A 72,089-nucleotide genomic window follows, 5' to 3' on the forward strand; every position below is an offset into this window, starting at 1 on the left:
AGGGGAAGAGACGTTTTCTCGTTCTGATTGCATACAGTAAGGGGTGCGATTAACCGGCGGTGATGCCGATGAACTGTAATTGTTGGTTCGTTTTTTTGCTCTTTATTTTATTGATTCAATTTTGTCAGACGACCGACCGGGTGGTATTTTCGAAAAAAGGGGGATCGTCTTCGTATATTGGACGATTGGATGTGCTCTTTGGCTTTCATCGAATCCTGTTCGCTGACAAGACACGCGCATTGATTTTTCGCTGTTGCTGTTTGAGTAAAATCAATTGTCGAAATATTCACCCCCTTTAACGTTTGGGAATTTTTCTAGATTAAATTTAACGTAGTTTTTTAATTGTTGTGAATGCAAACCTTTAACCTTTTTTTCTGGTATTACATTTTCACCATAACTAAATTATTTTCACAATTTTTGAACAATATTTTTCGAATATTCCTTACAGAAAAAATCAATATCTCATCCCATCCCAGAAGACGAGAGAGGGCAAGTACACCAAAATAAACTGCAAAAATTCAATATGTTTGATTCGAGCACCAACAGGCAAACATGACTGAGTGCAATAAGGGCAGATAAACTGAAAAAATCCATATTTCGTTAGGAAAAAATCATCAAAATAAATTGTAGAGCAACTGTACTCAAATGATAATGAATAACAAACCTAAATATTCCTAAGCATTTCACGGTTGATATTCAGATAGTCAACAGGTGCTTAGAGACTCGAGCTAATTTAAAGCTTCCAGTTAGTCGAGCAACGGCAAATACTCAAACATATGGCAGCAACATAAAAGCCCGATCGATTGGGGAGCGGCTTCAAATCGATTATCCACGTGGAAGTTTTCCTTCGAGGGTAGCTTTTGAACTCGGTCGGTCGATTCGGTCGATTCGGTCGATGAAGCTTCCAAGCCAGAAATAGGCACTAAATTGGCAAATTCTACCCATGCATTGATTTGCCCAAAGGGAGGAAAGCTCTAACCTTAGTCTACCATTTTCGATTAACTTCGCGCGAAGCTTGTTCATCGATTGTTTCTAACGATTTCCATGGTAACTATGCGATGCGGGGTTGCCTTGACATAAAACTAGTTACTTCAAACATGTTGTGGCGATTTTTTATATTTTCTTGCAACAAAAATGTCATACATACACTGTTGGATGAGCTTCCAATTTTCTTCTTAAAAATCAATTTCAATTTTGGTAACGATTATCGATATTCAAATTGTGGAACATGCGCATTGAAGCTGGTATTTCAATTGAAGGAAGACAAAACAAATCGTCTAACTTGGTAGAATGCAGTTAATTTGAGGAATTAAAACTTTGTTGATAGTGGTTTGAAGCTATTCTTATTTCATGACATGGCACGTTCTACGCACTTGTACCGTTTACAAGTGATTTTTATCTGTTCTAGAATAAAAAATCTCAAAATCGTCAATAATTTCAATAACTCGAATCACAAAAAAGACAAAGAAGAAAACTTTTTTTTTAACATGTTAAATATGATTAATGAAATAAATCCGTATACCTACCGTCTATCTATAAAGATAAAAATGGATTTCTGTCTGGCTGTTCTCTATAGGGGAGAATGAGGATACTTGATCCCTGGGAATACTTTATTCCTAAGCTTTATCTCGAAAATGGAATGTCTTACAAAGACCAAATATTCTAGAAAAATGTGCCAAAAGAGCAAAACAACAATGCTTAAAATTCCAAAAATTTTAACAAAATAATTGTTTGATTAATTAAACTTTGTTTAAAACATTTCACAAGAAGATCTTTTTTTCTCACTTAAAAATGTTCCTTACATGGAAAAATTATAACAAAAATATTTATTTCAATATATCAATCGTTTGAGCGTAATATGAACTTTATAATACCATATTTTCAAAGCAATGGAAAACTCTCAACTTTTTCAGAAAAAGTTTTCTTAAATGTTGATTATGGGTACATTTGATCCTTAGAGTTGAAAACGGTATATTCTTCTTCTGAATTGATTGTGATCATTGCTGATTACGAAATTTAATACTAATATTTATCCAAAACCGAATATTTATTCAACAATTGTCTGAAGAAAAGAGCTAAAATCATTAATTTTCACTTAATTATAGAAAATAGCGCCTTTTAGTATGGAATGTCATTAGCGTTGAGACAAAGTTATAGAATTTCCTTCTTCTTTCAGCTATAAATTCCCAAGTAGCAATTTAAGTTTTATCCCAACCTTCATAGCTCGCTTAAGACTATTTCTTTAAGCGAGCTTACTTTATATGCTTTAGCACACTTACTTTAAAGCTAACATATGGACTAGTTGTCCCTGTTTTGTTAACGTTTTTAAAGCTAATTAATAAATAATGAGCTACATAATAAAACATCCAACAAAATAGTTTTATTCGACGTTACAGACATAGCTTTAAGAAACCCTTCAAAGTTCTCTTAAGACTATCCACAGCTCTTTTAAAACTACGTCATGGAATCTGATAGGAATTTTATTGTGGAAGCTTTCTGTTTCGTGTTTTTTACTCGTGTTATCACTTATTCATTTGAATTATTTTAAAAATATTTTCATTTTCAATATATCTTAGCATGAAACTTCCTGCAACCTCAGATTTATGGTGGAATATACACGAAATAGCATCAAAACATATGCGCGCCTCAAAGAAAATCAAGGTTGACCACATTTTAAGAATTTTTTTTAATTGAAAAATAATAATTTAAGTATCATTGTAATTTGCTAATTAATTGTACCGCGAACATTGTCCAGTTTGTTGAAAATGTCTAGTTTTTAGTATTATAATATTATTTCCAACAAGATAGCGTCAGTAACTTCGATTGAATTTCACTATCAACATGGTGTTTAGTAAGTTAATATTGAAAATCTGAAGCAGTTGTAGAACAGTTTTAAAATTGTTCTATGCCGGTTCGAAAAATCTTGTTATAAAGCAATTTCAATAAACAGTTTTAAAATGGTTTTAAGTGACCTTGAATCACAGTTTCATTTAACGTTTCTCTTAATGGAATACATGCTCATGGTGGATTTATCCATTTTTCAGTAAGCGAAGTTTGTCGCAATGAATGAGAACATTTTGATTTGTTGCTTGGCAAAAGGCATTCGCGCAACTTTTTGTTTTGTTTCCTTTTGACCTTGATTATAGAAATTGAAAAGTACATTGCCTGAATCGTGAATTCCGCATTTTCGCATGTGCATGAGCATTTTCGCTTGTGATGAAGCTCAATTTCCGTAAAGAATTTAGGTAATTCTGGATTCGATTACGTAAATATAGATTAAGTTCGCATTGAGAGACAGAGATGGATAAATAGAATAAGTACAGTAAGCTTTTTTTACACCGATATACGTACCGCGTAAAAACCGTGTAAAAAAACCTTGTTTATTCCCGAAAACCGTGTAAAAAACCGTGCTTATTGCGGAAAACCGTGTAAAAAAAGACCATTAAAAATCTGCAGCCCTGAAACTTGAAACAATAAGACATGTATTTTGACAACTGAGACCTGATACCTGAGATCGGAGACTTGAGACTAGAGACTTGAGACTTGAGACCTGACAATTGAGACAACTGATATCTGGACCTGAGACATGGGATTTGAGACCTGAGACTTTCGACATGACACCTGAGACCTGGGACCTGCGATCTGAGACCTGAGAGTTGAGACTTTAGACATGACACCTGAGATCTGAGTCCAGAGTCCTGAGACCTGAGACATGAGACCTAAGACATGGGACATAAGACCTAAGATTTGAGACTTGAGATATAAAACAATAGACTGTCTCAGCTCTACCGCGTAGTACCGCGAGAAATTAATGTAGCTCCGATTTCAACTTGCGACCCCTCTAGTGAAAGGGTTTGACTTCAACTACAAGTCAAACCCTTTCACTAGAGGGATCGAGAGTTGAAATGGGAGCTAAACTTATTTCTCGCGTCACTAACACTAGTAGCTTGTCTCAGGTCTCAGGTCTGAAGTCTCATGTCTGCGGTCTCATGTTTGATGGCTTTTGTCTCATTAATCAGGTCTTATGTCTTGTGTCTAAGGTCTCATGTCCCAGGTCTCAGGTCTCAGGTCTCAGGTCTCCAGTCTCCGGTCTCAAGTCTCTGGTCTAAGTTTTAATGTCTCATGTCTCAGGTCTCAGGTCTCATGTTTCAGGGCCCTTGTCTCATGCCTCAGGTCTCATGTCTTATATGTTTTATCTCGTGTCTCACATCTCAAGTTTCATATCTCTTGTCTAAGGTCTCAGGTATTATTTCTCAGGTCTCAGGTCTCTGGTCTCAGGTATCAGGTCCTTGGTTTCATGTACCACGTTCTTAGTCTCAGAGCTAAGATTTTCCCAACTTCAGTAAGATTCTAAGTGTTTTTCTTTGAAAAGCAAATTTTCTCTCAAAAACCGTGTTAATTCCCGAAAACCGTGTAATAAAAACCGTGAAAAAAAAAACCGCGTAAAAAAAACCTTGGTGTACTTTATTCGGCGTACTTGAAAATTAATTGTCTAATACCTTTATTTTTATCGAATCACAAAAAAACGTTTGTTCACAGTGTGCTTTCATTCGAACCCTACGAATTCAGCGATTAATGACGGGGACTGACTTGCAGTTCTTTTTAAATGTGAATGCAGTTGCAACAAAGTTGTTTTTATTTTTCAGATGAATTAAGCTGTGATAATTTAGATCATTTTGATACCCCGTTTTTCTCAATTTTGAGTGATAATCCCTCCAAAACCGGTTATGCTATCTAAAATAGAGGTAAAAAAGTTCAAGGGTGTATACGTTCTTCTCGATTGTCTAATCATCTGTCACTTAGTTTTATCATGCCTACATTTAATGTACCAATAAAACAGTTTTTCAACTTGGCTTGAACGCTAGTTTTAAAAGCGCATTGAGTGCTTTATTAAAACAGTTACCACAGCTCTAACAAAAACAGGAAAGGATGTGTTTTATTGAATCTTTAGCATTACTTTTGCTACATTTTTATAACACTCCTAAGATAGTGTTTTATTAAAGTTTTAGCAAAACGTTAAGGCTCTTCTAGAAAACACGATAAATGAAGCATTTCTTATGTTACAATAAAACCGTTTAAAAAATTCGATGCCATGGAAAAGTCTTCATAAAAAATTATTAAAACACAAGAAAGCCAATTGGCTTTATCTGTGTTACTCGGGTTGTGAAATGAGAACAAACATAACCATAACATTATTCTATAGTCTTCCCTAACTTAAAAAATATCGCATTTTTTTTTACTCCCACGAAAATGCTTCTAGGTTATCTACGGTTCCAAGTATCGTTCTAATTTTTTAAGCATAGAAACTTGAAGTTACAAACTATCAAAAAATGTAAAAGGGTGCGAGTTGCTAAATTTTTCCAAAAAGATATGGTGAAAATAAGAAAAGGGGATCCAGCATCTCCACTCTCCCCTATAGGCTCGAAAACTACTGAACCGATTTTCGTAAAAATTGGCAGGTGGGTGCTGATGAGACCGGGGTAGGTTCCTTTCACAGTTTGAGGGGGCGGGAGCTTCCATAAAAATTTCATTGCAAAACTCTCGATAACTCTTTGAGCAAATTAAACCAAATTGGCTTGGGAAGATATTTGAACATGGGAAAAGGTTTTATGATTGTTTGAAACTCCTCCCGATTTGCATTGGGAGGATAGGAAGAAGGCATATGGCCCATACAATTTTTTGTAATACCCGATAACTGAACAAGCGACCGACGGTATTTGGGTGAATGAAATGTTCTCAAGATGGTTTGAAGCAATTTTTTGCAGAACTGGTGAAATAATCGAGCAAATGGAACTAAATTTTGCATGGGAGGTTTTTGGGTTGAAGAAATGTTTCTATGCTTATTTGGGAACATCATACATTTTTTGCATAACTCGATAACATTTTAAGTAAATGGGGTCAAATTTACCATAGTAAAATATATGGAAATAAGATTTTACGGCTCTTCCTTTCTTTTCATTGCGGAGCTTGAAAAGGGAGAGGGATGAAACCAAACTTTTTTTTTAATAACTCGAGAAATGATCGAGCAGATTTTGAATAGAAGGGATTAGGTGGGGCACGATAAACATTTTCTTCATTATTAAACAGGGGTAATCTCATAATTGTATTTTAATGACATGGAAAGTAATCAAGCAAATGGAACCAAATTTGGCTTGAGAGAGGAATTTAATTCTAGTAAAAAAATTACTGTGGCAGAATTTTGGAAGTTATGAATAAAAAACACAGAGTTTTAATTTTAGATAAAAATAATGATTGTACAACAAATTTTAGGACCGGTTTTCAATCTCTTTTCTTAAATTTCCATTAATGTTAGAAGGTGTAGCACAGCACGTCGGGTCAGCTAGTGAATAATAAAATAATTGTTGGAAATCAGTGTACCTTGAAGGACTACCGAAAGCTATTAGAAAACAAATTGTTAAATTTCTGTACGCTCTAAACAAGAACTTTTATTTATTTTTCTCGACTGTAAATCCGATAACATTCCCACGGTTGCAGAAAGAATCGCTTACTTGATTTGTATTTTGTATTCGTCTAGATTGGCGAATCTTTGCCTACTACTCCGTTATTGGCCTTTCTACTTCTGCGTTCCGCCTGCTTCGTTGTCCAAACACCGCTCGTTTGAACTTGGTAAAGTAATCTCATTCCAACACTCTCGGTTCGGTTCGACGAATCCGCTAGCGGATTGTTTGTAGCTAGCTACTTGTACTCGTACATGTTGGTACAGATTTCGGAGAGCCCAGCTACTACTGGCTCTAATCACAACAACTTCGGGGTAGCGCAGAACACTACAACCGAGCTCTTATATCGCTATAGACGCCAACTGCTCCCCAGTGTGAGGTCGAGTAATAGGAGCTCAAGACAGTTCGTACCTACTGGTAGTAGTTCGGTGGAGCTTGTTCCCCCCAACAAGTGAGAAGCGGGCGAGTCTAATCAGTTCTCTACTTACACGCTTATGTGGGGAAACAGAGCTCGAAACACGGAAAAAAAAAACTTTCTTCCCGAGAGTACTCAGAAAGAACTCCGACCCATCTCGACTTGGTAGCGGGAGCGAAGGAAACTTTTTGGGGGGATTCCGAAAAACACGATGACTGGTGTCCCGTTTCGATGTTCCGAGTTTCGGTTCTACTTTCGGGAAACGAAAACCGAACACGACAAATTCGAGTGAGAAAGGTAACATGCGCTAGGAGGTCAACGATTTGTCCCGAAGCGATGATGCGGGAAGAAGGAATGGAAAATCGAAAAATCGAACTTTTTTTTGTTGTTTTCCCTGTGCAGGAAAAAGGCTGTTAGGTTGCTGGAGTTGGTTGTTGTTGTTATTTTCTTTCTAAACGGAGTATGCGTTGAAGCTGGAGACCTACTGGGATGGTACACGCAAAGGTACCATCGTCAATTTCCTGTTGTGTCGGTATCTAACAAAGGGTTTTACGGAGCAGAAGAAAAGACGAACGCGTCCGATTGGTAGAAGATATATTTGACAAGTGAAGAGTACACGTCTAATGAAAAGTACTCTAGAAGAGAGTATAGCAAAGTCTAGTTTACATGAATAGGAGAAGTTACACATCTGAATCTTAATAACAAACCAAATGAGATTGGGTTATTCTTAACACCCCTCCTTAATCCAATCGCTATTGCAAACCAAACTTTAGGCAATGTCTTTTAAAAATCACTGGAGACAGACCCTTGGTCAACATGTCCGCTGGTTGGTCCCCGGTTGGAATATACTTGACTGCAATCTTCCCGCTCTGAACACTTTCTTTGATGAACTGTATCTTCACTTCCGTGTGCTTGAGCCTTCTTGATGGAGCGTCGGATGTTGCAATCGCTATGGTAGACTGGTTGTCCTCGAATATGTCTACCGGTTTCGGTTCCAGGATCCCAATTTCGACGAACAATTTTCGGAACCAGAGTGCTTCGCAGATACACTCGGCTAAAGCCGAACACTCGGCCTCCGTCGAAGATAACGCCACAGTTCGCTGCTTCTTGGTGCTCCAGGCCGTTGTAGCACCATAGACTTGAATCAGGTAACCAGAGACAGAATGTCGGTCGTTCACGTCTGTTGCCCAATTCGCGTCAGCGAAACCTACAAGCTGACCACATGATGATTCGGATCGACTGTACACTAAGCCTTGATCAGTGGTACCGCGTAGGTAGCGAAGAATCCGTTTGCCGTGAGTCCAATGCTCTTCCGCAGGGTTGCATTGGAACTGACTGAGGTAAGACACTGCAGCACTCAAGTCAGGACGAGAAGTAACCACTAGGTAAGTCAGACAACCTATTAGCTCTCGGTACGGCTTGTCCAACTTCGACGATGACTCCTCCTTCTTAAGCTGCAGATTCACTTCAATTGGAGTGCTCGATGGTTTACACGACTCCATTCCAAATCTTCTGAGCACCGCCTCCGTATATCCTGGTTGGTTCAACTTGATCACTCCTTCCGATCGATTTCGCTCGATTTTCATTCCGAGGAACATGTCTGCTTCGCCAATGTCAACCATCTTGAATTCCTGCTTCAACAACCGTTTGACGACTTCAATTTCTTGGAGGGACTTCGAGATAATCAACATGTCGTCTACGTACAATAGGAGATACAATGGACTTGACTTTTCGTTTCGCACATACAAACAGGCATCTTCCACACAGCGTCTGAATCTCATTCGATCTGCGAACTGGTTGAACCGATCGTTCCAGGCTTTTGAGGCTTGTTTCAGCCCATAGATGGATTTGCTCAACTTGCAGACCTGGTTCCCCTCCTCAAATCCACGAGGCTGTCGCATATAGATGTCTTCGGTTAACTGGCCGTTCAAAAACGCCGTCTTGACATCCATCTGGTGCACTTCGAGATCTTGCTGATTAGCTAAAGCAAGCATCGTTCGAACAGTTGTCATTTTTGCTACTGGCGCGTAGGTCTCGGTGAAGTCAAAACCTCTGCGCTGACTGAATCCCTTAGCGACTAATCTTGCTTTCCGTTTCTGGACACTACCGTCTGAATTCAGTTTCAACCGGAAAACCCATTTACAATCGATGGGCTTCCGATCTGGAGGCAAGTCCACCAACTGCCAAGTCTCGTTCTCAGCTAACGAGTTCATCTCCTCATCAATTGCCGCCTTCCATTCCGGCCAATCATCCAAAGTTTTCAGGTCATCGATGCTAGTCATATTCTCTACGTAGCTCTCAGCACCCAAAGCGAAAGCAACACAAACGTAATCATTGAGCTTGACCGGAGGATTTCTTGTTCGCTCGCTACGTCGTACATTTTCGGCTTCTTCTGGCTCAGCAACAGCATCTTCAAAAGCAGGATCATCTTCGGCTAAGGAATCGTCAAAATTCGGTGCCACGCATTCCACCTCTTCGGATTCTGTCGGCGGTTTCCCTGAAACCGGACCAGCAAGTTGACGATGTTCCTCGGAATTCTCCTTGTCTTCTACTCTGACCCCTCGAACTGCCTCGGTGGATGGCGACTCATCGAAGGTAACATCACGAGCGAGGAAAATTCGGCGACCGTCCCATATTCGATACCCATTCACGTTGAATCCGACCAAACGACCGATTTGGCTCCGAGATTCAAGTTTCTTCCGTTTCTCTTTGGGTACAAAACAAAATGCTGTACTGCCAAATACACGCAACTTGGAAACGTCTGGCTTTCGGCCATGCCACTTTTCGAAGGGAGTTTTCTCTTCCGTAACAGCTGATGTAGCGCTTCGGTTAATCAAATAAACTGCCGTCAACACGGCCTCGGGCCACATATTCTTATTCATACCAGAGTCCTCGATCATCGCTCTCGTTTTATCCATAATGGTTCGATTGAGTCTCTCGCTAACACCGTTTTGTTGCGGTGTGTGTGGGACGGTGTATTCTATCTGGATACCTTTGGTGCGACAAAATTCCTTAAATCTGGCACCAACATATTCGCCGCCGTTGTCGCAGCGCAATCTGCTTATGCGGCTACCAGTGTGCGCCTCAGCCATCGACACGTATGTTTGGAATGCATCAAGTGTCTCGTCTTTAGTGTGCAAGAAATATACAGCACTAAAGTGAGAAAAATCATCCGTAAAGGTAATAAAAAATCGCTTACCATTCCAGCCGGTTGGCGCCAGGGGTCCACAAACATCGCTATGGATGAGTTCGAGGGGTCGAGAGCTCCTTGGTAGCGGCATACTCTTGAATGGCTTCCTTATCTGCTTCCCTTTGACGCAAGGTTCACACACAGCCTCGCCAGGAACATCACTTTTCTTCAATTGAAGACCACTCACCATATTTCCACTAATCAGCTTCGATAGTCCACTCTTTCCAATGTGGCCGTACCTCCTGTGCCACAGATCTTCTTCACTAACACTCACTAACATTTCTTCGTGCCTCACTACGTCCACGTTCAGTTCGTAAAGCCGTTCCTTGCGGCTGGCACAACACACAACTTTACCGTTTTGTTTTATGTGGGCTTCGTTCTTCTCAAACACCACTTGCATACCCAGTTGGTCCAGGCGCCGGATGGAAAACAGATTGTATTTCATCCCGGGCACCAACATAACATCCTTGACCACACACTTCACTCGTCGTTTTCCCACTCTGGCAACCATGTTCACTTTGCCAATACAACGACTCAACAATACTTCCCCAGAAGCAACTCGAATTTCCATCGGAACACTCAGTTCCGTGATATCGCACATCCAATCTTCACGACACACCATGTGGTCTGAAGCACCTGAATCCAGGATCCAGCTGGATTTATTGCACACCCCACTTGCACTTAACGAATCACTCACGAATGTTACAGCAGACTCTCCAAAGTTTGCTTTTTCTTTCTTGCTGTATTTCTTTTTATTCGGATTCGTGTTTTTCAGCAACGGGCACTCAAACCGCTTATGGCCGCCCCTCCCACAAGAGAAGCACTTGATTTTCGCGGGAACACTACTTTTGCCGACAAAAGCTGACGAGCCAGCACCTTCCGCCCCCCCATCAGAATTTTCGCGCTTCACACTCTCACTAAGCAAACGAGCTTTCACAAAATCTAATGTGCACTGCTCAGTGGGTAGGGTTTCAAGAACCGTCACAAGCTGCCCATACGGCCGGGGCATAGTTTGCAGCAAATAGAACACAACCAAACTTTCTTGAAGCTGTACTCCCGCAGAATCAAGATCGCGCACTATTCGTTCGAATTCCACCAGATGATTTTGTAGCGGACCCGATTCATCGAATTTCATAGCGGATAACTTCTTCAGCAGGTAGAATTGGCCGGAGATTCCCTTACGAGCAAACGTGTTTTGCAAAGTCGCCCAGATCTGAGCCGGAGTCCCCTTCCCCTTGATATGTTCAAGTTGGGAATCCGCAATATTCCGAACAAGTACTGACTTGCACTTAACGTCCTGCCTTCTCCGTTCCACCAATCTCTGCTCTTTTTCACGCTTTATCGCAACCGAATCGTCCACTAGCACTTGCAGTTCCGGAACGTCTTCCACTGCGGAACGGATGCACTCTATCAGACCAAGTTCTTCAAGGTGCACCTCCATACGGAAGCTCCAGTTGGCATAATTGTTGCCATCGAACGAATATATCTTCCGATCTTCCTCCATGTTCGCGCCGGTTTCACAAAACGAAAGCGAAAAACTTATCTTTCGGATCTGTACTAAGAACAGAGAATTTTCACTCGCGACGCAACAAGATCGAACACGTTTTCTGCTGGGCCCATAACCTAACAAAGGGTTTTACGGAGCAGAAGAAAAGACGAACGCGTCCGATTGGTAGAAGATATATTTGACAAGTGAAGAGTACACGTCTAATGAAAAGTACTCTAGAAGAGAGTATAGCAAAGTCTAGTTTACATGAATAGGAGAAGTTACACATCTGAATCTTAATAACAAACCAAATGAGATTGGGTTATTCTTAACAGTATCGATGGAAAAGGAGAAGGTACAACAAGAAGACGATGATGATGGTCTGTTATCGAATCGAATTGGTGTGTGCGTATATCGAAAGGGGGCCAGCCAGCTCGGCAGGAACCGGCCGCTGTGATCGAACACCGTTGTGTACCGTTTGCATTGCCGGATTCCTGTACCCCTGTTGGAAATCGAACGAGTCGATGGCTTTAAATATCTTTTGCTATCGGTTCCAATATATTGATTAAATTGGTTTTCGTCCCGCGCACCCTTCCTGTAAACTACTCTAATGGAGAAAGTTTAGGCAAACCAATCAGGCGGAACAACCGTAGTTGAAGTAGCAGGCTATGGGAAAACAGTCTGTCGATGCTTTCCCTCCCATATAAAGTTCCAGAGCAAAGGGAACGCTAGCGTCACATAGCACGCACCGCTTGCTGCAAGTTTGTTGATAACGAACACGCGTGAAACCTAGCCACGATAGCGTAGCAAAGCAGTCACGCTAAATTTGTTGACATCACATGAAAACGGTTAACGACGACCTCAGCAGTCGTCATCGTCGTCGTCGTCGTCGCTTAAAAATCCTTTAAAACATTAACAAGTAGTTTTCGTCACAGAACCGAACAGGGGAGCAGCATCGCGCGCAGTCGGTTCCGATTAGAAACGGGGGGCCATTTACACAGTTTTAAAACTTAAATCACCCCTACAACGATCTCGCGCGGTAGATTCACCCATTTCCCGCCCACCGTCGTGTGAGCTCCTGTTAAAAAGGCAAGATATTTAATATTTCCGAACGCTGTCTGTGGTGTCGTTGTTGGCCTTTTCACAAAAACGACTCTGCATTTGCCGACGCAGATTTTAAATACCCACCACACGAATCGAGCCGAGTCGAGCACGCTGCCAGCCAGCAGCCCCGCTTTAAATTTAAAATATTTTAAATTTTCAAATAAAACTTAGCAAATTCGTTTCATTTGAATCGGCCAGGGTCGAAGCGTTCGGCAGAGGTGGCGGTTTTAAAGTGGCGTTTTAAAGTTTAACGTTTCTATTTGGGTAGCGGAAAAGTATTGAAATTTTAAAAATTGTTCAAATTGAATTTTTTTTTAATTGACAAAGTTGTCCAAATTGTCAAAAATGTCAAATTGTCAAAATAATCAAAATTGTCAAAAATTTCAAAAAAGTCAAATTGTTAAAACTGTCAAAATTGACAAAAATTTTGAAATTATCAATATTGCTAAAACTGTAGAAATCTGTCAAAATTGTCAAAATTATCGAAATTGTCAAAATTGTCAAATTGTCAAAATTGTCAAAATTGTCAAAATTGTCAAAATTGTCAAAATTGTCAAAATTGTTAAAATTGTTAAAATTGTCAAAATCGTCAAAATTGTCAAAATTGTTAAAATTGTCAAAATTGTCAAAATTGTCAAAATTGTCAAAATTGTCAAAATTGTCAAAATTGTCAAAATTGTCAAAATTGTCAAAATTGTCAAAATTGTCAAAATTGTCAAAATTGTCAAAATTGTCAAAATTGTCAAAATTGTCAAAATTGTCAAAATTGTCAAAATTGTCAAAATTGTCAAAATTGTCAAAATTGTCAAAATTGTCAAAATTGTCAAAATTGTCAAAATTGTCAAAATTGTTAAAATTGTCAAAATTGTCAAAATTGTCAAAATTGTCAAAATTGTTAAAATTGTCAAATTTGTAAAAATTGTCAAAATTGTCAAAATTGTCAAAATTGTCAAAATTGTCAAAATTGTCAAAATTGTCAAAATTGTCAAAATTGTCAAAATTGTCAAAATTGTCAAAATTGTCAAAATTGTCAAAATTGTCAAAATTATCAAAATTGTCAAAATTGTCAAAATTGTCAAAATTGTCAAAATTGTCAAAATTGTTAAAATTGTCAAAATTGTCAAAATTGTCAAAATTGTCAAAATTGTCAAAATTGTCAAAATTGTCAAAATTGTCAAAATTGTCAAAATTGTCAAAATTGTCAAAATTGTCAAAATTGTCAAAATTGTCAAAATTGTCGAAATTGTCAAAATTGTCAAAATTGTCAAAATTGTCAAAATTGTCAAAATTGTCAAAATTGTCAAAATTGTCAAAATTGTCAAAATGTTCAAAATTGTCAAAATTGTCAAAATTGTCAAAATTGTCAAAATGGTCAAAATTGTCAAAATTGTCAAAACTGTCAAAACTGTCAAGATTGTCAAAATTGTCAAAATTGTCAAAATTGTCAAAATTGTCAAAATTGTCAAAATTGTCAAAACTGTCAGGATTGTCAAAATTTTCAAAATTGTCAAAATTGTCAAGATTGACAAAATTGACGAAGTTGTCAAAATGCATAAAATTATCGAAATCGTCAAAATTGTTAAAAATTGTAAACATTGTAAAAAATTGCAAAAATTGTAATTTTTTTTCAAATTGTCGAAATTTAAACAAAATTTTTTAAAAGAAACGACAATGGAAACAAAATTTTAGTTAAAAAAAATTAATATTGCCAAACATTCCAGAGAATTATCTACAAGTTATTTAAAATAGTGAACAAAAATTTATATCTGTAAACACTTTTGAAAAAAAAACTTCTAATTTATTTTGTAATTCAAACACTTAAAGATTTGAAAATAATACATTAAAATACCTACATTTTCGAAGATTTTATTTCCATTATTTTGTATTTTTAACGGCATACAATATTTATTAAATTTGATACTATCATTTTTCCTATTTCTGTCTAATAACTTTTGTTTCTCTGCATTTTAAAAAGTTTCATTTCGTTTAATATCATTTATTTATGTTTATTTGATTTTATTCCCTGTTTAGCAGTTTTCTCGTGTTTTTTCTTCATATTTTAATTTTTATTCCATTTATTTTATTTCTTTTTATGTATATTGATTGTTTCACGTTTGTTTGTTTTGGTTTTCATTCATGTTTAATATTTTTTTCTAGTAAATTATTTTTCTTCTCCTTACGACTCGTTCTATTTTGAGATTTTTAGTTTATTTACAAATTTCAGTTTTCCCGAATGGTTCTTATCATTTTATTTCCATTGAATCAAATTTTGGGTCGATGTTATTTTCAATATTTATTTTCATTTTTTTGTATATTTCTACCCATTTGTGGAAATATTTGTAGTATATTTTTTCACTTCATTTTTATATGTTTATTTTTTTAACTAAATCTTTTCCGTTTTTCGACTTCCCGACTTCCAACCTTTCTTTCATTTTTTTTTAATTTTTATGAATTTTAACTCTTAGCTATTTCTTTCTTTCTTTCGTTTGTTCCGTTGGTTTAATTATTTTATTTTTGTGTAATTTACTTTTAATTCTTGTTTTACTTTGGAATTTCTTTTAATTTTCTTCCATTTTTTAAGTTTTTTTCCTTTTTTTTGCGTATGTTTGCGTTTTTCTTTAATTTTTTGTTGTTTATTTGCTTTAATTTTTTCTGATTTCTTATTACTCTTTTTACTTCGTTCCGTGTCTTTGAACTTGATTTTCTTTTTTCTATTAATTTCTATTGATTAAGATATATAAACTTCATATACTTTTTTGTTTTCTACATTTCTTTTCTTTGCGTGCTCATTTGTCTTTTGATATTTAAATTATATTGGGAAAGAAGAATTTGTTCACAGTTTTTCTATTGATTTCTCTATTTGATTTTTTGTCTTATCAATCGCATATGAACGGTTTTTACTTAGTTTTGTTACGGATGGATGAGCAGCGGCTAGACCAGCCAAGGCAAGGTACTTTAAGAGTACGGAACCTCAAGGCCGGCTGGCTACTGGGTAACCAAGGACATTTACGGATAAAATACATAAATCTGGAAATTTCATGTTACTTTGCGTTTTTTTTATTAACGTTTTCTTGTGGCGTGTTGTCTGTGTGTATAAAACAATGTTCTGTGTCTTGTGTGGCGTGTAATTTTTTAACTAACCGTGATTGTGCTGCTGATGGTCTTGCGTCGCGACGTCGTGGTTCCAGAATTCCAGTTCCGGAAGCAGGAGGGCCGTCGATTTAAGGGCGTATCGACGGGGTGCCGAAACCGTCGGCGCCAGCGGACGTTGCTGGACTCGGTCGTTGCAGGCGTCTTCCTTCATAGGCTTTTAATCGGTCTGCCCACGAGAGTGCCCCGTATCCGGACAGACCGAGAAGGGAAGTTCTCCTTAGTAATTAGGGGTCCTCAGACCCCGAGAACGTTGTTGCTGGTCCTTTACGTTGAGGCGCGAGACCACAAGGGATCTGCGGGCCGAACCGTGAAGAGGTCAAACCGGTATTCGGGTGAATTCCGTGGACGTTCACAAACACTATACAGAAACTTGACTACACTCACGGACGCCTGGTACAGAAGAGCCTCGAAAAACGGAAGCAAGCTTCCTTTTCGGCTTTTTCATTTCATTTTCCAAATATTCCTCCTTTCCTCCTCTGTTAGTTGACAGCAGCCAGCAGTAAAATGTAGCCTACTGTGGTGCTATCTTGGTGTCAGACTCAACAAGGAACATGAATTTTCTAGAGCTAAACTTTCAAAACTACAAAAGAAGACAAAAATCAAACGATTTGTAACCAACCGGTTACAGTTTAAGATATTTTATTTTGTTGGAGTTTTTTTTTAAATTTTATTTTCTTTTTTTTAATTTTATTTATATTTTCGGTTATTTCTTTTTTTTCTTTTCTCATCTTTAGATTTTTTTATTCATTGCTATTACTTATAGCATATAATTATTTTGTTTATTTGTTTTCTTTCTTTGATTTTTATTTTGTTTTTAATTTTATTTAATTTTACTTTATTTAGTTCATTTTCATTGTTGCTTTTTAAAAATTATTCTTATATAGAGGTACATCTCTTTATATTTTTTATGTTATCTTAAATCTACACAGAAAGAAAAATGTAATCTTACATTGCACGTTTTCTCATCATCGCCACGATAAATATGAAAAAGAGTATAACATTTAAAGGCTAAGATGAACTTTACATGTCACCGCATGCGAAATCCAGCGTCAAAGTCAGTTTGCCAATTCTGTTTTGATTTCGTTCCTATTGGATTCCCAACGAAGGCAAACTTCATCAATTAGCTTGCAATTTCATGTAAATCTTAGCGTTCGCAACGTTCGACCGTATTTTGTTGTACCTGCTCGTGTGCTGTTCGCTTCTGTTCGAATCGAGGTGGTGCATACTGAGTTTTAAATCAAGTAAGTGAGAAATAAAACTTAATACCCTTCTAATTATTGTAAGTATTATATCAAATGGTCAATTTTATTTGTTCCAGGAAAAATGCCACTTGAATACAACGAAAGCTCGGGCTATTCCAAGTGCATGACAACTTATTTTTTACCAGCATGTCAATCGCCGTTGCCGTCGTCGGGGGAACAGCACCAAAAAACCGGTATTCGTGAAAATGTATTGAATACAAATTTTTCATGTGTGGATCAAATAAAATGTATGTGTAAGATATTAAAATCTCTTAACGACAAATATCGATGCTTTTCTTATTGAATAAACAACCATACCAAAAAGAATGATTGGAAATGTAGGTTTACAGTAAACAAATCAGTTGAAAGCGATGGGAAGTTTACATGAATTAAGCCGTATTGATACATGTAAATACCCGATTCCCTTCTACCCATGCAGTTGCATGTAATGTTACAAGGATTTTTCTAACTGTGTATTTTTTATTTTTCAACAGTTTTTTTTATCTTTTTCAATACTATAAATATTATTAAAATTTCATTTCCATTTTTGTTTGCTTTTAATTTATTTCCACGTTTTTTGAGTTATTTTACAGATGCCGTTTGCAAGTTTTCTGTAATGGAAACATTCAGTTTTAATAATGCTGAAATCAATATCAAAATGATCAATTTGAGGAACAGCAAAACCCTAGTACGTGCATCAATCTTAATCTGAATGAATTCGAGTCCGATTATAACTGATTCACCTCCACGGTCGTATGCTCACTGTCGATCCTCCACCGCTGTCATGATCTCCTGCGAAAATCCAATGAGAATAAAGTGTTTTTTGTTTTGTTTGCTAATTTCCCCGCTAGGGGAGGAGATAGTAGTCGTCGTGGTCGCTTATAATAACAACAAAGTATCGCGTCTCGTTGTCGTCAGGTGGGAGATGTGCAGTGCCATCTCGATTCGAAAAGTGGCGTTAAAAGTTTGCATCCGAGCGAGAGCGTTTGCCGCAACGGATACATCGGCATGCGACCCTGGTCCACGAACCGCTGCGATTGAGAATAATGGACGCAAATCGGGCAGCGTTTCTCGGCTACCTGTCACCATTGTTGTTGCGGCGATGGCTGCGAACGTGTTTTGCTGCGACGCCATCATGTTGTGCGGGCCGCCATCATGGATGATGATGGCTGCTGCTGGGCTGGCAGAGTTTGGTTGCGATGGGAGCCGGTTTTAGCACTGACTGCCATGTGCTCGGTTGCTTGGGCCGGCCATTTTTGTTTCCGCTCTAACCGCAGCAATTCCGGCCGCTAGAAACGCTACTGCCGCTCTAGTCCCGCTCGCTAGACGCAAGTTACCCGAGACACCATCAGCGAGGCCGCCGCCATTAAGGGGATCCGCGCTTAGAGAGAGCGCATCCATTTTGGGGGCCTTAGCCTCCCTAACGCTCAAAATGGCAGCTAGTAGAACAAGAACAATTTGACGAAAATGTATCGGGAGTCCATGAGCCGGGGGAGCTCACCCACTGCCGTACGGATGCGCGCCAACTTCTCGAAACCGGACGCAGCAAGCGACTCGGCGCTTGTGTGTAGTCTATGCCATGGATGGCGGTTGGTTGCCATAGTTTCACCCGGAGCGCTTGCTGCAGCCCCGTTACAATACCTGTTAAAACCTTGGTTAAGATCTTTGCCATTTCAGGTCATTACTACCGGACGTCGTCGTCGTCGTTGCCGTGGACGAAAGTTGTCGAGTAGGCAGTCCTTGGCGTTTGCGAAAACTAAACACCACCTAATGTGGTGGTTGCGTGCCACTGTTGCGGAAGTCAGTTCACAAGTATCCGTTTGCTTGGGTACCGCTACTAGGTAGGTCTTTGGCAGAAACGACGATGGATCAACAGCAGCAGCACCGTAGACGTCACTCCACCATACCAGACAGATATGAGAGAAGGAAGCAAACAGCAAAGACACAACACCAAACACGAGCGCGGCGGCAGCAGCAAAAAACCCGTTGCCATGGGCACCTATGAGGTAGAGACCCAGATTCGGCGGCGAATCCCTCAATGACAGGCACTACGGAATTGCGTAATAAACCGATAGTATATTCCGACGTAGTGCAGGTCAATTTCTCAATCTTTGATCGGGAGCTCAGCATCGGTAGGAGGAGGCAGAACAGATCTCCCCATCGTTCGTCGAATGAGGGGGGCTTTACGAAGCTAACAAAAAAAGGGGAGCTGCAAGCAAGTGTGGTTCAGTTTCAGCCGAAGCTTGCGTAGATGGCGCTTCGATAGCAGCAGCAGGTTGGTACGTGGAGAAACTTCGGTTGCTTTCCGGTTAGAAAGTTAGCAAGCACCTAATCATGGAGTCAATGTGTTCGCAAACGATTTAATTTCCAACCTAAAAAAGCACAGTTTGCTATGATGCTTTTTGGCGTTTAAACGCTAATGTCTATCTGAAGCAACTTTTGTAGTGCAAAAATTGAAACTCAAACGTATGTAATCCTTGAACGTTCATAGATTTAGGATTCTGTTCAAGAGAAGTTGAAATTTCTGAATGCGGGATTCTTTTTTTGCAATACTACACTTAAGAGATTTTATGTTAAATTTTCAAAAGTTTAGAAATGTCTTTTTTTCTGGTTCCTGAGCTGCTCTCTTGAATTTTTGTGTTGTATGATTGGCATTGCATTACTTAAAGAAAGCACGGCTTGTTAAGCAAGGACTAATAGTTCTAGATTAAACAAAACTTGATGCTTCTCATACAAATACAAAGAAGTATCCAGAAATAAATCTAAAATCTGATCCGTGAAAATTTTGAAAATTTTCTCAAAGTTTATGCTCATTTTCAAGAGAATCAGGAGTTTTTTTTTAATTACAACTCATATTTATCAAGTTAAAGGATACACATGTTTGTCCTTTTTCTTTTTCCTTTATCAAAACCTTTGAATCTCCAAGCTTACTGAGAACACAGTATAAGCAACAACTTTGAGACTAAGCTCCATGGCTTCCGAAACATATTCTCTAAAGTTCATAGAACCCCATGGTACATGTCAAAACTCATTTTTTTTAAATTCATAATGTGCTTTTACTCCAAAAGCAGCAGCAGTGAACTTTATTCCTCTCTATAGAGAGACTGGGTAAGCCCACATAAAGCACCAGTTGTTATCAGCTCAGTGGGCTCCCCACAGAAAGCCCCCCTTCAGCAGAATACCTGCTCGAGATCATGCGGCCCTAGTTAAAATTTTCTCCACACCAAAGTTGTATTGTGCCATAAAAGGAAATCACCGTATAAAGTTCGGTTCTGTTCAGATTGTTGTTTTGGTTTGGGGGAGCCTGAGAATTGGCGTCGTCTTGCTGCTTTTTATGTCATTAGTTGTTGCTGCTGCTGATGCTGCTAAAGAAAAAGTTTGCTTCACATGACTTTTTGGAACTTGGAAAGCTGGATACTAGTGGATACGAACTGTTGGTGCTTTTTCCATGCAATACTGAAGCTTGGTTGGAGTGGATTTTATCAAAGGTGCGGGTTATTTTGATCACGAGCCCCCCGTACATTTTTATCAATTTGATTTAATCAACAACTTTTATTACTTGGAGTTTAAAATATTTTCTTCTTTATAATATAAAAGTATGAATCAAAGGTTAAACCAAAGCTACAGCGGAGAATAGGGATACTTGATCCATATTGATTCATATTTTCATCATATCCACCCGCATAGATAAACTAGAAGCATTTTTCTGAGAAGAAAAATATCTTGATATTTTTTAAGTTGGAGGAGACTTTATCCTTTATTCAAGGAGCTCTATCCATAGGCAAAAATCCTGCAAAATCCAAAGATAAAAGGTCCACTGACTATTTTTGGCCATTAGTTCTCATTTCTCAGTTTGTAAGGGTCAGACAAAGAGAATTCTAAAACTTTGTATTCTACTCCACAGTAATTGCATACTTAAAGGCGCATTTTTCTAAGTTTTAGATAAAAACCGTTTTTTGAGTCCTTTTTATCAGGTAACTAGCTGATCCCATACGAACTCCGTTTCGCTTTGAAATTTAGAATATGTCATGAATAGTTTGAATTAATGTCAATTTATAGGCATTTTCCAGATGCAATTCCGAATGCTTTTTTTTAAATAATTGCAAAAATGTTGAACACGTACGTTCACTTTTTTTTGTCGTATGCTACTAAGTTTGAAATTCAGGAATCAATTGATCAACACAAACTCACGTAATTATTGCAAAGCAAATTTGAAAGTTAATAGACTCCCTTTTTTGTCGTTTGATACAAATATTGAAATCAGAAATCAATTAACCATCCGAACTCCAATAAACCGTGCACAAATTTTGACTCAATCGTTGCAGATCAATCGTTTTTTCCGAATTTTGATCTCTGAAATCGATTGCCCTTCCTTCAAAACTCCCGTGTGCAAATTTTCAAACCAATCCATTGCATAATAACGTCAATATCGCAAAAAAAAGTGAATAGTTTTTTTTTTTTAATATGTCTTTATTTGTATCAATTCATCATTACATTTATATTACATTATTACATTAAATTAGGTGTTCAGCTCAATAATGAACTGTTCAGAGCCCTAAAGTTAACTAGATAATAAAAATTTATTTATAAGATTTAAACTTGCTGAGCGCAATCAAGTATTTAATGTAGGAGAACATCCTGTAATGGCAAAAATATGTTAAACTTAAAATTAAACACTATCCTAAAATAAAACTAATTATAAAGAGAACGAATCTCTGCGATGGAAGACTGCATCGATTTGCCTCTGAAGTTGGAGATGATTTTGTTGGCCATCTCTTCGATCGATTCAATGCCCGCAATCCGATGAAGATTTTCGGTGCTGTGCCAAGGTGGAAGCCGCAAAATCATTTTCAGAACCTTGTTCTGAATCCTCTGGATGGCTTTTTTCCTCGTCGCGCAGCAAATAGACCAAATCGGAACAGCATACATTATCGCTGGTCGAAACACCTGTTTGTAGATTAGCATCTTATTTCGCAGACACAACCTGGATTTCCTGTTGATGAGAGAATAAAGAGATTTAGTGTATTTATTACATTTAGATTGAATATCTTCAATGTGATTTTTAAAAGTAAGATTCCGATCAAGTGTGAGTCCCAAGTACTTCACGTGATCAGACCATTCTAATGAAACCCCATTAAAAGTTATGGAATGATTTTCATTAGGTTTTAAAAATTGAGCTCTTGGCTTATGGGGAAATAAAATAAGTTGAGTTTTGGAAGCGTTAGGGAAATTTTCCACATTTTCAAGTAATTCAAAAAGGAATTTAAATTTTGTTGCAATCTACTGCGTACCACCCGTAAATTTCGACCTTTGGCTGAAAGCAAAGTATCATCAGCAAATAATCTTCTACCTTTTCCTTCTGGTACATCAGGAAGATCAGAAGTAAAAATATTGTATAAAATCGGCCCAAGTATACTGCCTTGAGGGACCCCAGCTCTAATGGGAGTCCTTTCAGAGCATGAATTTTGATAGCTTACTTGTAAGGTTCGGCTAGTCAAATAATTTTGAATAGTTTTAGTGAGATATACAGGAAAATCAAATCGAGCTAATTTAGCTACTAAACCCTTGTGCCAAACACTATCAAATGCTTTTTCAATATCTAGAAGAGCAAGACCAGTTGAAAAACCTTCAGATTTGCTAGCGTTAATCATATTAGTTACACTCAAAAGTTGATGTGTAGTAGAAAGTCCATGACGAAAACCAAATTGTTCATCAGGGAAAATAGAATTCTGATTAATGTGAATCATCATTCTATTCAAAATAACTCTCTCAAATAGTTTGCTTAAAGAAGGAAGCAAACTAATTGGTCGATAACTTGAAGGCTCTGAAGCACTTTTTCCAGGTTTCAAAGTTGGAGTTACTTTGGCATTTTTCCATTTATTGGGAAAATAAGCCAAGTGAAAACATTTATTGAAGATTTTAACTAAAAAATTTAAAGTGCTTTCAGGCAACTTTTTAATAAGAATATAGAAAATCCCATCTTCCCCCGGAGCTTTCATATTTTTAAATTTTTTGAAAATCAATTTAAGTTCATCAATATTTGTCTCACAAGAACTTTCAAATACATTTTGTTTAGAAAGAATATCATCAAATTCAAGGGAAATTTGAGCATCAATTGGACTTACAACGTTTAAATTAAAATCATGAGCAGACTCAAATTGTTGGGCTAATTTTTGAGCTTTTTCTGCATTAGTTAAAAGAAGTTTATTCCCATCTTTCAAAGTAGGAATTGGCTTCTGGGGCTTTTTCAAAATTTTAGTTAATTTCCAAAACGGCTTTGAGTAGGGTTTTATGTCCTCTACTGCTTTAGCAAAATTTTCATTACGGATGAAATTTAAACGACGTTTGATTTCTTTTTGAAGGTCGCAATAAATAAATTTCAAATAAGGATCCCTAGTACGTTGATATTGGCGTCGACGAATGTTTTTTACACCCAAAATTCAGCCTCTGTGCCAATGGCGTGTAGTCAATTACATAGCATCATTGGTACAAGAAGATAACGCGATCGGTGCTGATTCGATTTGCTCCCACCGGCATTAATCTCCCAAGTTAACCGAATTGCGTATGTCTGAAAGAAACAAAATAAAAACGCTTTCACGTCCCTCCCTATCGCATCACAAGACGAAGAAGGATGGAAATAAATACCGGCCAACACCAGGCAGCCAGCGAACCGAGCACTGTGCGTGTGAATGTAGCAAAAGCAACAACAAAAACATCCTTCTAATTCAATCCCTTCAATCCAACGACAAACAACCACGGCCGAGCTGTGCGTGTGTATGCAGTAAAAGCAACAACAAAAAAAACATTCCTTCAATTCAATTCGCCGGCAAACAACCACGGCTAAGCTGTGCGTGTGTATGTAGCCAAAGCAACAAGAATATATTCCTTCAATTCACCGGCAAACAAGCACCGGCCAAGCTGCCCGGCTTTAGCAGCTGTGTATATGTAGCGTGTGTATGTAATAGCAGGCAGTAAGCAAAGCACAGTTCTCATTCAATGGGTTTCCCGTTTCCTCCACTCCCGTTCCCTTTCCCGTTTCCATCGCAAGACAAATGAATACCTTGAAAGGAGGCCAAACGCCGGGAAGCCACTGTCGTGCGTTTCTTTTGTGATTGATCGGTGGCAGAATGCCTATGACAAATATCCCTCTTCCTGCATGAAGCTCCATAGTACACTGGTTAAGATGTCGGTCTGGCAAAACTACTTGAATGGTGATATGAGTTCGAATCTCCCCACGGCGCTGTGGATATTAATTTTATTTTCTTGTTTATGGGATGGATTATCCAATAGGAACGAAATCCCATAAAATGTTTTTCTTGTTTCGCTTGAATGTAGTGGTCATGCATAATTTTGGTTGGAAGCCGAGTCCTTATGCCAGTTACGGTTTTTCAAACATATCATCTTCGGCACAGTGCACATTTCAGCGCATTATCGGCACAGAGATGTGCTAAATAGGCATTGGATTTTTGCAACCTCTTCTATGGGTGTAGTCGTATCAAAAACTGAAGATCATCATCAATTAAAGGTTGATTAAATTTATGTTTAACTTTGGGTATTGAAGCGGCTTTAGCATTGACTATTGAAGTTGTCAAATTTTCTACAGCCAAATCAATATCTTCAATTGAATTCAGTGGAACGTTTACATCCAAATTACGTTCAATAAAATTACTATATCGCTCCCAGTCAGCTTTTTGAAAGTTAAAAGTTGATTTTAAAGGGTTTTCAATGGGACTTTGCGATAAAGAAAAAGTTACTGGAAGGTGGTCTGAATCGAGGTCCACATGAGTAACTAATTGACTACAATGCTCGCCTAAATCCGTTAGAACCAAATCAATTGTGGAGGGATTTCTAATCGAAGAGAAACAAGTATGCCCATTAGGATATTCAACAGTATAATAACCTGCAGAGCAGTCATTAAATAAAATATTCCCATTTGAATTTGATGAAATATTATTCCAAGATCGGTGTTTTAGATTAAATTCACCAATAATAAAAAAATTAGATTTGTTTCTGGTGAGCTTTTGTAAATCTCCCTTCAAAAAATTTTTCTGTTCACGGCTACATTGAAAAGGCAAATATGCGGCAGTAATTATAATTTTCCCCATAGAAGTTTCTAATTCAATTCCAATTGTTTCTAAGACTTTTGTATTGAAAGAAGGAAGAAGTCTAAATTTGAGACGACTATTGATGACAATAGCTACACTAGACTGGCCCATATAAAAAAAAATCTTTATATTCCACGCGGCACCCCCTAGGTTGGTGCATTTAGGTGAAAAAATGACTTTCTGAAAGTTTCAGGTCATTTGGAAGAAGCACGAGCTGGCGCAAAGGACTTGAAATTTGTATGGAGATTTTCAACAAAATGCATGAAAAATCGACATACTTTCACTCTTTGTGTTGTAAAATATGTTTCCAGAATGCTAGAAAGCTCAGAATTTCAGGAATTGTAGTTCAAACTATGAAAAACAAGTTTGTAGAAGACTGTGACGCGATACGAGTTGACTGTGATGAGTTATCCGCAATTGAATGTGTGATTTTTTTCGCATTTCATCGATATATCGTGAACGGTGTATAGGTGGATTATTAGTACTAACTTGATCGCATTGTCACACAATGAGAATTACAGATAGAAAGTTTGTGTCTTCGGCAAAGTTGTAGCTTATTTTATAACAAATATTTTTGCAAAAAGTTGAAAGAATGGTTTGAAAAACTATAAACTGCTGCATTGTGCGACGACGCGATCGAGATAGTGCGATTATTAGCCCATACACCGTTCACGATATGTCAATGAAATGCAAAAAAAAATCACACATTCAGTTGCGGATAACTCATCACAGTCAACTCGTATTGCGTCACAATCTTCTACGAACTTGTTTTTCATTGTTTGAACTACAATTCCTGAAATTCTGAGCTGTCTAGCATACTAGAAACATATTTTAGAACACAACGAGTGAAATTATGTCGATTTTTCATACATTTTTCAAAAAATCTCCATACAAATTTCAAGTCCTTTGCGCCAGCTCGTGTTTCTTCCAAATGATCTGAAACTTTCAGAAAGTCATTTTTTCACCTAAATGCACCAATCTAGGGGGTGCCGCGTTGAAAAAAATGTTGTAAAAATCATCCCATACAAAGTTGGGCCAGTCTAAGCTACACCCCCACCTTGTCGATCAAGTCGATCATTTCGCAAAATTTTAAAGAAAGCATTGCTTTTCAAGTTATTGTCCGGCTTTAAAAAAGTTTCAGTGATGGCAGCAATATGTATGTTTTGGGATTTCAAAAATAAAAAGAACTCATCTTGGTTAGCCAGCAAAGATCTAGCGTTCCAATTCATAATATTTAAACATCTATTTGGATCCATCAGGGAATCGTAAAGTCATAATAATTTTGTTAGCATAATTAAAAGAAGTTTGGAAAGCTTCAAACATTGAATTTGCTTTCAACATAAGTTGCATCATTTCTATTAAATTTTGATGCAAAAATTTTAATTTTTCCTCGGTAATCTCACCCAAATCAACAAAATTGTTAGGATCAGAAAATGAAGGAGAAGAACAAGTATTTGAATTTCGGGGATTTTCCCAAGCCTTCGCATGAACGTTGAGACTTGGTTTTTTCCCATTTTTATTAGTGTTATCTTATTTTGATCGCCGATGGGATATATTCTTATCTAAGTTTGTGGCATATCGGCAAATTGAAAATCTAATTAGAGAGCAATTATGATAGATATGAAAATTGATAGGTGGAAAGGTCAAAGCTAGAGCGCTTTGGGTAGAAGAAACGAATAGATGGTGAAACTGTGAGCTTAGGGCATTGTTTTTTATCGACAGCATGAAACTGCTTGTGTGATTCTTTACCCGGCATCTGCTGGCTGTTTGTAGTAAGTGACGAAAAAGCCACATTACTACCCACAACCAGCCCAGATGGATCGAACACATGAAGTTGCGTCCGACCGGCCCTTAAGATTGGCTCCTCCGACGCAAAACATTGCCTCTACTGTTCTAGGTTATCGAAGTTTGTTTGCAAGTGAGAGTCAGAGTTTCAATCTCAAGTGAATTCTGTACCAGACGAAAAAATCCCGAATCTCATCCAGTTTCCGTTAAAAAAACAAAAACTGATAACGCGTGAAGCAAGAGGCTGCCCAGTTGCGTGTTGATACCGATTTACGGAGATGTGTTTTTTTTTTCAACTGTTATTTGATAATAAATACACATTCTACTATTCAATTCGATTTTCCATCTTCAGTGGCCAGAGTTTTGTGAACAGCTAAACACTTAAACAGTGGAGATTGTTACGCGATGTTTGCTGCTTTGATTTTGGCAAGTTTCTTACTGAGCATCTCTGCTGCGGAACAGTTCATTTGCGGAATACCTAAAGTTCACAAACGGCCGACTATCAAAGGGGGCAGTTCCGTCAACAGCGGAGATTGGCCCTGGCATTCAGCGGTTTATCACAAAGATAGACATTCATTCAGATATGTTTGTGGCGGAACTCTCATTAGTGAAGAATTTGTGATTACGGCAGCTCACTGTCTGTTTAACGTTGACAACAACCAGCGTTTGAACGGGAACAGAATTTTCGTACGACTTGGTGTTTACAATTTGGACGAAATTAGTGAAGAAACCAAACAATTCCCAGTTCAAAGGATACATATTTATGCTAACTTCAGTAGCAGAAATTTACAGGACGATATTGCCATCTTGGAACTGGCCGAAGTCGTTCGGTTTACAAACTACATTCTGCCGGCATGTTTGAGTATGGAATCCACAACCTCGCAAGGAACAGTAATCGGATGGGGTCTGGTGGAAAATGACGAAATTTCCCCGGTCCTTAAGATAGCGCGTCTTCCTGTTATCGATACATTGAACTGTCTAATCAGTGACCGAGACTATTTCGGACATACGCTTGATAATGGAATGTTTTGTGCTGGTCACAGGAATGGAACAACGGTCTGTAATGGGGACAGTGGAGGTGGATTTTTCGTCAAACATGGCAGTAGCTGGCACCTGCAAGGGATTATCTCTTTCATAAAGAAGCGTCCTGACCATTCCAACTTTTGCACCACGGATAGCTACACCCAAAATTCAGCCTCTGTGCCAATGGCGTGTAGTCAATTTCATAGCATCATTGGTACAAGAAGATAACGCGACCGGCACTGATTCGATTTGCGCCCACCGGCATTAACCTCCCAGCGTAACCGAATTGCGTATGTCTGAATGAAACAAAATAAAAACGTTTTCGCGTCCCTCCCAATCGCATCACAAGCCGAAGAAGGATGGAAATAAATACCGGCCAACACCAGGCAGCCAGCGAACCGAGCACTGTGCGTGTGTATGTAGCAAAAGCAACAACAAAAACATTCCTTCAATTTACCGGCAAACAACACCGGCCAAGCTGCCCGGCTTTAGCAGCTGTGTATATGTAGCGTGTGTATGTAATAGCAGGCAGTAAGCAAAGCACAGTTCTCATTCAATGGGTTTCCCGTTCCTTCACTCCCGTTCCCTGGCAAGACGCTACAATTGGTGATGTGAGTTCGATTCTCACTACAGCGCTGTGGTTTTAATTTTTATTTTCTTGTTTCTGGGATGAATTATCCAATAGGAAGGAAATCCCATAAAATGTTTTTCTTGTTTCGCTTGAATGTAGTGGTCATCATTTTGGTTGGGAGCCGAGTCCTTATGCCAGTTACGGTTTTTCAAACATACCGTCTTCGGCACAGTGCACATTTCAGAGCATTATCGGCACAGAGATGTGCTAAAAAGGCATTGGATTTTTGCAACCTCTTCTATGGGTGTATGCCGGATTTACGAACGTTACGGATTACATCCCCTGGATCAGGAACATAACTAGCATTCGACTGAAAGAAAAAGCCTGTAAGTATCCACTTTAGTTTGATGTTGATATGTGGATTCGAATATTAAACATACTAAATTTTTGTGTTTTGATAGCATCCTCCTGTGGACAACGTAAGCTGATGAAAATGCGCTTCCAAGGATCAAGGGACGAAACGGAAACCGAAATGATATACCACTGGCCGTGGTATGGACTACTTCATACCAACTATGGCATGGGAAGATATTCCATTTGTGAGATTACAATAGTATCGAAAAAATCTGTGGTCACTTCCAGTGGATGCGTATCAGATACACCAGGGAATATGATTGTAAAAGTTGGTCAAAAGCAGGACCGTTTGGGATATATGGAGTATGGCCAAGTGCTCAATGTCAGTAAGGTGATCAAACGCGACGATTTTTTTGCAATATTACACCTTAGCTCTGAGTTAGTGTTTGCCGATTACGTTCAGCCAATTTGTCTTTGGGAGGGCGACACATCACAAGAGCACATTGATGGACAAATTGGATACATGCCAAGTGATTATATAACTTTAGGTTCTCATCATTTCGGGGAAGACGTTGAAAAGAAGGCACGCGATGCAGTTACTTTCGAAATAACTTCAAGCGCAGTTTGTGAAAAAAGCCATCCAGATACCGAAAGCTTTTCAGGAGATAAACTGTTTTGTGCACGCATGCTCAGTGAAAAAATAATTCTTGTCCATCAAGGTTCGGGTCTTTACATACATCATAATAATCGATGGGTGCTACGAGGAATGTCACTGTCCAGGCTCACACCAGATAAAAATTCTGTAGCAATTTTCGTAGATGTAAGGAAATATTTAACATCCGATACGGAGCTGTAAGCAGATGCAACCTTGGGAAATGTCGTGTTCTGTCACTGCTACAAATTTTACATTCTAACACAAATGAAAATTCATGTCCCGTTGCCAATTTCACAAATGTTTATTAATTCTAGAACTCTCTTCGAAATCCTTTGCCACATGTTTCAAACCGAATTAGATTCAAACTTGACGCTGATTTTCTCCCTACCGTCTAATGCTATCATTTTCGAAGTGCCTTTACATGTTTCACCCTGAGGGTTCCTCGTTTTCCTTCAAAGCAGCGGTCGGAAAACTTTGTTAATCACTACCCGAAAATATATTTTTCCTGGAAAACAGCCCGAAGTTCCAGGAAACTGCTGTTTGACCATTTTTTTTTTCGGGGAATTACTGTTCAAGGACCGAAGTAAAGTAACATTTTCTCGATCAATCAAATGATCTGTTCCACAGATGAGAATGAGGATACTTGATCCCTGGAGATACATGATTTCTTCGCTATATCTCAAAACCGGAATGTCTTACAAATATCAAACGTTCTAGAAAAATGTGCCAAATAGAACAAAACGACATAGCTGTTTTCTCACCAAATTAAAAAAAAATCTTATTTGAGTTATTGAGCTTTGTTTGAAAAAAATTAACAAAATTAGACATGTAGAGCTTTTTTTAGCACTTTTAAATGTTTCCCACATGGAAAAATTACAGTAACAATATTTATTCCAATATGTTAATCCTTAGAGTTTAATATGAACTTCATAATGCTATATTTGTAAAGAAATAGTAAACTTTTAATTTTACAAATTAGAAAATTGCGCCTTTAAGTATGCAAGAATTATTAGGTAGTAGACATGCCCAAGTAACAATTTAAGTTTTATTCCAACCTTAACAGTCCGCTTAAGACTATTTCCTAAAGCTACTTTATAAGCCAAAGCGCATTCTACGCTATTAGCGCAACTACTAAGTACTTTAAGGCTAACATATGGCCAAAAGGGACCATTTTGTTAACGTTTTTAAAGCTAATTCTATACGCTATAATAAAACATCCAACAGAATAGTTTTATTCGACCTTATAGACATAGCCTTAAGAAACCTTTCTGAGCTCTTTTAAGACTATCCACATCCTTTAAAACTACGTCAAGGAATCTGATAGGAATTTTACTGTGGGAGCTGTGAAATTTGATAGATAATCTACTGTGGGAGCTTTCTGTTCCGTTTTTTCTCGTGTTATTGCTTCGTCTCCCAAACATTTGGTGATTGGTGATGATTGCATTTAAATTATTTTAAAAATATTTTCATTTTCATTTTTAATATGTCTTAGTATAAAACTTCCTGCAACTTCAGATTTCTAGTGAAATATATACGAAATAGCATAAAAAATATGCGCGCCTAAAAGAAACCAAGGTTTACACAATTTTAAGAATTTTTTAAATTAAAAAATAATAATTTAAGTAACATTTAAATTTGCTCAAATTATGCAATTTTTGTTTTGCATTGAAATTCATACCCTTTACAACAAATAGTACCGCAAACATTGTCAAATTTGTTGAAAATGTCTAGTTTTTTGTATTATAACATTATTTCCAGCAAGATGGCGTCAGTAAATTCAATTCAATTTCACAATTAACATGGCGTACAGTAAGTCAATGTTGAACATCTTAAGGCAGTTGTAAAACGGTTTTGAAATTGTTTTTTGTCGGGTTGAAAAATGTCGTAATAAAACAATTCCAACAAACAGTTTTAAAATGGTTTTAAGAGACCTTGAATCACAACTTCGTTTGACGTTTATCTAAATGAAATACACGCTCATGATGGATTCATCCATTTTTGAGTAAGCTACATTTGTCGCAATAAATTAGATCATTTCGATTTGTTGTTGGCAAAAGGCATTCATGAAACTTTTCGTTTTGTTTCCTTTTGACTATGATTAGAGAATGGTCAATTACCTTTAAATAACAAGTAGGTATTGATATCAAATAATCTCAGACTGTTTAGAAATAGATCATTTTCCGTAATCAAAAGCCTGGCCTTAAAGCTTAATAATAACCCGTATAATTGAGGATTATAACCAAACGATTTCTTAAATCGACAAATGACGATTTGATGAAGCGCAATAACAAGTTTAGCAAACGATTATAGAAACAGTGAAATACATTGCCTGAACCGTGAATTCCGAAATAATCGTATTTTGGATATGTAGTTAGGTTATGTAACTGTTAAAAACTGTTAAAACAGTTGTATGGGAGAACTTTTCTGCAAACAGTATGCTAACGATTTAGGTAACGATATTATTAATAGTATGCAACATATAAAACTATAATGGTTATTGTTGCAATTGGAAGCGATAAAACGATTTAATAAAACGTGCATCGGATATTTTGCTAACGATAATCAAAACTATATTACGCTTCAAATAAATCGTAATTTTCAATGATCGGCCATTGCTAATAGTCTTCATCCAGATTATTTATATCATCTGAAACTTGTTGAGGCTGATGAAAGTATAGAATGAGCATTTTCACTTGTAATGAAGCTCAATTTCTCCGTCTTTGCTGAGGAGAAGCCGATCGATTCAGATGAACGGTTCTGGGATCGATCCATCTAAAAAATCGAAGCTTGAAGATCGATCTCCGATTAATCGATCTTTTCCATTTGGAACAAGAGGGAACTGCCTTTTATTTAAAATATGCAAAAAGACCCTTATTTTCTAACTTGTATAATCCTTCTACATATGGAATGAGAAAAAAATCAAGCGGTTTTATATAAGGTGAACAGGAGTTTGTGTTTTAAAACAATACTCCAAAATCCAAATATCTTTGAAACGCTTTGATGTTTTAAGTAATTTTGTCATTTAGTAATTTATTTCAATTTAGTCAAGTTTGTCCATTTTTTTTTGGTTTTTGAATTTTTGTCAATTTGGCCAAAATGGTCGATTTGGAAAATTTTGTGTTAGTTTCATCCTATTTATCAATATGTTCTGTCATTTGTGTAATTTTTGTCATTTGTGTAATTTTTGTCAATTTTGTCAATTTTGTCAAATTTGTCAATTTTGTCAATTTTGTCAATTTTGTCAATTAAGTCAATTTTGTCAATTTTGTCAATTTTGTCAATTTTGTCAATTTTGTCAATTTTGTCAATTTTGTCAATTTTGTCAATTTTGTCAATTTTGTCAATTTTGTCAATTTTGTCAATTTTGTCAATTTTGTCAATTTTGTCAATTTTGTCAATTTTGTCAATTTTGTCAATTTTGTCAATTTTGTCAATTTTGTCAATTTTGTCAATTTTAGCTTAGCTTAGCTTAGCTTAGCTTGATTAACTACTAATTTTGTCAATTTTGTCAATTTTGTCAATTTTGTCAATTTTGTCAATTTTGTCAATTTTGTCAATTTTGTCAGTTTTGGCAATTTTGGCAATTTTGTCAATTTAGTCAATTTTGTCAATTTTGTCAATTTTGGCAAATTTGTCAATTTTGTCAATTTTGTCAATTTTGTCAATTTTGTCAATTTTGTCAATTTTGTCAATTTTGTCAATTTTGTCAATTTTGTCAATTTTGTCAATTTTGTCAATTTTGTCAATTTTGTCAATTTTGTCAATTTTGTCAATTTTGTCGATTTTGTCAATTTTGTCAATTTTGTCAATTTTGTCAATTTTGTCAATTTTGTCAATTTTGTCAATTTTGTCAATTTTGTCAATTTTGTCAATTTTGTCAATTTTGTCAATTTTGTCAATTTTGTCAATTTTGTCAATTTTGTCAATTTTGTCAATTTTGTCAATTTTGTCAATTTTGTCAATTTTGTCAATTTTGTCAATTTTGTCAATTTTGTCAATTTTGTCAATTTTGTCAATTTTGTCAATTTTGTCAATTTTGTCAATTTTGTCAATTTTTTCAATTTTGTCAATTTTGTCAATTTTGTCAATTTTGTCAATTTTGTCAATTTTGTCAAATTTGTCAATTTTGTCAATTTTGTCAATTTTGTCAATTTTGTCAATTTTGTCAATTTTGTCAATTTTGTCAATTTTGTCAATTTTGTCAATTTTGTCAATTTTGTCAATTTTGTCAATTTTGTCAATTTTGTCAATTTTGTCAATTTTGTCAATTTTGTCAATTTTGTCAATTTTGTCAATTTTGTCAATTTTGTCAATTTTGTCAATTTTGTCAATTTTGTCAATTTTGTCAATTTTGTCAATTTTGTCAATTTTGTCAATTTTGTCAATTTTGTCAATTTTGTCAATTTTGTCAATTTTGTCAATTTTGTCAATTTTGTCAATTTTGTCAATTTTGTCAATTTTGTCAATTTTGTCAATTTTGTCAATTTTGTCAATTTTGTCAATTTTGTCAATTTTGTCAATTTTGTCAATTTTGTCAATTTTGTCAATTTTGTCGATTTTGTCAATTTTGTCAATTTTGTCAATTTTGTCAATTTTGTCAATTTTGTCAATTTTGTCAATTTTGTCAATTTTGTCAATTTTGTCAATTTTGTCAATTTTGTCAATTTTGTCAATTTTGTCAATTTTGTCAATTTTGTCAATTTTGTCAATTTTGTCAATTTTGTCAATTTTGTCAATTTTGTCAATTTTGTCAATTTTGTCAATTTTGTCAATTTTGTCAATTTTGTCAATTTTGTCAATTTTGTCAATTTTGTCAATTTTGTCAATTTTGTCAATTTTGTCAATTATGGCAATTTTGTCAATTTTGTCAATTTTGTCAATTTTGTCAATTTTGTCAATTTTGTCAATTTTGTCAATTTTGTCAATTTTGTCAATTTTGTCAATTTTGTCAATTTTGTCAATTTTGTCAATTTTGTCAATTTTGTCAATTTTGTCAATTTTGTCAATTTTGTCAATTTTGTCAATTTTGTCAATTTTGTCAATTTTGTCAATTTTGTCAATTTTGTCAATTTTGTCAATTTTGTCAATTTTGTCAATTTTGTCAATTTTGTCAATTTTGTCAATTTTGTCAATTTTGTCAATTTTGTCAATTTTGTCAATTTTGTCAATTTAGTTAATTTTGTCAATTTTGTCAATTTTGTCAATTTTGTCAATTTTGTCAATTTTGTCAATTTTGTCAATTTTGTCAATTTTGTCAATTTTGTCAATTTTGTCAATTTTGTCAATTTTGTCAATTTCGTCAATTTTGTCAATTTTGTCAATTTTGTCAATTTTGTCAATTTTGTCAATTTTGTCAATTTTGTCAACTTTGTCAATTTTGTCAATTTTGTCAATTTTGTCAATTTTGTCAATTTTGTCAATTTTGTCAATTTTGTCAATTTTGTCAATTTTGTCAATTTTGTCAATTTTGTCAATTTTGTCAATTTTGTCAATTTTGTCAATTTTGTCAATTTTGTCAATTTTGTCAATTTTGTCAATTTTGTCAATTTTGTCAATTTTGTCAATTTTGTCAATTTTGTCAATTTTGTCAATTTTGTCAATTTTGTCAATTTTGTCAATTTTGTCAATTTTGTCAATTTTGTCAATTTTGTCAATTTTGTCAATTTTGTCAATTTTGTCAATTTTGTCAATTTTGTCAATTTTGTCAATTTTGTCAATTTTGTCAATTTTGTCAATTTTGTCAATTTTGTCAATTTTGTCAATTTTGTCAATTTTGTCAATTTTGTCAATTTTGTCAATTTTGTCAATTTTGTCAATTTTGTCAATTTTGTCAATTTTGTCAATTTTGTCAATTTTGTGAATTTTGTGTATTTTGTCAGTTTTGTCAATTTTGTCAATTTTGTCAATTTTGTCAATTTTGTCAATTTTGTGAATTTTGTGTATTTTGTCAGTTTTGTCAATTTTGTCAATTTTGTCAATTTTGTCAATTAAGTTAATTTTGTCAGTTTTGTCAATTTTGTCAATTTAGTCAATTTTGTCAATTTTGTCAATTTTGTCAATTTTGTCAATTTTGTCAATTTTGTCAATTTTGTCAATTTTGTCAATTTTGTTAATTTTGTCAATTTTGTCAATTTTGTCAATTTTGTCAATTTAGTCAATTTAGTCAATTTTGTCAATTTTGTCAATTTTGTCAATTTTGTCAATTTTGTCAATTTTGTCAATTTTGTCAATTTTGTCAATTTTGTCAATTTTGTCAATTTTGTCAATTTTGTCAATTTTGTCAATTTTGTCAATTTTGTCAATTTTGTCAATTTTGTCAATTTTGTCAATTTTGTCAATTTTGTCAATTTTGTCAATTTAGTCAATTTTGTCAATTTAGTCAATTTAGTCAATTTAGTCAAATTAGTCAATGTAGTCAATTTGGCCAATTTGGTCAATTTTGTCAATTTTGTAAATTTAGTGAATTTTGTCAATTTTGTCAATTTTGTAAATTTTGTCAATTTTGTCAATTTTGTCAATTTAGTCAATTTTGTCAATTTTGTCAATTTTGTCAATTTTGTCAATTTTGTCAATTTTGTCAATTTTGTCAATTTTGTCAATTTTGCCAATTTTGCCAATTTTGCCAATTTTGTCAATTTTGTCAATTTTGTCAATTTTGTCAATTTAGTAAATTTTGTCAATTTTGTAAATTTTGTCAATTTTGTCAATTTTGTAAATTTTGTAAATTTTGTCAATTTTGTCAATTTTGTCAATTTTGTCAATTTTGTCAATTTTGTCAATTTTGTCAATTTTGTCAATTTTGTCAATTTTGTCAATTTTGTCAATTTTGTCAATTTTGTCAATTTTGTCAATTTTGTCAATTTTGTCAATTTTGTCAATTTTGTCAATTTTGTCAATTTTGTCAATTTGGTCAATTTTGTCAATTTTGTCAATTTTGTCAATTTTGTCAATTTTGTCAATTTTGTCAATTTTGTCAATTTGGTCAATTTGGTCAATTTTGTAAATTGTATCAATTTTGTAAATTGTATCAATTTTGTAAATTGTATCAATTTTGTCAATTTTGTCAATTAAGTCAATTTAGTCAATATTGTCAATTTTGTGAATTTAGAAAATTTTGTAAATTTTGTAAATTTTGTCAATTTTGTCATTTTTGTCAATTCTGCCATATTGGTCAATTTTGTCAATTTTGTGAATTTTGTCAATTTTGTCAATTTTGTCAATTTTGTCAATTTTGTCAATTTTGTCAATTTTGTCAATTTTATCAATTTTGTCAATTTTGTCAATTTTGTCAATTTTGTCAATTTTGTCAATTTTGTCAATTTTGTCAATTTTGTCAATTTTGTCAATTTTGTCAATTTTGTCAATTTTGTCAATTTTGTCAATTTTGTCAATTTTGTCAATTTTGCCAATTTTGTCAATTTTGTCAATTTTGTCAATTTTGTCAATTTTGTCAATTTTGTCAATTTTGTCAATTTTGTCAATTTTGTCAATTTTGTCAATTTTGTCAATTTTGTCAATTTTGTCAATTTTGACAATTTTGACAATTTTGTCAATTTTGTCAATTTTGTCAATTTTGTCAATTTTGTCAATTTTGTCAATTTTGTCAATTTTGTCAATTTTGTCAATTTTTTCAATTTTGTCAATTTTGTCAATTTTGTCAATTTTGTCAACTTTGTCAATTTTGTCAATTTTGTCAATTTTGTCAATTTTGTCAATTTTGTCAATTTTGTCAATTTTGTCAATTTTGTCAATTTTGTCAATTTTGTCAATTTTGTCAATTTTGTCAATTTTGTCAATTTTGTCAATTTTGTCAATTTTGTCAATTTTGTCAATTTTGTCAATTTTGTCAATTTTGTCAATTTTGTCAATTTTGTCAATTTTGTCAATTTTGTCAATTTTGTCAATTTTGTCAATTTTGTCAATTTTGTCAATTTTGTCAATTTTGTCAATTTAGTCAATTTTGTCAATTTTGTCAATTTTGTCAATTTTGTCAATTTTGTCAATTTTGTCAATTTTGTCAATTTTGTCAATTTTGTCAATTTTGTCAATTTTGTCAATTTTGTCAATTTTGTCAATTTTGTCAATTTTGCCAATTTTGCCAATTTTGCCAATTTCGTCAATTTTGTCAATTTTGTCAATTTTGTAAATTTTGTCAATTTTGTAAATTTTGTCAATTTTGTCAATTTTGTAAATTTTGTCAATTTTGTCAATTTTGTCAATTTTGTCAATTTTGTCAATTTTGTCAATTTTGTCAATTTTGTCAATTTTGTCAATTTTGTCAATTTTGTCAATTTTGTCAATTTTGTCAATTTTGTCAATTTTGTCAATTTTGTCAATTTTGTCAATTTTGCCAATTTTGCCAATTTTGCCAATTTTGTCAATTTTGTCAATTTTGTCAATTTTGTCAATTTTGTAAATTTTGTCAATTTTGAAAATTTTGTCAATTTTGTCAATTTTGTAAATTTTGTAAATTTTGTCAATTTTGTCAATTTTGTCAATTTTGTCAATTTTGTCAATTTTGTCAATTTTGTCAATTTTGTCAATTTTGTCAATTTTGTCAATTTTGTCAATTTTGTCAATTTTGTCAATTTTGTCAATTTTGTCAATTTTGTCAATTTTGTCAATTTGGTCAATTTTGTCAATTTTCTTAATTTTGTCAATTTTGTCAATTTTGTCAATTTTGTCAATTTTGTCAATTTGGTCAATTTTGTCAATTTTGTCAATTGTATCAATTTTGTCAATTTTGTCAATTAAGTCAATTTAGTCAATATTGTCAATTTTGTGAATTTAGTAAATTTTGTAAATTTTGTAAATTTTGTCAATTTTGTCATTTTTGTCAATTTTGCCATATTGGTCAATTTTGTCAATTTTGTGAATTTTGCCAATTTTGTCAATTTTGTCAATTTTGTCAATTTTGTCAATTTTGTCAATTTTGTCAATTTTGTCAATTTTGTCAATTTTGCAATGTTGTCAATTTTGCAATGTTGTCAATTTTGTCAATTTTGTCAATTATGTCAATTTTGTCAATTTTGTCTATTTTGTCAATTTTGTCAATTTTGTCAATTTTGTCAATTTTGTCAATTTTGTCAATTTTGTCAATTTTGTCAATTTTGTCAATTTTGTCAATTTTGTCAATTTTGTCAATTTTGTCAATTTTGTCAATTTTGTCAAGTTAGCCAATTTTGTCAATTTTCTTAATTTTGTCAATTTTGTCAATTTTGTCAATTTTGTCAATTTTGTCAATTTTGTCAATTTTGTCAATTTTGTCAATTTTGTCAATTTTGTCAATTTTGTGAATTTTGTCAATTTTGTCAATTTAGTCAATTTAGTCAATTTTGTCAATTTTGACAATTTTGTCAATTTTGTCAATTTTGTCAATTTTGTCAATTTTGTCAATTTTGTCAATTTTGTCAATTTTGTCAATTTTGTCAATTTTGTCAATTTTGTCAATTTTGTCAATTTTGTCAATTTTGTCAATTTTGTCAATTTTGTCAATTTTGTCAATTTTGTCAATTTTGTCAATTTTGTCAATTTTGTCAATTTTGTCAATTTTGTCAATTTTGGCAATTTTGTCAATTTTGTCAATTATGTCAATTTTGTCAATTTTGTCAATTTCGTCAATTTTGTCAATTTTGTCAATTTTGTCAATTTTGTCAATTTTGTCAATTTTGTCAATTTTGTCAATTTTGTCAATTTTGTCAATTTTGTCAATTTTGTCAATTTTGTCAATTTTGTCAATTTTGTCAATTTTGTCAATTTTGTCAATTTTGTCAATTTTGTCAATTTTGTCAATTTTGTCAATTTTGTCAATTTTGTCAATTTTGTCAATTTTGTCAATTTTGTCAATTTTGTCAATTTTGTCAATTTTGTCAATTTTGTCAATTTTGTCAATTTTGTCAATTTTGTCAATTTTGTCAATTTTGTCAATTTTGTCAATTTTGTCAATTTTGTCAATTTTGTCAATTTTGTCAATTTTGTCAATTTAGTCAATTTAGTCAATTTAGTTATTTTTGTCAATTTTGTCAATTTTGTCAATTTTGTCAATTTTGTCAATTTTGTCAATTTTGTCAATTTTGTCAATTTTGTCAATTTTGTCAATTTTGTCAATTTTGTCAATTTTGTCAATTTTGTCAATTTTGTCAATTTCGTCAATTTTGTCAATTTTGTCAATTTTGTCAATTTTGTCAATTTTGTCAATTTTGTCAATTTTGTCAATTTTGTCAATTTTGTCAACTTTGTCCATTTTGTCAATTTTGTCAATTTTGTCAATTTTGTCAATTTTGTCAATTTTGTCAATTTTGTCAATTTTGTCAATTTTGTCAATTTTGTCAATTTTGTCAATTTTGTCAATTTTGTCAATTTTGTCAATTTTGTCAATTTTGTCAATTTTGTCAATTTTGTCAATTTTGTCAATTTTGTCAATTTTGTCAATTTGGTCAATTTTGTCAATTTTCTTAATTTTGTCAATTTTGTCAATTTTGTCAATTTTGTCAATTTTGTCAATTTGGTCAATTTTGTCAATTTTGTCAATTGTATCAATTTTGTCAATTTTGTCAATTAAGTCAATTTAGTCAATATTGTCAATTTTGTGAATTTAGTAAATTTTGTAAATTTTGTAAATTTTGTCAATTTTGTCATTTTTGTCAATTTTGCCATATTGGTCAATTTTGTCAATTTTGTGAATTTTGCCAATTTTGTCAATTTTGTCAATTTTGTCAATTTTGTCAATTTTGTCAATTTTGTCAATTTTGTCAATTTTGTCAATTTTGCAATGTTGTCAATTTTGCAATGTTGTCAATTTTGTCAATTTTGTCAATTATGTCAATTTTGTCAATTTTGTCTATTTTGTCAATTTTGTCAATTTTGTCAATTTTGTCAATTTTGTCAATTTTGTCAATTTTGTCAATTTTGTCAATTTTGTCAATTTTGTCAATTTTGTCAATTTTGTCAATTTTGTCAATTTTGTCAATTTTGTCAATTTTGTCAAGTTAGCCAATTTTGTCAATTTTCTTAATTTTGTCAATTTTGTCAATTTTGTCAATTTTGTCAATTTTGTCAATTTTGTCAATTTTGTCAATTTTGTCAATTTTGTCAATTTTGTGAATTTTGTCAATTTTGTCAATTTAGTCAATTTAGTCAATTTTGTCAATTTTGACAATTTTGTCAATTTTGTCAATTTTGTCAATTTTGTCAATTTTGTCAATTTTGTCAATTTTGTCAATTTTGTCAATTTTGTCAATTTTGTCAATTTTGTCAATTTTGTCAATTTTGTCAATTTTGTCAATTTTGTCAATTTTGTCAATTTTGTCAATTTTGTCAATTTTGTCAATTTTGTCAATTTTGTCAATTTTGTCAATTTTGGCAATTTTGTCAATTTTGTCAATTATGTCAATTTTGTCAATTTTGTCAATTTCGTCAATTTTGTCAATTTTGTCAATTTTGTCAATTTTGTCAATTTTGTCAATTTTGTCAATTTTGTCAATTTTGTCAATTTTGTCAATTTTGTCAATTTTGTCAATTTTGTCAATTTTGTCAATTTTGTCAATTTTGTCAATTTTGTCAATTTTGTCAATTTTGTCAATTTTGTCAATTTTGTCAATTTTGTCAATTTTGTCAATTTTGTCAATTTTGTCAATTTTGTCAATTTTGTCAATTTTGTCAATTTTGTCAATTTTGTCAATTTTGTCAATTTTGTCAATTTTGTCAATTTTGTCAATTTTGTCAATTTTGTCAATTTTGTCAATTTTGTCAATTTTGTCAATTTTGTCAATTTAGTCAATTTAGTCAATTTAGTTATTTTTGTCAATTTTGTCAATTTTGTCAATTTTGTCAATTTTGTCAATTTTGTCAATTTTGTCAATTTTGTCAATTTTGTCAATTTTGTCAATTTTGTCAATTTTGTCAATTTTGTCAATTTTGTCAATTTTGTCAATTTCGTCAATTTTGTCAATTTTGTCAATTTTGTCAATTTTGTCAATTTTGTCAATTTTGTCAATTTTGTCAATTTTGTCAATTTTGTCAACTTTGTCCATTTTGTCAATTTTGTCAATTTTGTCAATTTTGTCAATTTTGTCAATTTTGTCAATTTTGTCAATTTTGTCAATTTTGTCAATTTTGTCAATTTTGTCAATTTTGTCAATTTAGTCAATTTAGTTATTTTTGTCAATTTTGTCAATTTTGTCAATTTTGTCAATTTTGTCAATTTTGTCAATTTTGTCAATTTTGTCAATTTTGTCAATTTTGTCAATTTTGTCAATTTTGTCAATTTCGTCAATTTTGTCAATTTTGTCAATTTTGTCAATTTTGTCAATTTTGTCAATTTTGTCAATTTTGTCAATTTTGTCAATTTTGTCAACTTTGTCCATTTTGTCAATTTTGTCAATTTTGTCAATTTTGTCAATTTTGTCAATTTTGTCAATTTTGTCAATTTTGTCAATTTTGTCAATTTTGTCAATTTTGTCAATTTTGTCAATTTTGTCAATTTTGTCAATTTTGTCAATTTTGTCAATTTTGTCAATTTTGTCAATTTTGTCAATTTTGTCAATTTTGTCAATTTTGTCAATTTTGTCAATTTTGTCAATTTTGTCAATTTTGTCAATTTTGTCAATTTTGTCAATTTTGTCAATTTTGTCAATTTTGTCAATTTTGTCAATTTTGTCAATTTTGTCAATTTTGTCAATTTTGTCAATTTTGTCAATTTTGTCAATTTTGTCAATTTTGTCAATTTTGTCAATTTTGTCAATTTTGTCAATTTTGTCAACTTTGTCAATTTTGTCAATTTTGTCAATTTTGTCAATTTTGTCAATTTTGTCAATTTTGTCAATTTTGTCAATTTTGTCAATTTTGTCAATTTTGTCAATTTAGTCAATTTAGTCAATTTAGTTATTTTTGTCAATTTTGTCAATTTTGTCAATTTTGTCAATTTTGTCAATTTTGTCAATTTTGTCAATTTTGTCAATTTTGTCAATTTTGTCAATTTTGTCAATTTTGTCAATTTTGTCAATTTTGTCAATTTCGTCAATTTTGTCAATTTTGTCAATTTTGTCAATTTTGTCAATTTTGTCAATTTTGTCAATTTTGTCAATTTTGTCAATTTTGTCAATTTTGTCAATTTTGTCAATTTTGTCAATTTTGTCAATTTTGTCAATTTGGTCAATTTGGTCAATTTTGTAAATTGTATCAATTTTGTAAATTGTATCAATTTTGTAAATTGTATCAATTTTGTCAATTTTGTCAATTAAGTCAATTTAGTCAATATTGTCAATTTTGTGAATTTAGAAAATTTTGTAAATTTTGTAAATTTTGTCAATTTTGTCATTTTTGTCAATTCTGCCATATTGGTCAATTTTGTCAATTTTGTGAATTTTGTCAATTTTGTCAATTTTGTCAATTTTGTCAATTTTGTCAATTTTGTCAATTTTGTCAATTTTATCAATTTTGTCAATTTTGTCAATTTTGTCAATTTTGTCAATTTTGTCAATTTTGTCAATTTTGTCAATTTTGTCAATTTTGTCAATTTTGTCAATTTTGTCAATTTTGTCAATTTTGTCAATTTTGTCAATTTTGTCAATTTTGCCAATTTTGTCAATTTTGTCAATTTTGTCAATTTTGTCAATTTTGTCAATTTTGTCAATTTTGTCAATTTTGTCAATTTTGTCAATTTTGTCAATTTTGTCAATTTTGTCAATTTTGTCAATTTTGACAATTTTGACAATTTTGTCAATTTTGTCAATTTTGTCAATTTTGTCAATTTTGTCAATTTTGTCAATTTTGTCAATTTTGTCAATTTTGTCAATTTTTTCAATTTTGTCAATTTTGTCAATTTTGTCAATTTTGTCAACTTTGTCAATTTTGTCAATTTTGTCAATTTTGTCAATTTTGTCAATTTTGTCAATTTTGTCAATTTTGTCAATTTTGTCAATTTTGTCAATTTTGTCAATTTTGTCAATTTTGTCAATTTTGTCAATTTTGTCAATTTTGTCAATTTTGTCAATTTTGTCAATTTTGTCAATTTTGTCAATTTTGTCAATTTTGTCAATTTTGTCAATTTTGTCAATTTTGTCAATTTTGTCAATTTTGTCAATTTTGTCAATTTTGTCAATTTTGTCAATTTTGTCAATTTAGTCAATTTTGTCAATTTTGTCAATTTTGTCAATTTTGTCAATTTTGTCAATTTTGTCAATTTTGTCAATTTTGTCAATTTTGTCAATTTTGTCAATTTTGTCAATTTTGTCAATTTTGTCAATTTTGTCAATTTTGTCAATTTTGCCAATTTTGCCAATTTTGCCAATTTCGTCAATTTTGTCAATTTTGTCAATTTTGTAAATTTTGTCAATTTTGTAAATTTTGTCAATTTTGTCAATTTTGTAAATTTTGTCAATTTTGTCAATTTTGTCAATTTTGTCAATTTTGTCAATTTTGTCAATTTTGTCAATTTTGTCAATTTTGTCAATTTTGTCAATTTTGTCAATTTTGTCAATTTTGTCAATTTTGTCAATTTTGTCAATTTTGTCAATTTTGTCAATTTTGCCAATTTTGCCAATTTTGCCAATTTTGTCAATTTTGTCAATTTTGTCAATTTTGTCAATTTTGTCAATTTTGTAAATTTTGTCAATTTTGAAAATTTTGTCAATTTTGTCAATTTTGTAAATTTTGTAAATTTTGTCAATTTTGTCAATTTTGTCAATTTTGTCAATTTTGTCAATTTTGTCAATTTTGTCAATTTTGTCAATTTTGTCAATTTTGTCAATTTTGTCAATTTTGTCAATTTTGTCAATTTTGTCAATTTTGTCAATTTTGTCAATTTGGTCAATTTTGTCAATTTTCTTAATTTTGTCAATTTTGTCAATTTTGTCAATTTTGTCAATTTTGTCAATTTGGTCAATTTTGTCAATTTTGTCAATTGTATCAATTTTGTCAATTTTGTCAATTAAGTCAATTTAGTCAATATTGTCAATTTTGTGAATTTAGTAAATTTTGTAAATTTTGTAAATTTTGTCAATTTTGTCATTTTTGTCAATTTTGCCATATTGGTCAATTTTGTCAATTTTGTGAATTTTGCCAATTTTGTCAATTTTGTCAATTTTGTCAATTTTGTCAATTTTGTCAATTTTGTCAATTTTGTCAATTTTGTCAATTTTGCAATGTTGTCAATTTTGCAATGTTGTCAATTTTGTCAATTTTGTCAATTATGTCAATTTTGTCAATTTTGTCTATTTTGTCAATTTTGTCAATTTTGTCAATTTTGTCAATTTTGTCAATTTTGTCAATTTTGTCAATTTTGTCAATTTTGTCAATTTTGTCAATTTTGTCAATTTTGTCAATTTTGTCAATTTTGTCAATTTTGTCAATTTTGTCAAGTTAGCCAATTTTGTCAATTTTCTTAATTTTGTCAATTTTGTCAATTTTGTCAATTTTGTCAATTTTGTCAATTTTGTCAATTTTGTCAATTTTGTCAATTTTGTCAATTTTGTCAATTTTGTGAATTTTGTCAATTTTGTCAATTTAGTCAATTTAGTCAATTTTGTCAATTTTGACAATTTTGTCAATTTTGTCAATTTTGTCAATTTTGTCAATTTTGTCAATTTTGTCAATTTTGTCAATTTTGTCAATTTTGTCAATTTTGTCAATTTTGTCAATTTTGTCAATTTTGTCAATTTTGTCAATTTTGTCAATTTTGTCAATTTTGTCAATTTTGTCAATTTTGTCAATTTTGTCAATTTTGTCAATTTTGTCAATTTTGTCAATTTTGTCAATTTTGGCAATTTTGTCAATTTTGTCAATTATGTCAATTTTGTCAATTTTGTCAATTTCGTCAATTTTGTCAATTTTGTCAATTTTGTCAATTTTGTCAATTTTGTCAATTTTGTCAATTTTGTCAATTTTGTCAATTTTGTCAATTTTGTCAATTTTGTCAATTTTGTCAATTTTGTCAATTTTGTCAATTTTGTCAATTTTGTCAATTTTGTCAATTTTGTCAATTTTGTCAATTTTGTCAATTTTGTCAATTTTGTCAATTTTGTCAATTTTGTCAATTTTGTCAATTTTGTCAATTTTGTCAATTTTGTCAATTTTGTCAATTTTGTCAATTTTGTCAATTTTGTCAATTTTGTCAATTTTGTCAATTTTGTCAATTTTGTCAATTTTGTCAATTTTGTCAATTTTGTCAATTTTGTCAATTTAGTCAATTTAGTCAATTTAGTTATTTTTGTCAATTTTGTCAATTTTGTCAATTTTGTCAATTTTGTCAATTTTGTCAATTTTGTCAATTTTGTCAATTTTGTCAATTTTGTCAATTTTGTCAATTTTGTCAATTTTGTCAATTTTGTCAATTTTGTCAATTTCGTCAATTTTGTCAATTTTGTCAATTTTGTCAATTTTGTCAATTTTGTCAATTTTGTCAATTTTGTCAATTTTGTCAATTTTGTCAACTTTGTCCATTTTGTCAATTTTGTCAATTTTGTCAATTTTGTCAATTTTGTCAATTTTGTCAATTTTGTCAATTTTGTCAATTTTGTCAATTTTGTCAATTTTGTCAATTTTGTCAATTTTGTCAATTTTGTCAATTTTGTCAATTTTGTCAATTTTGTCAATTTTGTCAATTTTGTCAATTTTGTCAATTTTGTCAATTTGGTCAATTTTGTCAATTTTCTTAATTTTGTCAATTTTGTCAATTTTGTCAATTTTGTCAATTTTGTCAATTTGGTCAATTTTGTCAATTTTGTCAATTGTATCAATTTTGTCAATTTTGTCAATTAAGTCAATTTAGTCAATATTGTCAATTTTGTGAATTTAGTAAATTTTGTAAATTTTGTAAATTTTGTCAATTTTGTCATTTTTGTCAATTTTGCCATATTGGTCAATTTTGTCAATTTTGTGAATTTTGCCAATTTTGTCAATTTTGTCAATTTTGTCAATTTTGTCAATTTTGTCAATTTTGTCAATTTTGTCAATTTTGTCAATTTTGCAATGTTGTCAATTTTGCAATGTTGTCAATTTTGTCAATTTTGTCAATTATGTCAATTTTGTCAATTTTGTCTATTTTGTCAATTTTGTCAATTTTGTCAATTTTGTCAATTTTGTCAATTTTGTCAATTTTGTCAATTTTGTCAATTTTGTCAATTTTGTCAATTTTGTCAATTTTGTCAATTTTGTCAATTTTGTCAATTTTGTCAATTTTGTCAAGTTAGCCAATTTTGTCAATTTTCTTAATTTTGTCAATTTTGTCAATTTTGTCAATTTTGTCAATTTTGTCAATTTTGTCAATTTTGTCAATTTTGTCAATTTTGTCAATTTTGTGAATTTTGTCAATTTTGTCAATTTAGTCAATTTAGTCAATTTTGTCAATTTTGACAATTTTGTCAATTTTGTCAATTTTGTCAATTTTGTCAATTTTGTCAATTTTGTCAATTTTGTCAATTTTGTCAATTTTGTCAATTTTGTCAATTTTGTCAATTTTGTCAATTTTGTCAATTTTGTCAATTTTGTCAATTTTGTCAATTTTGTCAATTTTGTCAATTTTGTCAATTTTGTCAATTTTGTCAATTTTGTCAATTTTGTCAATTTTGTCAATTTTGGCAATTTTGTCAATTTTGTCAATTATGTCAATTTTGTCAATTTTGTCAATTTCGTCAATTTTGTCAATTTTGTCAATTTTGTCAATTTTGTCAATTTTGTCAATTTTGTCAATTTTGTCAATTTTGTCAATTTTGTCAATTTTGTCAATTTTGTCAATTTTGTCAATTTTGTCAATTTTGTCAATTTTGTCAATTTTGTCAATTTTGTCAATTTTGTCAATTTTGTCAATTTTGTCAATTTTGTCAATTTTGTCAATTTTGTCAATTTTGTCAATTTTGTCAATTTTGTCAATTTTGTCAATTTTGTCAATTTTGTCAATTTTGTCAATTTTGTCAATTTTGTCAATTTTGTCAATTTTGTCAATTTTGTCAATTTTGTCAATTTTGTCAATTTTGTCAATTTTGTCAATTTTGTCAATTTAGTCAATTTAGTCAATTTAGTTATTTTTGTCAATTTTGTCAATTTTGTCAATTTTGTCAATTTTGTCAATTTTGTCAATTTTGTCAATTTTGTCAATTTTGTCAATTTTGTCAATTTTGTCAATTTTGTCAATTTTGTCAATTTTGTCAATTTTGTCAATTTCGTCAATTTTGTCAATTTTGTCAATTTTGTCAATTTTGTCAATTTTGTCAATTTTGTCAATTTTGTCAATTTTGTCAATTTTGTCAACTTTGTCCATTTTGTCAATTTTGTCAATTTTGTCAATTTTGTCAATTTTGTCAATTTTGTCAATTTTGTCAATTTTGTCAATTTTGTCAATTTTGTCAATTTTGTCAATTTTGTCAATTTTGTCAATTTTGTCAATTTTGTCAATTTTGTCAATTTTGTCAATTTTGTCAATTTTGTCAATTTTGTCAATTTAGTCAATTTAGTCAATTTAGTTATTTTTGTCAATTTTGTCAATTTTGTCAATTTTGTCAATTTTGTCAATTTTGTCAATTTTGTCAATTTTGTCAATTTTGTCAATTTTGTCAATTTTGTCAATTTTGTCAATTTTGTCAATTTCGTCAATTTTGTCAATTTTGTCAATTTTGTCAATTTTGTCAATTTTGTCAATTTTGTCAATTTTGTCAATTTTGTCAATTTTGTCAACTTTGTCCATTTTGTCAATTTTGTCAATTTTGTCAATTTTGTCAATTTTGTCAATTTTGTCAATTTTGTCAATTTTGTCAATTTTGTCAATTTTGTCAATTTTGTCAATTTTGTCAATTTTGTCAATTTTGTCAATTTTGTCAATTTTGTCAATTTTGTCAATTTTGTCAATTTTGTCAATTTTGTCAATTTTGTCAATTTTGTCAATTTTGTCAATTTTGTCAATTTTGGCAATTTTGTCAATTTTGTCAATTATGTCAATTTTGTCAATTTTGTCAATTTCGTCAATTTTGTCAATTTTGTCAATTTTGTCAATTTTGTCAATTTTGTCAATTTTGTCAATTTTGTCAATTTTGTCAATTTTGTCAATTTTGTCAATTTTGTCAATTTTGTCAATTTTGTCAATTTTGTCAATTTTGTCAATTTTGTCAATTTTGTCAATTTTGTCAATTTTGTCAATTTTGTCAATTTTGTCAATTTTGTCAATTTTGTCAATTTTGTCAATTTTGTCAATTTTGTCAATTTTGTCAATTTTGTCAATTTTGTCAATTTTGTCAATTTTGTCAATTTTGTCAATTTTGTCAATTTTGTCAATTTTGTCAATTTTGTCAATTTTGTCAATTTTGTCAATTTTGTCAATTTTGTCAATTTTGTCAATTTAGTCAATTTAGTCAATTTAGTTATTTTTGTCAATTTTGTCAATTTTGTCAATTTTGTCAATTTTGTCAATTTTGTCAATTTTGTCAATTTTGTCAATTTTGTCAATTTTGTCAATTTTGTCAATTTTGTCAATTTTGTCAATTTTGTCAATTTCGTCAATTTTGTCAATTTTGTCAATTTTGTCAATTTTGTCAATTTTGTCAATTTTGTCAATTTTGTCAATTTTGTCAATTTTGTCAATTTTGTCAACTTTGTCCATTTTGTCAATTTTGTCAATTTTGTCAATTTTGTCAATTTTGTCAATTTTGTCAATTTTGTCAATTTTGTCAATTTTGTCAATTTTGTCAATTTTGTCAATTTTGTCAATTTTGTCAATTTTGTCAATTTTGTCAATTTTGTCAATTTTGTCAATTTTGTCAATTTTGTCAATTTTGTCAATTTTGTCAATTTTGTCAATTTTGTCAATTTTGTCAATTTTGTCAATTTTGTCAATTTTGTCAATTTTGTCAATTTTGTCAATTTTGTCAATTTTGTCAATTTTGTCAATTTTGTCAATTTTGTCAATTTTGTCAATTTTGTCAATTTTGTCAATTTTGTCAATTTTGTCAATTTTGTCAATTTTGTCAATTTTGTCAATTTTGTCAATTTTGTCAATTTTGTCAATTTTGTCAATTTCGTCAATTTTGTCAATTTTGTCAATTTTGTCAATTTTGTCAATTTTGTCAATTTTGTCAATTTTGTCAATTTTGTCAATTTTGTCAATTTTGTCAACTTTGTCCATTTTGTCAATTTTGTCAATTTTGTCAATTTTGTCAATTTTGTCAATTTTGTCAATTTTGTCAATTTTGGCAATGTTGTCAATTTTGCAATGTTGTCAATTTTGTCAATTTTGTCAATTATGTCAATTTTGTCAATTTTGTCTATTTTGTCAATTTTGTCAATTTTGTCAATTTTGTCAATTTTGTCAATTTTGTCAATTTTGTCAATTTTGTCAATTTTGTCAATTTTGTCAATTTTGTCAATTTTGTCAATTTTGTCAATTTTGTCAATTTTGTCAATTTTGTCAAGTTAGCCAATTTTGTCAATTTTCTTAATTTTGTCAATTTTGTCAATTTTGTCAATTTTGTCAATTTTGTCAATTTTGTCAATTTTGTCAATTTTGTCAATTTTGTCAATTTTGTGAATTTTGTCAATTTTGTCAATTTAGTCAATTTAGTCAATTTTGTCAATTTTGACAATTTTGTCAATTTTGTCAATTTTGTCAATTTTGTCAATTTTGTCAATTTTGTCAATTTTGTCAATTTTGTCAATTTTGTCAATTTTGTCAATTTTGTCAATTTTGTCAATTTTGTCAATTTTGTCAATTTTGTCAATTTTGTCAATTTTGTCAATTTTGTCAATTTTGTCAATTTTGTCAATTTTGTCAATTTTGTCAATTTTGTCAATTTTGGCAATTTTGTCAATTTTGTCAATTATGTCAATTTTGTCAATTTTGTCAATTTCGTCAATTTTGTCAATTTTGTCAATTTTGTCAATTTTGTCAATTTTGTCAATTTTGTCAATTTTGTCAATTTTGTCAATTTTGTCAATTTTGTCAATTTTGTCAATTTTGTCAATTTTGGCAATTTTGTCAATTTTGTCAATTATGTCAATTTTGTCAATTTTGTCAATTTCGTCAATTTTGTCAATTTTGTCAATTTTGTCAATTTTGTCAATTTTGTCAATTTTGTCAATTTTGTCAATTTTGTCAATTTTGTCAATTTTGTCAATTTTGTCAATTTTGTCAATTTTGTCAATTTTGTCAATTTTGTCAATTTTGTCAATTTTGTCAATTTTGTCAATTTTGTCAATTTTGTCAATTTTGTCAATTTTGTCAATTTTGTCAATTTTGTCAATTTTGTCAATTTTGTCAATTTTGTCAATTTTGTCAATTTTGTCAATTTTGTCAATTTTGTCAATTTTGTCAATTTTGTCAATTTTGTCAATTTTGTCAATTTTGTCAATTTTGTCAATTTTGTCAATTTTGTCAATTTTGTCAATTTTGTCAATTTTGTCAATTTTGTCAATTTAGTCAATTTAGTCAATTTAGTTATTTTTGTCAATTTTGTCAATTTTGTCAATTTTGTCAATTTTGTCAATTTTGTCAATTTTGTCAATTTTGTCAATTTTGTCAATTTTGTCAATTTTGTCAATTTTGTCAATTTTGTCAATTTTGTCAATTTCGTCAATTTTGTCAATTTTGTCAATTTTGTCAATTTTGTCAATTTTGTCAATTTTGTCAATTTTGTCAATTTTGTCAATTTTGTCAATTTTGTCAACTTTGTCCATTTTGTCAATTTTGTCAATTTTGTCAATTTTGTCAATTTTGTCAATTTTGTCAATTTTGTCAATTTTGTCAATTTTGTCAATTTTGTCAATTTTGTCAATTTTGTCAATTTTGTCAATTTTGTCAATTTTGTCAATTTTGTCAATTTTGTCAATTTTGTCAATTTTGTCAATTTTGTCAATTTTGTCAATTTTGTCAATTTTGTCAATTTTGTCAATTTTGTCAATTTTGTCAATTTTGTCAATTTTGTCAATTTTGTCAATTTTGTCAATTTTGTCAATTTTGTCAATTTTGTCAATTTTGTCAATTTTGTCAATTTTGTCAATTTTGTCAATTTTGTCAATTTTGTCAATTTTGTCAATTTTGTCAATTTTGTCAATTTTGTCAATTTTGGCAATTTTGTCAATTTTGTCAATTATGTCAATTTTGTCAATTTTGTCAATTTCGTCAATTTTGTCAATTTTGTCAATTTTGTCAATTTTGTCAATTTTGTCAATTTTGTCAATTTTGTCAATTTTGTCAATTTTGTCAATTTTGTCAATTTTGTCAATTTTGTCAATTTTGTCAATTTTGTCAATTTTGTCAATTTTGTCAATTTTGTCAATTTTGTCAATTTTGTCAATTTTGTCAATTTTGTCAATTTTGTCAATTTTGTCAATTTTGTCAATTTTGTCAATTTTGTCAATTTTGTCAATTTTGTCAATTTTGTCAATTTTGTCAATTTTGTCAATTTTGTCAATTTTGTCAATTTTGTCAATTTTGTCAATTTTGTCAATTTTGTCAATTTTGTCAATTTTGTCAATTTTGTCAATTTAGTCAATTTAGTCAATTTAGTTATTTTTGTCAATTTTGTCAATTTTGTCAATTTTGTCAATTTTGTCAATTTTGTCAATTTTGTCAATTTTGTCAATTTTGTCAATTTTGTCAATTTTGTCAATTTTGTCAATTTTGTCAATTTTGTCAATTTTGTCAATTTCGTCAATTTTGTCAATTTTGTCAATTTTGTCAATTTTGTCAATTTTGTCAATTTTGTCAATTTTGTCAATTTTGTCAATTTTGTCAACTTTGTCCATTTTGTCAATTTTGTCAATTTTGTCAATTTTGTCAATTTTGTCAATTTTGTCAATTTTGTCAATTTTGTCAATTTTGTCAATTTTGTCAATTTTGTCAATTTTGTCAATTTTGTCAATTTTGTCAATTTTGTCAATTTTGTCAATTTTGTCAATTTTGTCAATTTTGTCAATTTTGTCAATTTTGTCAATTTTGTCAATTTTGTCAATTTTGTCAATTTTGTCAATTTTGTCAATTTTGTCAATTTTGTCAATTTTGTCAATTTTGTCAATTTTGTCAATTTTGTCAATTTTGTCAATTTTGTCAATTTTGTCAATTTTGTCAATTTTGTCAATTTTGTCAATTTTGTCAATTTTGTCAATTTTGTCAATTTTGTCAATTTTGTCAATTTTGTCAATTTTGTCAATTTTGTCAATTTAGTCAATTTAGTCAATTTAGTTATTTTTGTCAATTTTGTCAATTTTGTCAATTTTGTCAATTTTGTCAATTTTGTCAATTTTGTCAATTTTGTCAATTTTGTCAATTTTGTCAATTTTGTCAATTTTGTCAATTTTGTCAATTTTGTCAATTTCGTCAATTTTGTCAATTTTGTCAATTTTGTCAATTTTGTCAATTTTGTCAATTTTGTCAATTTTGTCAATTTTGTCAATTTTGTCAATTTTGTCAACTTTGTCCATTTTGTCAATTTTGTCAATTTTGTCAATTTTGTCAATTTTGTCAATTTTGTCAATTTTGTCAATTTTGTCAATTTTGTCAATTTTGTCAATTTTGTCAATTTTGTCAATTTTGTCAATTTTGTCAATTTTGTCAATTTTGTCAATTTTGTCAATTTTGTCAATTTTGTCAATTTTGTCAATTTTGTCAATTTTGTCAATTTTGTCAATTTTGTCAATTTTGTCAATTTTGTCAATTTTGTCAATTTTGTCAATTTTGTCAATTTTGTCAATTTTGTCAATTTTGTCAATTTTGTCAATTTTGTCAATTTTGTCAATTTTGTCAATTTTGTCAATTTTGTCAATTTTGTCAATTTAGTTAATATTTTCTCAATTTTGTTTATTCAAATTTGTTTTGAAAAAGCAATACATATCGAGTTGTCTATGCAGTAGTAGTCAATTATCATTTTTGGTTAAAACTGGCTTGTATATAAAATTTGATGAACATTTCTCTGGTTTTTCTCGTATTTCACATTGATTTTGTGATGAAATTTCTTGTTTAGAATAAAGTTCAGGTATCAGAATGGGGTTAGCTCTGGTGTCTTTCTTCTCGGGAAGCCTGGATGAAAAATATGGATGGGAAACTATTTGAAAAAAACCTATTTTCGCCTACAGAATATTCTAGAAATAATTTCGTAAGCATTGGTTCATGACAATTTTATATAATAGATCAGGGTGGCGAGGGATGTATGAGAAAAAAAAATCATGATCGAATTTCGAATACTGACCATATACATTTTGTAAATTGGCCTAAGAAACTGGTCTGTGCAAAATTTCAGCGCAATCGGACTTAATTTAGGGTTGCCTCAAAGCGCTCAAATTTCCGTTTATTTTAACCCTAAAAAATTACCAAAGAGGGGGCCAAAGGAATTCGGAAATTTTATACTTTTAATTTGATACCAAATGACTTGAAAATGCATGAAACGTTGAGATCTGTTGTCATCTCAAAAACAAATTTATGCCCAAAAATTGAATTTCTGGGACTTTCCTGGTAATTTTTCGGAGAATTGATAAAGTACCAGAAAGCCCATTTTTTAGCCAAAATTTTTTTTGTTATTCATGCATTTCGAAGTTATTTGGCATGAAAATTAAAATTTCAATTTCCGATTTCCTTTGATCCCCTTTTGCGTGATTTTTGGAAATATTAGGTCATTTGGTATCAATATTAAAATTTTGCAATTTGGTACCCCGTTGGTGATTTGTGGTGATGGTCCGAAAAACCGAAACTTTGAGCAATTTGAGGCACCTCTAAATCAAATTGGGCCAATCTACAAAATGTATATGGTTCGTTGGCAAAATTTGATCATGAAATTTTTCCCATACACCCGTTGCTACCCTGATGTAGGAAATGCAAAATAGAACTTTCAATTTTGAAGATCTGAAAAATGCAGCTTTTGGCTCCTCCGAGGCAGAAGGTTGCCGACCGCAGTTCTAGGTTATCAAAGTTTGTTTGCAAGTGAGAGTCAAAATGTCAATGTGAAGTAAATTCTGTACCACATGGAAAAAATCTCGAATCCCGTCCAGTTCCCGAAAAGAAAGTTCAAAACTGATAACGCGTGATAAGCGTGATGTATTTTTTTAAACTGTAATTTAACAACAAATACAGCTTCTCACTATTCAATTCGGTTTCTATCTTCAGTGGCCAGAGTTTTGTGAACAGTTAAACAATAAAGATTGTTACGCGATGTTTGCTGCTTTGATTTTGACATGTTTCTTCCTGAGCAGCTCGATTGCTAAACAGTTCATTTGCGGAATACCCAAAGTTCACAAAGGGCCGACTATTAAAGGGGGCAACTCCGTCAACAGCGGAGATTGGCCCTGGCATTCAGCGGTTTATCACAAAGATAGACATTCATTCCGATATGTCTGTGGCGGAACTCTCATAAGTGAAGAATTCGTGATAACGGCAGCTCACTGTCTGTTTAACGTTGACAACAACCAGCGTTTGAACGGGAACAGAATTTTCGTTCGACTTGGAGTTTACAATTTGGACGAAATTAGTGAAGAAACCAAACAATTCCCAGTTCAAAGGTTACATATTTATGCTAACTTCAGTAGCAGAAATTTACAGGACGATATTGCCATCTTGGAACTGGCCGAAGTCGCTCGATTTACAAATTACATTCTGCCGGCATGTTTGAGTATGGAATCCACAAGCTCTCAAGGAACAGTAATTGGATGGGGTCTGGTGGAAAATGACGAAATTTCCCCGGTCCTTAAGATAGCGCGTCTTCCCGTTATCGATACATTGAACTGTCTAATCAGTGACCGAGACTATTTCGGACAAACGCTCGATAATGGAATGTTCTGTGCTGGGCACAGGAATGGAACAACGGTCTGTAATGGGGACAGTGGAGGTGGATTTTTCGTCAAACATGGCAGTAGCTGGCACCTGCAAGGGATTATCTCTTTCATAAAGAAGCGTCCTGACCATTCCAACTTTTGCACCACGGATAGCTATGCCGGATTTACGAACGTTACGGATTACATCCCCTGGATCAGGAACATAACTAGCATTCGACTGAAAGAAAAAGCCTGTAAGTATCCACTTTGAATTGATGTTTCTATTTATGTCGAATCGAATATTCACAATATGAAATTTTTGTGTTTTAATAGCATGCTCCCATGGAAAACGTAAGCTGAAGAAAAAGCACTTCCATGGATCAAGGGACGAAACGGAATCCGAAGAGATATTCATACTGGCCGGGGTATGGACTACTTCATAACAAATTGGCATGGGAAGATATTCCATTTGTGAGATTACAATAGTATCGAAAAAATTTGTGGTCACTTCAAGTGGATGCGTATCAGATACACCAGGGAATATGTTTGTAAAGGTAGGCCGAAAGAAGGATAGTTTGGGATACATGGAGTATAGTCAAGTGCTTAATGTTAGTAAGGTGATAAAACGCGAAGATTTTTTCGCAATATTACAACTTAGCTCTGAATTAGCTAATGTTTTCCGATCACGTTCAGCCAATTTGTCTATGGGAAGGCGGCACACCACAAGAGCACATTGACGGTCAAATTGGATACATGGCAAGTGATTATATAACTTTAGGTTCTCATCATTTCGGTGAAGAGAGAGATGAATGACATTCTGGTGTTAAAATCCTTATGATGAAATAAATAAAAAAAAAAATCGGTGAAGACGTTGAAAAGAAGGCACGCGATGCAATCACTTTCGAAATAATTCCCAGCGCAGTGTTGGGGGAAATAAAAATCCTTAAAGCAGCCGTTTGTTAATAGCAGCTTAAAGCTAAAAAATATAAACTTTATTCAGTATAATTTTTAAAGAAAGGAAAATGTTAATCTTACATTTGGTTTACTACCCACGATCTACAAATTTGCTTTGCTCAACTGGCGCTTCTGCGTTGCACAAAGTGCGATTTGCACCAGTTCCTAATAAATTTAGTTCTAAGTTACAAAGATGAATACATCGAAAATACGTTTAGTAACTTACGTGAGGAATAACTAGGCATATAATTGTTCGGAATAGGTTTACTTTAGATAATAGTTTCTACGCTGACTTCATCTAGCGCCTGCGGAGTAATTGATTTTAGGTTATAGTAGGACAATATAGGAAACTAGGTATTATTGTTAACTCACATCAATCGATTTTGTTAAATTTCGATCACTATACCAGCGTAGAGTAATGATGATTATAAACTTTGTATTTAAATCTTATGTATAAATGACTTTAAAGCGAAATAATCTCAGCAATACGAATGGCAAGAACTAATATCACTCCTCGTTTTCAAATTGTTCTTCGTCACTTCCGTTGGTAATCTCGATTCTGGTTATTTGACAGTTCTCTTCAACTGGTCCTTCTCGTCGTGGTTTTGTTAGGCGTTACGCCTGCCAAAACGACATCCAGATATCGAAAGCTTTTTAGGAGATAAACTGTTTTGTGCACGCATGCTCAGTGAAAAAATCATTCTTGTCCATCAAGGTTCGGGTCTTTACATACATCATAATAATCGATGGGTGCTACGAGCAATGTCACTGTACAGGCTCACACCAGATAAAAATTCTGTAGCACCTTTCGTAGATGTTAGCAGATATTTAACTTCCGATACGGAGCTCTAAGCAGATGCAACCTTAGGAGTGTAGCTATCTATAGTGCTGAAATAACGTGTTCTACCAGGGCAACCAATTTTTCATTCTAACACGAATAAAAATTCTTGTTCGGTTGCCAATTTAACAAATTGTTCAACAATGCTAGAACTCTCTTCGAAATCCATGGTCAAAAGGGTCAAACTGGATCGCATTCAAACTTGATGCTGAATTCAACGATGTTTTATTCATCGAAGTACCATGCGCAAAGCATTTTATTGATGTGAAAGAATGCTAAGGACTGTTCACGAAAGATAGTGGACACTGGTTATTTAATGTTATTAAGTAAGTATTACTAGCTAGAATTGTGAAAATAATGTTGATTTGTTTTGTTAAAATCTGCTCTAAGCAATACACTGTGGTGAACCATACCTACCACATACACGTGAACAAATGTTGAAAAAATTTGAGTTTTTTACCTGCAAGAGCCAGTTCGATGTGGACGGTAAATTTAAGAAGAAGAAAATGTCGAAGTTCGCCTCCAAATATCGTTTGGCAGGCTATCTGCTCTTGCGGACTGAGGGGTGAGCCTTTCGTGAAAAGGGCACAGTAAATGGCGAGATCCAAGAATCTGAGTGCCTCGAGAAGCGCCTTTTGCCGTTGTCGCAGCAGCACTACGAAGCTCCGCTATTTTGGTTAGGTTTGGCATCATGCCACTATTCTGTCTTGGAGTGGTATGACGCCGTCCGGAGCTGCGCCTGGAGCAGCAGTATTGGGTAATAATGAAGCGGGAACTTCGAAAGAGCCAGAAGATAGTCAAAGACGAGAAGGAAATTGTTGGGGTGCGGTCCAAACCCTGCTTGGACCTCGCAGTGGACTGTATGGGGGAAATTCCTTGGGGCAAACCTTGGGCTTCTAGTTGGGTTGGGTATTCCGTGGGGGTGTTGGGTTGTCCCTTGTGATGATAGCAATCTCTGCACCAGCGGCGGTAAGTAAAACTCCGATCGTTTACTAATAAGGCACACAATTTATTCACGGCAAGAAGTACACATTTATTTTGGCTCAAAACACACTACTTTTAAAACGACTTTATTAATTACAAAACTACATTAAACATATATTTTACGGCAAACTATTCAATTTTAAACGGGGTCTCATATGACCTGTGCCAAATCGCTCTTAAGACTACTCTCGATATAATATTAGGAAAATGGTGAACTTTTTTCGGGATTTTTCTTCATTTTTGTTGTTCTTCAAAAAGTTTAGCTGTGAAGATCAGCTGTTTCGCTCATCATCAAATGTCTTCTCTAATCCTTCTGCTGCGTGGGGTTTCGACCATCGACCATCGCAGCATCGTGTTTAGGGTCCATAGCTAGTCTACAAACAGAAATGTTTAGAAAATGGGAAACAAAACTGAGAAACTGATACCGGATGACACTGTTGTGAGTGTTCTGAGTTCCGCATCCAAGAATCGCCCGATGGTCCACAGCTGGCTTCACATGCTCACCTGACACAAACACAAGTGTTCTCCATCACGGTCCAATGTACAATGCCGCGCGATGCATTTGATGCTTTCAACGGCACCTATAGTTGGCCGTAAGTGAGATAGCATGTATGATAGCTTGCATAGTGGCTGCGTCCTCGTAGCTATACCCGATATATATCTAATCCACCTTGTATCCAAATCCTATATCGCACATCCCCCTTCTTCTCCGGGAAAAAGAAAAGAACGAAAATAATACTACAACGTCGTTGCCGAGGATGAATAAAAAAAGGGACGGCTTTTGAAAAAAAGCGAAGATAATAAATAAGATAAATTCCCAAATTAGTCCTCAAAATTATACTTAAATCATTTTCAATTTCATGAACAAAGGATACGAAATTTTATACTTTCGCTTTTGCCAATGTTTCTTTTTTCCTATTTTGAAAACTCCCTATATTGGTTTATGTTCAATGATCGATAAGAGAATCCCTAAGCATTTGTTCAAATTCTAATTACGAGTGCATCGCAAGGATTGGGGATTCACAAATCAAAGTTTCAACGGATTAAAACAACTTTCTAGAACGAGCTCTGCAAAGTTTTGTGTTTCTTCAAAAATAAAAAAAAATCATCCTATATTTGTTTGGTTACATTGGTGAACATCAAAACTTTATTGAAATTAAACACATAAGCCACTATCTCAAATTTCGCTTGCTAAACATGTTACTTCGATCATACACAAATACAAAATATTTTTATTCATACGTCTGTATATAAACAAAACAGAATTGATGTAAGATTTCAATATTCGTCTTATTTTAACTACTAGCTCACTACTAGTGTGAACTTTAAACGAACAAAATAGTTTAATTTTAAAAATCAATTCTGATAACCTTTTATCCATTTATTTGAATTTTGAGGGTGATTTTTTTTCCCGTGTCAATTTAATACCACTTTGAGTTAGCTGATGACTATTCATGTTGGGCCTGCTAAAAGTTTAAACCTTGCTGCTCAGTCTAACGGACAGTCCCATAAGAATGACTGCAGATTAGTGTGCGGGACGAGAAGAAGCTGTTGTTATCTCACTTTTACACATTGATATGCAGTGAATAAGAGACGGTCCATCGCAAATCGTGATTGTCGATTTATCAACGTGCAAGTATATATCTGCCGCCGAATTGTATATCTCTGTTTCACTTTCCCATAAATAACCTGTATAAAACAGACTATCTGAGCATTTTTGGTAACTGATATTTGCTCGGCTTTCTAAGACGTTGCTACATCCTTTTGAGTTGGAGTTTCATTACCGTATCTTCATCAATTTAAAGTTGGCCTGACTTGTGGACCTTTAATCACGGTTATAACTTTCCTGCTGCGAGTTTGACACACAATATCGCGGGTTCACTTTGAAGACATTCGCTGCCGCTGCCATGAGAGTCAATAAGAAATTATTATGGTTTAAAAGTTCGGACGGCAAGTAGTTAAATTGTCCTGAATAGTTATTCAGTTTATAATTACTAACATTTCTCTTTTTCATTCTAATTTTAGAAACGGAGATAGAAAAGGCAGTAAGGTGTTATTGTTCTCGCTTACTCCAGTGTACTTAATCATATTCCCAGTCGATTTCGATCACGATAGATTCCGTCTCACGTATCATTTATAGCTATGATGTCACTGACGATTCTATATAATTTTTCAAGTGATTTATTCACAGAAAACCTGCTCTCTTACGGCTAACTTATCAATTGCTTTCCCAATCAAGTCCATTCCATCGTTCACTTCATTTCCCAAGATTCTCAAAGTCCTTAAGCCGATGCACTCTTCGAGCAAGATAGGGCTATAACTTAACGAATTTCAAATCGAGATTTCTAAACCAATGGACAGAAGTCACATCTACCGCCGCAATCCATGTTGGTAGTCTTATCTTCGTTGTATGTTTTCATTGACTTGTATTCATCCTTTCTCGTAGAAGCTAACCAAATGATCCAATCCATTCACTGGTTCTTCTAGAACTTTGATATGTCAATGCAGTTATCAGTTCATTGGATTCAACTGTTTTCAAGATCTCATCGTTCAACCAATAAGTTTCTTATCCATCCAGGTGCCCACAATCAGATTACAGTCCATATTACTTTCCTATTTTTCTCATTTCCTTTTTTGTCAGCCAGTAAAGTCAAGCGGACATCATTCTTTAAAACTCAACTCTCAGAGAATCATCAACTAAATCATGAATAAAATGCACATTTCACTTATCAACGGCAGCTCTATATAGAAAAAAGCTGTGTAAAAACTACATTTACAAAACCTGTCATTCGAGCCAAGCTGCAAGAAATCGTTTTAGTCAATAAATGTTCAAACAAACAATCATCGAAACCGGCATCTATGTAGGTGTATGTTTCGATCCATTGGAAACTATGTTAAGCCGCAGGATAGAAATTAAAGAAGCTGCATTCCATTTGCAAGCTGCTCCAAGTCGCAACAAGCCGAAATCAGTTGCCGTTTCGTTCAAGCGAGCTGTGCTAAGCCACAACAGGAAAACATCACTTTTTTTTAATTCTTGCAAGCTGTGCAAAGCCGCAATCTGCCGGATAAGGCAATATTAGTTGCCATCGCATTCTTGCAAGCTGTGCTAAGCCGCAACAAGTGAGCAAACATCTACCATCTCGCTCTAGCAAGCTGTGCCAAGCCGCAATAGAAAAAAAACATCGATCTCTCTTTCATTCCTGCAAGCTGTGCGAAGCCGCAAAAGGCAATATCAGTTGCCACCGTGTTCGTAGCGAGCTGTGCCAAGCCGCAATAGGTCAACATCATTTATCATCTCGTTTCAGCAAGCTGTGCAAAGCCGCAATAAAGCAAATGTCACCGACCATCTCGTATTTGCGTGCTGTGCTAAGCCGCAGAAAGGTAGCATCAACTTGCCACCTCGTTCTCGCAAGTTTTGTTGAGCTGCAAAACCTCCATGCACCTCTCATCATCCTCGTATCACCAAACAACAATTCTATAGAATCCTGAAAAACTCACCTTCTATAAAATCACTCAACTTCTATAGGTAACATTGATTTTCATCTAAAATGAAATCAGCCTTGGAAGCAGAAAACTTCTAAACCCGAAATCTGGGAACACCATTTTGATTTTTTTTCACTCACATAGTTTTCTCACTGTTCGGCGCAATATGTTTTATTTCACTCATATTTTCGTTGATTGCGAACCACCGGGCGATTCCGGAATCTCTGGCCATCATGGCCAGAACCTGGAAGGATCGCCATTGTGAGTGTTCGGAGTTCCGCATCCAAGAATCGCCCGATGGTCCACAGCTGGCTTCACATGCTCACCTGACACAAACACAAGTGTTCTCCATCACGGTCCAATGTACAATGCCGCGCGATGCATTTGATGCTTTCAACGGCACCTATAGTTGGCCGTAAGTGAGATAGCATGTATGATAGCTTGCATAGTGGCTGCGTCCTCGTAGCTATACCCGATATATATCTAATCCACCTTGTATCCAAATCCTATATCGCACAACTGTAAAGACTTTGATGGAGGGCACCAAGCGAAAATGCGTTCAATTTTACACTCAAGGCTCCATTGATTAACTTTTCTTTTGATTTTTGTAATTGTAATTGTAATTGTGCTTTATTGATTTAACGTCAGCCCATCGATATAAAATCATAGTTAGGGTCAAGGAAATACAATTCGATAGTAACAAGTGAATTAATTAGTTGTAGTCTGTACTATACTATTACTCTCTAACAGATTATTCTAAAGAGAAAGCTGACTTAAATGAAGAGATAGTGTTTTTCTGTCTGATAGGTAGTGCTAAAGAATTCCATTGAGACGCTCCGTAAACAAGAACGCTTTTTCCGCTGCTGTTAGTATGCTAGGGGACAACTAATGTCCTAGTTCTATCCATCTGACCGCGCTGTATGTGCTGAAGTAGATAGTCCGGAACGTTTTTGTAGGCCTTGAACATGAAGCATCCGATGCGTAAGGAGTAGTTAGCTGGAAGGTCACAACCAGTAATTGTCCTTCTTAGAGCTCCAGTACTTTCTCTGTGCCTCAGGTTGTGAACGAATCAGATGACGGATTTGAAGGCACGATGCAGTTTTTCTTTCAAAGCCTGGCTGAGTCCAGGGTAGTACACAATATCACAATACATGAAAAAGGGCGTGATTATTGACTGTGCAAGCTTTTTCCGCGTAGGCAGGGAGAGAACGCTTTTGAATCGTTGAAGGTTCGTAGGGTTCCATACACCTTCATCATGATGTCATTCATCTGATCTCGCCATCGAAGATTATTGTCCATCCGCAGCCCAAGATTCACAACAGTTTTTGATACAGCTATAACCTCGCCACAAAAGATCACAGGTACAGCTGGTGTTACAGAGTTCCTCCTGGTAAAGATAATTGATTGTGTTTTCTTCGGGTTTGGGAAAAGCGATTGCCTCCAAATCTCGATTCATTTTCAAAATGAGATGATCAATTTCAGATTGTAGTCCGGTAACATACAGCTGCAGATCATCTGCGTATAGCTGGTAATTGCATTCAAGCACAATCGGTAAGCTGTTAATGTATAAGCTGAACAGCATCGCACTGAGGCATGAGCCTTGGGGCGTACCGTCTCGCAATTCACAGCTGTTTGAGTTGAGCACGCCATACCGCACAATCTGATTTCGTTGTGAAAGGTAGGAGGAGATTAGATCGCGAGTGCTTCTAGTAAATCCAAATTGTTCGTCCAGCTTTGTGTCTAAAATGGAATGCTTCACACAATTAAACGCCAGAGACAGATCGACAAGGACCATCAATGTACAGTCATCATCTTCGAAACCGCTGTAAATATCATGCACAACCTTCGTGAGCGCTGTTGTGGTACTGTATCCCCTACGGTAACCGGATTGGCACCTGGCGATAGGTGAAGGGTTGGATGTATCCAAGTGATTGGTGATTTGTGCCAGAAGAACTTTTTCTTATATTTTAGACATTGCTGGAAGGACACTAATGGGTCTAGAATCTTTGTGTTCTACGGGGTTAGACACTTTTGGCAGCGGTGTTATTATGGCAGTTTTCCATATGGAGGGAAACGTTTTGCACTCGATTATGTGGTTGAAAAGATGTTTAAGAAATGGTAGAATAAAGGGGCACAACATTTTGATGAAAGAGATCGGAATCTGGTCTATACCTACAGCATTCGATTGGATTTCAAAGATGTGCCTCACGATAGTTTCGACATCTGTACTGACAAATTGAAACGTTCTTACAGGCTGAAGATGGGTTGGATATTGGTGATCACAGTTATGCAAACTACTGGCATGCGAAAGCCTCGTGTGTTCTTCCGCGAAGAAACTGTTTAACCCATTCAGATCGATGTCCTCAGGGTCAGACTGTTGTTTAGAAGGGTTGTGAATTCCTTCTCTTTTCAGGTTGTTCCACAGTTGCTTAGCAGGGAGGTCGTGCGAAAAATTTCGGTCAGCGTATTGTTTTTTAGCTGCAAGGATAAGACTGTTCACTCGGTTGCGCTCTCTGCTGTATTCCTGCCACTGTTCATCGCCTCGGCGACGATTTGGGTTCCGGTGATATAAAGAGAATGCTAAGTTCCGGATATTTACCGCGCGTTCGATTCTCGGTGTCATCCAGGGTGTTCGATAGTCTTTCACAATCTTCACTTTTTCAGGTGCGTGTTCTTCGATCAGGTGCTGAAGATGTAACGTCAGAATTTGAACTTTTGTCTCGACATCATGAGCGAAGATAAATTGGCGAAAATCAATTGCTTGAAAGTCGGCTTGCAGATTAAGTTGGTTGACCCTTTTAAAGTTCCTAACTTTAATACGTTTTGGAGGAGGCTTACGGATTCTAACGTCAGTGAGAAGATGAACGATTTCGTGGTCGGAAATTCCGTTGCTGGAGGCTGTTTTGGAAAACAGAACTGAGTCTGGTGCATCAGTCATCATCAGATCAATCGTTGTGCTGCTTGTCTCAGTGATGCGAGTAGCATTGGTGCGTAAGAGGTCGAACTTGAAAGTCGAATTCAGTTGGTGGAGTGTGCGTAGATTTACTGAAGGGTTTGGAACCATTACATTTATGTTAAAATCTCCCAGAATGTAAGTTCGATCAAAGTTATACTCTAAAAGATCGAGCATAAGGTTTTCATACTGCTGCGGGAAAAGTTGATTGTTGGCATTTGGGTTATAGACAGTGACGATGCATGTATTCAAATCATTGATTTTTGCCCGCAGTGCTAGAAATTCAAACCTTAGGTGATTTGGAGTGTTTGGATCGTATGAAGATTTCAGGAAAGGAACAGCTTTGATGCTCTTGTTGACATAAACACCAACTCCTCCGAAAGCCTTACTGTTGCGCCCACGTCTACCGGGTAGGGAGTGACGTATGAAGTTGTATTCCGGAATTTTGATTGGTCCGATGGGAGCAGTAGCTTTCATTTTGGTTTCTGTTACACCGAAAAAGTGGAATTTGCTCTTATCGAGGACAAGTTTTATTTCATCGATGTGTCTTTCTAGTCCTCTCACATTGAGGTGGCCAATGTGGAGATTGTTGTAGTAATGAGACATAAAAATATTCAACATGTAGAAAGTCGTCGGCTACAGGAATATGCATTCTTAAAGAGAGGAATGGGAACTCTGGGCATCGTAGAAAATTGAGGAATTATTCGAGGCTATTTCTTTGTGATAGATGTCCGAAAGAAAGTTAATATCTTCAACAGGAACGTATTGTTTCTGGCCGGGAAACAGAACTGACACTGCGTCGTTTTTAACGTAGACTGATTGGATTATATATATATGTCTTTATTTGTACCAATTCATCATTACATTTATATTACATTATTACATTAAATTAGGTGTTCAGTTCAATGATGAACTGTCCAGAGCCCTATAGTTTATTAATCACTATAATTTATTTATTTGAATTAATTTTGCTGAGTGCAATCAAGTATTTTTATGTAGGAGAACATCCTGTAATGTCAAAAAATATTTTAAACTTACTACTAAAAACTAAAACTATCCTAAATAAAAACTAATTATAGAGAGAACGAATCTCTGCGATGGAAGACTGCATCGATTTGCCTCTGAAGTTGGAGATGATTTTGTTGGCCATCTCTTCGATCGATTCAATGCCTGCAATCCGGTGAAGATCTTCGGTGCTGTGCCAAGGTGGAAGCCGCAAAATCATTTTCAGAACCTTGTTCTGAATCCTCTGGATGGCTTTCTTCCTCGTCGCGCAGCAGCTAGACCAAATCGGAACTGCATACATTATCGCTGGTCGGAATACCTGTTTGTAGATTAACATCTTATTTCGCAGACACAACCTGGATTTCCTGTTGATGAGAGAATAAAGAGATTTAGTGTATTTATTACATTTAGATTGAATATCTTCAATGTGATTTTTAAAAGTAAGATTCCGATCAAGTGTAAGTCCCAGGTACTTCACGTGATCAGACCATTCTAATGAAACCCCATTAAAAGTTATGGAATGATTTTCATTAGGTTTTAAAAATTGAGCTCTTGGCTTATGGGGAAATAAAATAAGTTGAGTTTTGGAAGCGTTAGGAGAAATTTTCCACATTTTCAAGTAATTCAAAAAGGAATTTAAATTTTGTTGCAATCTACTGCGTACCACCCGTAAATTTCGACCTTTGGCTGAAAGCAAAGTATCATCAGCAAATAATCTTCTACCTTTTCCTTCTGGTACATCAGGAAGATCAGAAGTAAAAATATTGTATAAGATTGGCCCAAGTATACTGCCCTGAGGGACACCAGCTCTAATGGGTGTCCTTTCAGAGCATGAATTTTGATAGCTTACTTGTAAGGTTCGGCTAGTCAAATAATTTTGAATAATTTTGGTGAGATATACAGGAAAATCAAATCGAGCTAATTTAGCTACTAAACCTTTGTGCCAAACACTGTCAAAAGCTTTTTCAATATCAAGAAGAGCAACACCAGTTGAATAACCCTCAGATTTGCTAGCGTTAATCATATTAGTTACACTCAAAAGTTGATGTGTAGTAGAATGTCCATGACGAAAACCAAATTGTTCATCAGGGAAAATAGAATTCTGATTAATGTGAATCATCATTCTATTCAAAATAACTCTCTCAAATAGTTTACTTAAAGAAGGGAGCAAACTAATTGGTCGATAACTTGAAGGCTCTGAAGCACTTTTTCCAGGTTTTAAAATTGGAGTTACTTTGGCATTTTTCCATTTATTGGGAAAATAAGCCAAGTGAAAACATTTATTGAAGATTTTAACTAAAAAATTTAAAGTGCTTTCAGGCAACCTTTTAATAAGAATATAGAAAATCCCATCTTCCCCTGGGGCTTTCATATTTTTAAATTTTTTGCAAATCAATTTAAGTTCATCAATATTTGTCTCATAAGAACTTTCAAATACATTTTGTTTAGATAGAATATCATCAAATTCAAGGGAAATTTGAGCATCAATTGGACTTACAACGTTTAAATTAAAATCATGAGCAGACTCAAATTGTTGGGCTAATTTTTGAGCTTTTTCTGCATTCGTTAAAAGAAGTTTATCCCCATCTTTCAAAGTAGGAATTGGCTTCTGGGGCTTTTTCAGAATTTTAGTTAATTTCCAAAATGGCTTTGAGTAGGGTTTTATGTCCTCTACTGCTTTAGCAAAATTTTCATTACGAATGAAATTTAAACGACGTTTGATCTCTTTTTGAAGGTCGCAATAAATTAATTTCAAATAAGGATCCCTAGTTCGTTGAAATTGGCGTCGACGAATGTTTTTCAGTCGTATCAAAAACTGAAGATCATCATCAATTAAAGGTTGATTAAATTTATGTTTAACTTTGGGTATTGAAGCGGCTTTAGCATTGACTATTGAAGTTGTCAAATTTTCTACAGCCAAATCAATATCTTCTATTGAATTCAGTGGAACGTTTACATCTAAATTACGTTCAATAAAATTCATATATCGCTCCCAGTTAGCCTTTTGAAAGTTAAAAGCTGATTTTAAAGGGTTTTCAATGGGACTTTGGGATAAAGAAAATGTTACTGGAAGGTGGTCTGAATCGAGGTCCGCATGAGTAACTAATTGACTACAATGCTCGCCTAAATCCGTTAGAACCAAATCAATTGTGGAGGGATTTCTAATCGAAGAAAAACAAGTATGCCCATTAGGATATTCAACAGTATAATAACCTGCAGAGCAGTCGTTAAATAAAATATTCCCATTTGAATTTGATGAAATATTATTCCAAGATCGGTGTTTTGCATTAAAGTCACCAATAATAAAAAATTTAGATTTATTTCTGGTGAGTTTTTGTAAATCTCCCTTCAAAAAATTTTTCTGTTCACCGCTGCATTGGAAAGGCAAATATGCGGCAACAATTATAATTTTCCCCATAGAAGTTTCTAATTCAATTCCAATTGTTTCTAAGACTTTTGTATTGAAAGAAGGAAGAAGTCTAAATTTGAGACGACTATTGATGACAATAGCTACACCCCCACCTTGTCGATCAAGTCGATCATTTCGTAAAATTTTAAAGAAAGCATTGCTTTTCAAGTTATTGTCTGGCTTTAAAAAAGTTTCAGTGATGGCAGCAATATGTATGTTTTGAGTTTTCAAAAATAAAAAGAATTCATCTTGGTTAGCCAGCAAAGATCTAGCGTTCCAATTCATAATATTTAAACATCTATTTGGATCCATGAGGGAATCGCAAAGTCATAATAATTTTGTTAGCATAATTAAAAGAAGTTTGGAAAGCTTCAAACATTGAATTTGCTTTCAACATAAGTTGCATCATTTCCATTAAATTTTGATGCAAAAATTTTAATTTTTCCTCAGTAATCTCACCCAAATCAACAAAATTGTTAGGATCAGAAAAGGAAGGAGAAGAGAAAGTATTTGAATTTCGGGGATTTTCCCAAGCCTTCGCATGAACGTTGAGACTTGGTTTTTTCCCATTTTTATTAGTTAAACCTGAAGAAGGCAACCCATTTTCAACCACCTCTGAGAACGATAAACAACGAGGCTGTGGCGCAGAATCAGCCCAGGTAACATTAAAATCACTTCGGGTATTACCCAGCCGTGATTCCAATGAAGGCCGAGGCTGACCGCCAACAGGCAGGTTGTTTGCCGGCCCGACGTGTGAAGACGAAAAAGAGGAAGGAGGAGAAGAAACTTTTCTGGATACTTTGGGATTTTTCCTAGAAGCAACAATTTTTGCCCTAACGGGACAGTCTAGAGAATTCGAGGAATGATTACCTGCGCAATTCGCACACTTAAAAAATTCTGTTTTTGGCTTATCACCACCAAAAAGGCATTTAGATTTTTCATGATCGAATGAGCCGCAAAACATGCATCTGGCATTCATTCTACAATTTTTAGTGCCATGACAAAAAGCTTGACAACGACGACATTGCGTAATATTATGTAAAAAATTGGTATGGGATTTACGAAAAGGTTCAAATTTTACTCGACAATGAAACATAAGACGAGCCTTTTCCAAAATTTTCAAATTATTAACCTGATCCTTTTTAAAATGGATCAAATAAAGTTCAGGAGCAAAACCAACACTACTGGTATTATTCGTGTTGGTTCTTTTCCTCATTTGAATTACTTGAATTGGAGAAAAACCTAACAAAGAATTTAATTCAGCTGTGATCTCATCCGGTGTCTGATCGCCAGTGAGACCACGAAGTACAACTTTAAATGGACGATCACTTCTAGTGTCGTACGTAAAAAATTGGTGTTTTTTATTATTCAAATAATTTAAAACCTTTTGAAAATCATTAAAAGATTCCGCCAATATACGAGCAGTTCCCCTTCGACCGATCTGAAAAGAAATCTTCACATCCTTGACGGAAGTGACGATTTCTTTTCGAAAGGCATTGAAGTCAGGAATCGTGACCGTTATTGGTGGAATCTTTTCGTTTTTAAGAGTATAAGAAGCAGAAGGTTTCTTAGTACTCTTATCAGAATTAAATATGAATATTTCCTCATCACCGATGTTATGAAGGACATCGAATGAATTGGAAATTTCAACTTTTTTGGCAGATGGCCCTGGATTAGGTTCAGCAATCCGTTTTCTTCCGGCCCTTGAGCCGGCCGAAGACTTCCCCATGCTGGAAAGAAAAGAGAAAATATGAATAAAAGAAAATGAAAATAATTTTAGCACTGAAAAGTGCTGATTGAAATACAGGTAAGGAAAAAATAAATAATGTAAAATGTTCCTGCAGGTACACAGCAACGATACGATGCTCCGGCGTACGTGTTGACGGCTCAACGGTACAGATGGAAGTGACGTAGACTGATTGGATAAGGTTACGATGTTTTAGCCTTAGTGCCATGTTGCGGATTTGGAAGGTGGTCAACGAGAGGACTTCGTTCAACGTGAAGCGATAATCCAAGGGGAAGTCCTTTCCAAGAATGCTCAGCTTAACTTGCTTATGTTTTTCGAAATAGCGCTGTAAGACCTTATTCTTTGTTCCGACTTGATTGAAGATGATGATAATGGTACCTAGGTGTTAATGAACGATCTGTCCATTTGGAGGCTTTGGACGGTGCTCTGTAGCAGGCTGTGACATCTGCTAAACTTTCGGACATTTCGAGAAACTCAAGCAAGGTTTTCACGATGGATTTCACATTTTCTCCTTTCTTAAAAGGTCTTGTTGAGTGCAAGACGACAGCTGTTCATTCCTTGGCTGCACTTACTAGCAAGGCGAGCACCAGACTGGATGATTTCTAGTTTCTGTTCGACGTCTTTCATCAACAAATTCGTGGCCGCTATTCTTTCTTCGTTTCGTTCAGTTTCTTTGAGGTGATTCCTGAGATGGTTCATGTGCTTCTTGTTTTCACCGATCGACGATTTCAGTTCATTCAGATGAACTTCAATGCTTCCGATGCTTTCAGAAAGTTCCAAGATTTTACTGTCGAATTCGTTATTGTTTTCATTCGGTTTTGGAGTTGGGTTTTCAGTTTTCGTGATGAGAGTTCCTTTGAGGGAGCATTTTTCGCAGAAATAGAAAAATAGTTGGATATGGGGCAGTAAAACTTCGCTCACATTCACACAGTTGGTGTGAAACCACAGAGAGCATCCATCACAACATAGCCAGGATACCGTTTTGTCGGTCTTCTTCTTGGATTTTTTGTCTCCACGAGCCGGAGGGGTTTCTCGTTTGCAGATTCCACATATTTCCTCACTACCCATGTTGAAGTTTACAAAAGCCGACGACTTTATTTGCTTAGCCTCTAATTTAAGAATTCATTCTGGCCAGCTATTTGTACTCTGCCAACTATAACTCTTCAGCTGAGACTGGGTTTCGTGCGCTTTGACCTCGGGCCCACACTGCAGCCAAGGCGCTAAGGTACTAGCTGAGTGCTTTTGTTTGTGGTGCTTTTACCTAGGGCCCTAGTTGTCTGTCAACGCACCAAGATTCCGACAGAACTGTTCCAGTTCTAATCTGCCGAAACCCAACGTGCTGAGCAAGATACAGCCAAAGCGTCGATAATTTTGAGTTGCAAGAATATTATACAAAAGAAAAGATACCGTTCCGTTTTTTTATACCTTCGAATGCAGATTCAGAAGGTACAAAAACGATGACGTGCGTTTAGTACGTTGGAAATTTTTCATAAACGAATTCAACACGTTAACACAAACGTTTAAAAAGTTTTTATCACATATTCGGAGGTATTTAGGAACTCAAATTAATCACTTATTTGAGCAGATTAACGCCATAACTTTTCAATGACTTTTTTAAAACTATTTACCCTAAAATTTTGGTTTGATTCTAAACACTATAAGAAAATTGGCATGACATTTTCGATGTTGCAATAATTTCGTGTTTGCCCTTAAAAATCCTTGAAAATTGCTAATTTTAACTACTTAATTATACACAGCATTGCAACAAGCAAAACTGGTACGTTATGAACTGTATATTTTAGAAACATTAACCGAACTCATCCAAACAAGAAACATACAGCAGTTTGAAAACATCTTCTTTATCTTGGTTTCGTTCAATATATCTTGTTCAATTCTAAATATTTTTATCAAGTATTTTCTACAAAATTTTTCCATTTCAGGTGATTGAAAACTCTTTGAAATATACTTTGCATGCATAAGCATCGGCTGAAAAAATGTCGTTAAAAACTGAAAATTATGAATAAAATTATTATTTTTATTTTTGAACTGCGACCTATAGATGGGTCTTGACTCAAACATTCAGTCAGTGATATTTTTTTTGTAGAAAAATGAATCCAACTGTGTTAGATGATATTTCATCTAATACAGTTGGATTCATTGCTCTACAAATTTTTTTTAATTTTTATTTTATGAAGAGATTCATCACCGTAGTTTATGTTTTGTTACTTTAATTTATCGCCCTTATCGGTGAAAGGTGATGTCTTTTTTAGTAGGGACATCTAAAGATTATGAATTTTTTATGGATGGATAGAACGTTAGATGAAATGAAAGATGGTGAAAATGAGCGGGTAGATTTTATTTAGAAGCTTTGTTCCGCACGGACCAACTACTATGAAGTGGTGGATACAGATAAACTTTCATCTACCACCACACATTAGTAGGCCAAGCGTGGT

At 33.5% G+C, this 72,089-nt stretch overlaps 3 protein-coding genes across 3 annotated transcripts; all 3 read left to right on the top strand.

Annotated features, from left to right (window-relative positions):
- Positions 1–27,307: 27,307 nt before the first annotated feature.
- On the top strand, positions 27,308–28,575 carry LOC129758683 (coagulation factor XI-like). Its single transcript, XM_055756263.1, has 2 exons — positions 27,308–28,137; positions 28,555–28,575. Exons 1-2 carry the CDS (start codon positions 27,343–27,345, stop codon positions 28,573–28,575), a joined length of 816 nt encoding a protein of 271 aa, XP_055612238.1. The 5' UTR covers positions 27,308–27,342.
- A 269-nt stretch (positions 28,576–28,844) lies between these two features.
- LOC129738836 (serine protease gd-like) lies at positions 28,845–29,753 on the top strand. Its single transcript, XM_055730145.1, has 2 exons — positions 28,845–28,917; positions 28,993–29,753. The coding sequence occupies exon 2, from the start codon at positions 29,019–29,021 to the stop codon at positions 29,739–29,741; it is 723 nt and encodes a 240-aa protein (XP_055586120.1). The 5' UTR covers positions 28,845–28,917; positions 28,993–29,018; the 3' UTR covers positions 29,742–29,753.
- A 24,860-nt stretch (positions 29,754–54,613) lies between these two features.
- LOC129739297 (coagulation factor XI-like) lies at positions 54,614–57,187 on the top strand. Its single transcript, XM_055730708.1, has 2 exons — positions 54,614–55,516; positions 55,596–57,187. Exons 1-2 carry the CDS (start codon positions 54,664–54,666, stop codon positions 55,703–55,705), a joined length of 963 nt encoding a protein of 320 aa, XP_055586683.1. The 5' UTR covers positions 54,614–54,663; the 3' UTR covers positions 55,706–57,187.
- The last annotated feature ends 14,902 nt before the right edge of the window (positions 57,188–72,089 follow it).

Source organism: Uranotaenia lowii, chromosome 1, assembly GCF_029784155.1.
Source record: "Uranotaenia lowii strain MFRU-FL chromosome 1, ASM2978415v1, whole genome shotgun sequence".
NCBI lineage: Eukaryota > Metazoa > Arthropoda > Insecta > Diptera > Culicidae > Uranotaenia > Uranotaenia lowii.

What these genes read in the sequence shown, in the direction of transcription:
- LOC129758683 (XM_055756263.1), top strand. Translation starts at nt 27,343, where the DNA reads ATGTTTGCTGCTTTGATTTTGGCAAGTTTCTTACTGAGCATCTCTGCT. An exon ending in ACACCCAAAATTCAGCCTCT is followed by an intron (nt 28,138 to 28,554) that starts GTGCCAATGGCG and finishes TTCCCTGGCAAG; the next exon opens with ACGCTACAATTGGTGATGTG.
- LOC129738836 (XM_055730145.1), top strand. Translation starts at nt 29,019, where the DNA reads ATGAAAATGCGCTTCCAAGGATCAAGGGACGAAACGGAAACCGAAATG.
- LOC129739297 (XM_055730708.1), top strand. Translation starts at nt 54,664, where the DNA reads ATGTTTGCTGCTTTGATTTTGACATGTTTCTTCCTGAGCAGCTCGATT. An exon ending in TCGACTGAAAGAAAAAGCCT is followed by an intron (nt 55,517 to 55,595) that starts GTAAGTATCCAC and finishes GTGTTTTAATAG; the next exon opens with CATGCTCCCATGGAAAACGT.